The sequence below is a fragment of the Arvicola amphibius genome, chromosome 4, assembly GCF_903992535.2.
Source record: "Arvicola amphibius chromosome 4, mArvAmp1.2, whole genome shotgun sequence".
Lineage (NCBI taxonomy): Eukaryota > Metazoa > Chordata > Mammalia > Rodentia > Cricetidae > Arvicola > Arvicola amphibius.
Window position 1 is genome coordinate 67665998 of NC_052050.1, and position 71493 is coordinate 67737490.

Here is a 71493-nt window from a genome sequence, read left to right on the forward strand (position 1 = left end):
TGCCGGGAGCTTATTTATAAAGAAGTAATTGATTCCAATGCTTTTGGCTGGGTGTGCTGATCCATAGCTGTAGTCCCAGCATTCATTAGGCTTTGGTAGCAGGAGCATGGTGAGTTTGTGGTCACCCTGGGCTACATAGAAAGTATTATATAAAGAGAGCTGGTGAGATGGGCAACCTAATGACTTTTAGTTTGATCCACAGGACCTGCAAGGTAGAAGGAGACAACTGACTCCCAAAGATTTCTCTTCTAAGCTCCATGTGCTCAACACCCATTAGAGAAAAACAATTGGACAAGAAGGCTGGGTGTGGTAGTACTATAGGCTTGTAGCCCCGGTATTCCTGAAGTGGAGGTTGGAGGGGCATTCATTATAGCTCTAGGCTAGCCTGAAGTACACAGAAATTGCAAACCAGTCAGGGCTTCCAAGTAAGACCTTAGACTCCATTAGATTGGGTTATAGACAAACCTGTAGAATATTTTGTTATTTAGTGATTGATGTGGGTGGGGCCACCCTTTGGCTGGTGGTCCTGGGTTCTGTAAGAAAGCAGGTTGAGCTAGGCATGGTGTTGTACTCTTTTAATCCTAGCATTTACAGGCAGAGGCACACCTCTGTGAGACCTCTCTGAGTTCAAGGCCAGTCTGGTCTATACATCAAAATTCAGGATAGCCAGAACTACATAGAGAAACCTATGTAGTCAAAAAATAAATAAATAAAATAAAATTTAAAAAGGAAGGAAGGAAGGAAGGAAGGAAGGGAAAAAGAAAAGGAGAGCAGGTTGTACAAGCCATGGGAGCAAGCCAGTACATAGCACTCCTCCATGGCTCCTGCATCAACTCCTGGCTTCCTTTAGTGGACTGTGATTCAGGATATGGAAGCCAAATAAACCCTTTCTTCCCCAAGTTGCTTTTGGTCATGGTGTTTCATCATAGCAGTAGTAACCATGACTAAGACAACCTTATTTTAAAAAACAAATAGGGTCTGGATATGTGGTCTTTAATCTCAACACTCTGGAAGCAGAGACAGGTATATCTCTGAGCTCAAGTCCAGCCTGGTCTACATATGGAGTTCCAGGCCAGCCAGGGCTACATACCCAGTCTCAAACAAACAAATAAACAACAACAACAACAAAAAAACAAAAGAGAAGAAAGGGGGAGGGGCCTAGAGAGATGGCTCAGCATTTAAGAGAGAGTACTTTTCTCCTGGAGGACCCTGATTAAAGCCCAGTATTCACATCAGGAAGCTCAATCTCATTCTAGCTCCAGATCTGAGGCCTCTGGCCTCCACAGGCACCTGCACTCACCCACACATACCCACAAATGAACATAGCATACATACATAATTTATAATAAAATTATTTTTAGAAAGAAACAAAAGCATGAAGGAAAAGAAGAGTCAAGAAAGAGACTTTGGGCTAGAAGTACTAGGATCCTCAAACCAAGTGGTCTTTTTGCCTGAATGTATCTATATTGTCTTTTGTTGGCCCTGATCTTCTAGTCAAAACTGGTGATGCATTCTAGGGAGCACACAGCATATGGAGTCTTGAGGCCAGAGCAGGGAAATGGTGGGACATATCTAGGGTCTCTCAACCTACGCCCTTAAGAGTATTGGATGACTCTAATGACTAACTCTCAAAATAATAATAATAATAAACATGTTTTTTGCAAGCTGAGTGTGGTGACTCATGCCTTTAATACTAGCATTTGGGAGGCAGAGTCAAATGAATCTCTGTAAGTTCGAGGCCAGCCTGACCTACAAAATAAGTTGTAGGACAGCCAGGGCTGTTATACACAGGAACCCTGTCTCTAAAGATATAGCATGCACACAGAGGTTAGTGGACAGCTTGTTGGAGTTAGTTTTCTCTTTACATCGTGTAGCTCTCAGGGACTCAATTCAAACTATCAGGCTAGGTGGCGAGCACCTTTCCACTGAGCCATCTTGCCTTCCTATGGAGAGGCCTATGAAGTCATCAGTGAATGCATATTGTTGACATGAATAGGGCCACGTTAAGATTCCTAGTGCCTCAGACCCATTGTTAATTAGCAAAATTCTCTCTGGGTCATGCTCAAGGAATTGGCAAAGCCTTCCTCAGGATGTGTTCAAATGTTGACAGCTTGTACAGGAAGTAGCTTCCTCTTCTTTGATGTTTACAGCAGAAACTGCTTCCCTACAGAGACCTCCCACCTTATCCCAAGATAACTCCTTCACCTCTGCTGTACGACCAAGGTTCCAGGTTGTTGCACAGAAGCAAATTCAAAGCTAGCCTGAGCTATACTGAACTGCCACAAGACAAACAAGCCAACAAATGAACAACTTTTGGTAGTGTGGTGGCATACCTGTGAACCCAGCGTTTGAAGATTGGAGTTCAATGTTATCCTCCGTACATGAGTTCAAAGCCAGTCTGGGCTACTTATTCTAGTGTGCTTGCCTGTTGCTGTGATAAACACCATGGCCAACAGCCACTTGGGGAGAAAAGCGTTTATTCGGTATACAAGTTACAGGGAAGAAAAGGAAGGAACTCAAGGCAGGATGTTGAGACAGATACCACAGTAGAACACCACCTACCTGCTGCTGGCTTTCTCTGGTTTGCTCTGCTACCCTTCTTTTTTCTGTGCATTGGTGTTTTGCCTGCATGTATATCTGTGTGAGGGTGTCAGATCTTAGAATTACAGACAGACATGGGTGCTGGGAATTGAATATGAGTCTTCTGGAAGAGCAGCAAGTGCTCTTAACCACTGAGCCATCTCTCCAGGCCTCCCCTACTCCGAAATAAAGAAACTTTTGACATTGGTGGAAATGGTATAAATATCCATCTTGAGTGGGCTACAGAGTATTTGTTCCTAAAAGATAATTGTGTGTGTGTGTGTGTGTGTGTGTGTGTGTGTGTGGCTAATCTTACAGGCTGACTTTGAACTTGCTATGTAGCTGGAGTTGATCTTGAATTTCTGATCTTCCAGCCTCCACAGTTCCAAATTCTGGGATCACAACTCTGTGCCTCTACACCCAGCTTCAGTTATCCATTTTTGAAGGACAAGAACTCTATTACATTTCTTCTCTTGCCAAATGGCTTCTTTATTTATTTTTCAAAACATTCCAAGAACACAGATGTTCTTGCACTTATTACTTTACCATATGAAGTAGAAGCTGCTTTGGGGTGCTGTCAGGCCATCTTTTCCTTTGGAGGCTTTGCCTTTGACTTGTAGAAAGACTCCCTACACTCTCAGGGAGTTCAGGTCATCATCTCCTTGCTGTGTGTTTCTGCTCCTGTCTTTAGCTATAGCTGGTTTCCTGTGTCATTCCCTAGAGACCAAGTTAGGGCGTGTGCTGCTGCTGTCCAAGTGTCAAGCTGTAATCATCTGGGATATATTTAGATTTTGAACTCACACTGCATTTGAACATTAACTAGATGACAACAAAAAAATAAATGGTCCTCCTTCGGTCGTGAAGCAATATCTGGGCAGAGAGCCACATGAACTTGCAGCTAGTCCACATAAAACCGATCTTGTATCAGATTACAAATTCTCTGAGTTGCTTTTTCTTCTCCCAATGCTAGGGATTAGTCATGGGTCATCCTATATGTTGGGTAGATGTTCTACCACTGAGTTACACTGGTAGGCCCCTTGCTCATATTGTCTAAGGAATTCTGGAAGTGAGTCTGTTATAAGGGTCAAAAGGCCCTAAAAATTATTGTTATTAAGTAAGAACCAAAGAGTGTCCTGAGACAAGTGAACTGTGTTCTGGCCAGATGGAAATCAGCCCAGGATCTGCTGAGTCCTGACGAGTCTGAGCATCAAAATTCAAAATGGTCCAGAAACTTCAAATTGTAGGAATTAGATAGTGGTTGCTGCTGGGGTCGGGGACAGCTGGGATGAGCAGTTTCTGCTGTCAGCTGACAGGTCAACAGACAGAACTGGAGTAGAGTAGGGATGTCAGCTGCTGGAGATGGAAGAAGTCCCAGCCTGAGGCTGGCTAAGACGAGGATGGATAAAGAGACTGTGACTCATGCCAGGAAAATTATTGGTGATCAAGGGGCTTAGAGTTAAATTTGATCCTATCAGCTTATGAGGCCCATAGAAGTCTGTGCAAAGGTCACCCAGTGTTTTAGGATCACAAGGAGGCAAAGGACAGGGACTGCTAATGACACTGCCGAGCAGATGTGTAGGAGGAGCAGCCTGAACAAGGGCAAGAGTGTGTGGCTTTGGGGAAGGACTCAGTGATGTATTGTGCTGCTAAGGAAGAAGACAGTTTGACAGAGTTGAATAATCTAAGGATGTCACCAATAAGGGATGGAATTGGACCATATTTATTGTTGTTATTGGTGGTGTGTGTATTTCATGTAGCACAGGCTGGCCTCACACTTACTACGTAGTAGATGATGACTATGTGGTAGGGTCAGAGAATGCAACACTGAGGTGAGTTTATGTAGTTGATTAGGGAAAGAACACAGGGTTTGGTGCATGCCAAGCAAGAAATCTAGCAACTGAAGGACCTAAGCCCAGTTTTTATACCAGACAAGCCTAACATGAAAATGCTGCAGTAAAAACAACAGGAGACTAAACTATACTTGACTGCTTTCTTTTTTCTTTGTTTTTTGATACAGGGTTTCTCTGTGTGTACCTCTGGCTGTCCTGGAACTCACTCTGTAGACCAGGCTGGTCTCAAACTCACAGAGATCTGCCTGCCTCTGCCTCCTGAGTACTGGGATTACTTTTCTTAACCAGTCGGCTTTTATATTTTTAGACAGAATCTCCTTGTATATCCTGGCTAGACTAGAACTTACCATTAGCCTAGGCTGCCCTCAAACTCACCATCTTCCTTTCACACCTCTCAAAATGCTGGGGTATAGGTATGGGCTACTATGTCTAGCCGGAGTTCTGGAATTTAAGAACATAGAGTTTCTTTGTTTAACTCAGTGTGAGATGGGGAAGGCCAGTACTCAAGCATGGAGCTTCATGAGGACACAGCGATAGACCAAAGACCAGGATTCCAGTGATCACCTGGTAGAGAGGGATTATGAGTTCTCAGTTGTCTGAGAACCTTTAGGCTCTTGGTGGGTAGCTTATGAATGTTGTGTATTTAAAACTAAACAAGTATCATTGGTGATTGTTTAGATATAAGTTTAATCAGAACTAACCTGTACCAGAGAAAACACCAAATAACTTCCCATTTCTAAAATGCCCAAGATGCTTATTGAATGAAAAACCCTTGTGCTTCAAGCACAGCGCCTCTAGTGCCACAGGTCCAGGACGCCGCTGCTGTGCAGTTGAGACTCTGGGAACTCTGCCATTCAGATTCTTCACAATTCTCAAATAACTTTTATTGACTTTGTGTATTTAAATATCCAAGAATAGCCTCTTGAGCTATAAGTTTGATGATCCAGGAAACTATTTTTAGCAGGATGAGTATTCTGTGACCAATGCTTTATTTTATTTTGAGAAAAACAAATAGTTTAAAAAGATTGATAAGGCTGTGATTTTCTTTCTTTTATTTTCTTCCTTTTTTTGTTTTTAGAGACAAAGTGTCTATATAATAGCCCTGGCTGGTCACTTTGTAGACCAGGATGGTCTCAGACTCAACAGAGATTCTTCAGCCTCTTCCTTCCAAGTGCTGGGATTAAAGGCATTCACCACCACGGCCAGCATGGGCTGTGGCATTTTAAATGGAAAATAGTGCTAGGGCCAACAAGGCAGGTGAGGTACAAAGCATTTTTTTTCTTTTAGTGATTTAGCCAAAGGCTGGAGAAGCCTTTTGATAGAAGGAAGCAGAGAGAATCACAACCTCTCTTCCTTTCCTTTAATTGAAATAGACTTACTTCATAGCTTCGGTTAGTTGACCTGGAACTCACTAGGTAGACCAGGTTGTCCTTGAACTCACAAAGATCCTCTTGCCCTGCCTCCCAGGAGCTGGAATTAAAGGTCAGCAAATCTTTCAGATTGATAGGACACTTTGGGCAAGGCAGCCTGAACTCTGCCCAGCACTTAATTACACAAAAAGATGAGAAAGCACTCTATCATAAGTAAAACCAACACAGTCATAGGGGCTATGTCTCTCCTCTTATATGAAGGAGAAAAATTGGAGGTAGCAAGGTTAAGGTCAACCTTAAAAAAAGGTTAGCTGATTTTGTTTTTTGAGATGTGTTTTGCCGTGTTAACCGGGATAGCATTGAACTCTTGGAGCCAAGGGATCCTTTCTGTTTGTTTTTATTATAAGGTCTCACCAGTAATCGTGCTGTCTGCCTATAAACTGAGCACTTGTGGGGCAGAGGCAGACAGATCTGAGTTCAAGGCCAGCCCTGTCTACATAGTGAGTTCCAAGCTAGCCAGGGTTGCATAGTACCACCCTGTTCTCCCCTGAACATCTATCCCTCCAGCCCTCAAGGAAACTTTTGACTTAGCTTTCCAAGCAGCTGGACCAATAGGTGTATAACACCATGCCAGCATGACTTCTTCAACCTTCTAAAAATTGTCATAAAGTTATGTAACGTGGTTGGAAAGAAGACTCAGTGGTTAAGGACACTGGCTGTTCTTCCAGAGGATCATGGTTTGAATCCCTGCACCCACAGGCAGCTCACAACTATCTGTAACTCCAGTTTTGGGATTCTGACACCCTCTTTTGGCCTCTGTGGGTTCTGCATGCATATGGTGTTCATATTTATATACTTACCCACGTGTATATGTAAATGGTGAATATATATGTATACGTATATTTGCCTGCATATATATATATGTATATATGCAGGCAAAATAGCCATACACATAAATAAATTGAAAAAAATGTAGGGCTATAGATTACTCTGCTTATAGAGCTCTTGTAGGGTTGGGAGTGGTGGTGCATGCCTTTCATCCCAGTGCTTGGGAGGCAGGCAGGCAGGCAGGCAGGCAGATCTCAGGTGGATCTGAGTTCAAGGCCAGCATGGTTTATATTGTGAGTTCAAGGATAGCCCAGACGAAAAGAGACAGGGTCTCACTGTGTAGACCTAGCTGGCCTTGAAGTCTCAGAGAGCGAGTGTTGCAATAAAAGGTGTATGCTACCATAACCAACTTAGTTTCATTTTTTAAATCAAGGCTGAATATTTCATGTACGTATAGGTGTATGGAATACTCAGAAAAATCCATTTACTATGCAAAGTCCTAGGTTCAACCCTCAGTACTAAAAAACAGCAACAACAATAAATCCCACTGAGCCATTAAGATTATTTCTGCTTTTTTTTTTCTCTCCAAGACAGAGTTTCTTGGTGTAGCCCTAGCTGTTCTGGAACAAATTCTTGTAGACCAGGCTGGCCTCAAATTCACAGAAATCTGCCTGCCTCTGCCTTCCAAGTGCTGGGGTTAAAGGTGTTTTTATTTTTTTAAAGACAGGATTTTTCTGTAGCTTTGGAGCTTTTCCTAGAACTGGCCACTACTACCCAGCTTCTTCCTTTTATTTATTTATTTATTTATTTATTTATCATTCTGCCTCTATGTATGACCACATGCCAGAGGAGGGCGCCAGCTCTCAGTACAGATGGTTGTGAGCCACCATGTGGTTGCTGGGAATTGAACTCAGGACCTCCGGAAGTGCAGCCAGTGCTCTTAACCTCTGAGCCATCTCTCCAGCCCTATTTATTTTTTTATAAAGGGTTTTTCTTTAGTTTTGGAATCTGTCCTGGTACGCACTCTGTAGACCAGGCTGGCCTTGAACTCAAAGATCTGCCTGCTTCTGCCTCCTGAGTGCTGGGATTAAAGGCGTGCGCCACCATCGTCTGGCTTGGCTATCATTTTCTTATGAGACTGTCTCATGTAGTCCAAATTGGTCTTGAATTTATTGTTATTCTAGATCTGGTCTTATCCTCTTGCCTCTATCTCTTGAGTGTGGGGTTACAGGCACGTACAACTGTGCCCTGCTCCTTTTGGCTATTTTAAATAACTTACTTTTTCTTTAAGGACTCATGTAGCCCTGTCTGGCCTTTAACTATGTAGCCAAGGTTAATCTTGATCTCCTGATTCTTTTACCTCAGCCTTTAACTGCTGGGATTACAGGTGCATATCACTATACCCAGCTTGTTCTCATTTTTCTAAAGGCTTTTCTTTTCTCCTTTTAACCTTATCACCCTTTCCAGGTAGCATCTAATAATCGTTTTTAGTTTAAGTGTGGAGAACCTTCTGGTAACTGGCAAATTTAAAGATGGCAGTGTTTGGTTACTAGGGAATGAAATGCCTCCAGAGGCAGCAATAAGTTCAGAGGGCCTTTTCCTTCAAAGAGTGGTGGTAATGTACTTTATTTCCTTGGACATTTGCTTTTTGAGTGATTGCTCTTTCTTGGATTTGTCCTCTAGCAATACAAACCTTGCTGTAGACCTTACAGTGTACAGGATGGGGAGGAAACTCAGCAGGTAAAGGCACTCGCCAAGCCTGATGACCTGAGTTCAATGCCTGGAACCCACAGTGGAAAGAGAGAGCCAAGAACTTCAAGTTGTCCTCTAATCTCTACATTCATACCATGGCAAATACATACACAGACAGGTAAATGTAATAAAAAAAAAAGCCGTACTGTAGTCTTCCAACCATGCTAAATATCTATTGCTAGTTTTTACCACTATACCATGGCCTTTTTCTTTTGTGAAAAGCCTTCCTTGTCTCCACTATTTTGCGCATATAGCTTCTCATTGTTATTAGATCAGGACTGATCTAGGTGAAATGAAAGAAAGGGGAGATCAACCCCTTACAGGATCAGAATCGAACTTTAATCAAAACAACGGAGTGGAGACTGTTTCAGGGCTCTGGGGAGTCCTTACTGTGTTGGTATCCCTGCCGGCAGTTCTAACATGTTGATCCCTGGTCTGGAGCCTCCCTGCTCCTAACTACTGGCCAGTATCTCTTCTTCCTGCATGGAGACTTCAGAGGCTGAGGACTTCATGTTATTAACTCTTTACTCATCACCTTTTACTAGCATCCCGTGGCTTATAGCGCCTCTCCTGAGAGGGCTACTCCAGGGTCTCTGAGTGCGCATGCCCGTGTAAAAGTGGGGGCTTGTCTGTCAAGGTGGTGGGATTCAAAGTCTTTATGGTTTTATAGAGAGATCCACCTCCCTCTGCCTCCCGAGTGCTGGGATTAAAGGCTTACGCCACCACCGCCCAGCTCACTTCAAGTATTCTTAACTGCTAAACCATCTCTCCAGCCTCTGACCCACATTTTATTGAGGCTTACACGCTGTAACACAATCTCTTAAAAAAAAAAGTCACAAATAGGTGCAACTTCAAAATTCTTACCATTTTGTGGTGTTTCGGATCCAAGCCAAGGCTTTAAGCAAGCAAGTATTCTATCACTGTTATATTCCCAGCCTCAAAATAACCGGAAACCGGGAGGCTCAAGATTGCACTCTCTCTGGGCCGATTATCAGAATTGCTTTGAAGCTAGGCTCTCTTCTAACTCTCGGTAACTCACTAGTTAAACTGGCGGTCACTAGTCTAAGATTCTTCAGTTTAACCTAGGTATAGTGGGACGTGCCAGTAATCTCAAACCTAGGGAAGTAGAGTCAAGTGCTTTAGAATTGCAAGGTCATCCTTGAAGGCTGGCTTGCTTGAGATTTGTCACCCGCCCTCCCAGTGCTATCTATGTATTAGAGTCATGCAAATTTGCCACTGGTCTTAGCAGACCTTCAGGTCCACGGAGCGTGTTTTCTGGCCCCTTATTTCCAGCTCGGGGATATGACTGAACGAACAGGCCCTCATTTGACCTAAGGACGTTGAGTGGTTAAAAGCAGGCTGAAAGAGTGGGTTCTTCTTGATTACCGCTTGTCTAACACTCACTGGGCTTCACGTGAAGCCAATCTGAAACGGAGGACCCTCAGAAACTAGAGGATTAGTTTGCATTCCTCATTAAAATGCCGGGCCTCATTAAAATGCGCGGAGGGCCTGCGAAGCCACGGCCGGAAGTTCCTCCGGGAGGCCGAGACATAGCGGAAGTGGGCCTAACGCGGTCCTCAGATGCATTGTCTCCCGCACGCCTACTTCAGGAAGGTAGGCGCGCTACAGCTCGCCGTGCTTCTCTGCGCAGGCTCCATTGAAACCTACGCGTTCCAAAGCCTTCGTCCTCTCACTTCCTCCCAAGTTTCCTGTGCCAGGACGTGACGCCATCCCTCCGACTCCGGGGGAGGAGCCTCGGGAGGAAAATCGTCGGAGCTGGGGTCTCGCGAGAACATTCCGTTCCTGCGCAATTCTCGCGCTGCAGCTCTGCTCCTGTCGCAACGAGAGCCTTCGAGATCTTCTCCGCCCCCGCGACCGGCGCCTCCTCTGCAGCCGCGGAGCCGGAGCCGGAGCCGGCCTGAGCGGCGGAGGCTTGTCTTCTTCAAGCACCCAAGCATCCCCGTGGACGGCCGTCCGGCTTCGCCCGCCTCTCCTCCGTGCCCCGTCAGCCCACGAGGCTCGCCCTTTCCACGCGCCAACCCCGCCGGGGTCCGTGTGTAGTGTCGGCGGCCGGCCCTGGGCCCGAGCCCGAGCTGTAGCCGGCGCCATGTCGGTGGTGGGCATAGACCTGGGCTTTCAGAGCTGCTATGTCGCTGTGGCCCGCGCCGGCGGCATCGAGACAATCGCTAATGAGTATAGCGACCGCTGCACGCCGTAAGTGTGGGCCTGGCTGCCGGGGTCGCCTCGCTTTCCTCTTGAGGGTCCGCAGGAGACCCCCGCCGATTGCCGGCTTGCCCGTGGCTGCCACCTGCTTCAGAGTCTGGGCCTGCCCCAGGCGCGAGGCCTTTCCCGCGGGTCAAACGAAGGCTTTGAGCCGGTACTCGGGTCGGCGGAGGGCACGAGTAGGGACTGAAAGGGAGGGAAGGAAGGAAGGCCTGAGACCGTAGGATGGATTGCCCTCCCCTCACTTAGACCTGAAACTAGGGTCCAGGGCTTGCAGAGCTTTGTTAAAAATCAACGGAGGTGCTAATTCTGCACACAGAAAACGTTTAATAAAAGTTAACTTGAATAGCTTGTGGCTACCGGACTGGGAAGCGGCCTGAGTCCCACGTGAGTGGGGGCGGGGTGGCGCCCGGAAGATGTGGCTCCTAGAGCTCAGGCCCCTGTTCTCGGCAGTTCGCCATTGGGGTGGCCAATATACATAAGAAGAGATTTAATAAAGTCGATTTCCTTGATAATGTTCCAGCCCCTCGTCCCAATTGTTTCTGGATATCGAGTTAGTTGTTGGGTCTTTGCCCTATCTGCTCACCTCGTCCTTATCAGCGTTGCACTTTCTCATGAATTTCAGCCGAATGCCGGCCGCAATTGTTAACGCGTGACTCAAGGGCTCACTTTGACTAGAACTTAAACGAAGTTATGGGACCAGTGTAGACAAATCTCCAAAAAAGATGACTCATCTAGGCTATTTTTTGTTGGAGTAAAAGGGAGCCTGTCTTTTTCAATATATGTAATGCTTTTTCTTAAAGGACAAATTTCTCTGTATGTAGTTTAGGATGACTTCGCATTTGTTAATCCTGCCTTTGTCTTCTAATATCTGGGATTACAGGTGTGTTAAAAAGATAACTTGATCTATTTAATTCCATTTAGACAAACTTGAAGAAGCTGTTACTACTGGGTTCACAGTCCCGCCTCATTGTTCCATCTCAAGGTGTATTTATTTGAGACAGGGTTTCTCTTTGTTACCCTGGCTGTCCAGGAACTCATTTTGTAGACCTTGCTGGCCTCGAACTCACCGAGATCCACCTTTCACTGCCTCCCGAGTACTGGGATTAAAGGCATGCACCACCATCACCCAGTGTTTTGTGATAGGTTTCTTATGGCTTTCCTGAGATCATTTTGTGTCTTTGTGTCTGAGAATGACTGAACTCTTGATCCTCCTTATACCTTCCATGTGGACAGGTGTATACTATTGTATCCAGGGCTTCATGCATACTAAGCAAGCACTCTACCAACTAAACTGTTGCCACCCTGTCTTCAAGTTTTAGTGCCACAAAGTTCTGGGACCACCCCCCATTGCCTGTTAACTTTTGTCTCCCATTTGTCATGAGAGGACTTCTTGTGTAGCCCTGCTTGTCCTGGAACTCACTATATAGACAGGTGATCTGCCTGCCTGTGCCTCTGCTGGGATTAAAGGTGTGCACCACCATTACCCGACCTAATTTTTTGGGGGTTTTTTTTTTTAGATTTATTTTTTTAAAAGAGATTACTTCTAATGATTTTATAGATGACTTTTTTTTTTAAAAAAAATAAAGGTTTATTTAAAGTTTGCAGTGTTCTGTCTGCATTGCATGTATGTCTGCAGGCCAGAAGAAGGCACCAGATCTCATTACAGATGGTTGTGAGCCATAATGTGGCTGCTGGGAATTGAACTCAGGACTTTTGAACGTAGTGCTCTTAACTGCTGAGCCATCCCTCCAGCCCTTAGATTTATTTATTATGTATATAGTGTTTTGCCTGCAGGCCAGAAGGCAGCACCAGATCTCACTATAGATGGTTGTGAGCCAACACGTGGTTGGGGGGGGGGGATTGAACTCAGGACACTGGAAGAGCAGCCAGTGCTCTTAAACTTTGAGCCATCTCTCCAGCCCCCATTTGCCATTTTTAAATTAGGTATTCTGATTTGTATATTCTACAGAGGTATATTATGTACTGCATTTTGAAAAGTATTAAAAATTTTGCTTCACTGGGCAATGGTAGCTTATGCCTTTAATCCCAGAAATTGGGAGGCAGAGACAGGTGGATCTCTGTGAGTTCGAGGCCAGGCTGATCTACAGAGCAAGTTCCCAGATAGCGAGGACTGTTACACAGAGAAACCCTGTGTTTAAATACCAAAAAAAATTATTTTGCTTCTATGCATTGCATTTTAGTATTAACTAAGGTGGACAGTATTTCCTCTGGGTTCTCGCTTATCTCTGAAACTCATCCTTCTAATGCCTTTTTTTTTTTTTTTTTGAGATGGTTTCTCTGTAACTTTGGAGCCTGTCCTAGAATTTGCTCTGCAGACCATGCTGACCTCAAACTCACAGAGATCCTCCTGCCTCAGCCCCCCAAGTGCTGCGATTAAAGTCTCGCATCACCACTGCCTGGTCCAGAGAAAATTTTAACAGGCTGAAGAATCTGGCTTCCAGGTTCTCATCTGCCTAGAATTAAATATACTTTAACCGGGGAAGGAGAGACATGGGTCTTTCTTAGAGTGCTTTAACGTGTTGTCTCTTAGCAGCTGTGGCAGAAGTTTAACTATCTGAAACTGCTGGGCGGTGGTAGCATGTGCCTTTAATCCCAGCACTCAGGAGGCAGAGGCAGGCAGATCGCTGAGTTCGAGGCCAACCTGGTCCTGGTCTACAAGAGCTAGTTCAGGACAGGCTCCAAAGCTACAGAGAAACCCTCTCTCGAAAAATGAAGCAAAAAAAAAAAATCTGAAACTAGTTGTTTTCCTTATGGCAGTTTAAGCTTGCATAAAGACTGAATAACTGACTAGATAGACCTTGTGATTGTGGTTAGGTAGCACAGAATTCTTCCTTTGCCTTGTTTCTCATCAGGTATTTTCCTTCATAGGCACACAAGTAATTTTCCTTCCTCCTCTCCCTTTTATTCTTTTTTTTTTTTTTTTTGGTTTTTCGAGACAGGGTTTCTCTGCAGCTTTAGAGCTTGTCCTGGAGCTAGCTCTTGTAGACCAGGCTGGTCTCAAATTCACAGAGATCCGCCTGCCTCTGCCTCCCGAGTGCTGGGATTAAAGGCATTCGCCACCACCACCCGGCTCCCTTTTATTCTTTAGACAGGGTCTATCTACATAGCTCTGGCTGTCCTGGAACTCACTGTGTGAACCAGACTGGCCTCAACCTATAGAAATCCACTTCCCACTGCCTCCTGAGTGCTTGAATTGAAGGTGTGCACCATCACACCCAGCTTAGTTTTCTTTTGAGGCCTCTTTCTCAGGCTGGCTTTGAAGTTCTGCAGAACTTGAGACTTCTGAGTGCTGGAATCCTAGGTGCGCACTACCATGCCTGGCTTCATTTAAGTACTCTGTTAAGCATTTGACCAACAGATTTTTTTTGTGCTAGAGACTTGACAGCCTAACAGTGGGAGCAGGAAAGCACAGTGCCTTTTCTTGAGGTTGTGGATGAATGGATTTAGATCTCCTAAGTATGCAGAGACTGTTGCTTTGTTTTAATGTGAAAGCGTAAAGGTACAGGTCCCAGACGTTTGGCTGTCTGATGTACCTTCTTTTCAGTCTAACACTCTCCTTTTGAAATAATTCTGCAAAAGCAGATGAAACTTACGTACGTATTTCATTTCCAGTTGGGATTTACTTGAGTCATCTTTGTATTTTCACCTCCTTTTTAGGCAGATATGTGCATGTGACTGGTAGTTATGTGTTAACACTGGAGATACTGTGATGAGCAACAAAATACCATCACAGGCATGGTAATGGAAAATGCCACATGCTAAACAAGAGCATCCTGTTACTATCTGGTGAAGAACACGGTGGAAAAGTAGAGAGTACAGTGAGAGTGTAACAGAGACATTACTGGTTGTGGGCTGGAGGGTGCTCTCAGAATGTCATCTGTGACCTGGAAGGTGGGTAGGAGTTTACATCTACGCCATGGTTGGTTTGAGGAGGAAAGTTATTCCAGCAAATGGGAAGATGTGAGACAAGCAGAGCTTGAAAGATTGAGAGGATGGAATGGCTCATCTTAAGGCAAAACTTGGGATTGTTAAGCTTTTTCATGTAGGTATAATGGAAAGTGATCTAGCTTTTAAAAATGTGATTGGCAATCTGTCGTGGTGGCTTAGGCAGAGGCAGGAGGATCTTTTGAGTTTGAGGCTCGCTTGGTCTAAAGAGCAAGTTTCAGGATGGCCACGGCTACACAGACACCCTGTCTCAAAAAAACCAAAAAGAACCAAAATGACAAAACAAGCCTGATGGTGGTAGAGCACAGCTTTAATCCGAGCACTCGAGAGGCAGAAGCAGGCTATTATACAGAGAAACCCTGTCTGGCCAAAAAAAAAAAAAGTGGCTTTGTGAGAATGGATATTGGAAAAATAGATAGCCAGGAAGTTCCTGTAGTATTTGGTTTCCTCTTGTGTGATAGCAATGGGAGAAATGAAGGGCACTTCAGTAAGTCTGATGTTTTAAATTTAAGTTACTTTTTGCTCTAGTATTGTGCTTGTAGTGTGAGTACACATGCTTTGGCATACATGTGTAGGTCAGAGGACAACTTGGAGGAGTTAGTTCTCTCTGCCACAATGTCTCCCAGGTATTGAATGGTTTATATAGCCAATAATTGAGTTTTTGATTTTACATCTTCCTCTTTCTGAGCACACGGGTATACATAAGTATGTCTGACTTGTCTTTTTCTTGATTTAGTACATAGAATAATAGTATAATAACAGAACGTTTGCCAATGGTCTGGGTTTTTTTTTGTTGTTGTTGTTTTTTGTTTGTATTGTATTTCTCTCTCTTTGGAGACAGGGTTTTTGCTGTGTTGACCAGGAAAGGCCAGGTTCAAATTCATGATTGTCCTGCCTCAAGTCCCTGAGCCCTGATACAGGCATGAGCTGCTGTACCTGGACCTTTTGTAGTTTTGATTAATGTTCTATTAACTGTACTATAATGACACTAAAATTAAATCTAAAAATTTGTGCACTATTCTTAAAAAAAATATTTTTAATGTGTATGGGTGTTTTGCCTGTATGTATGTCTGTGCAGCATATTCATGCAGTGCCCTTGGAGGCCAGAAGTGGATTTCTGATTCCCTGTAACTGGAGTTAGAAACAATTCTGAACTGCTATGTGGGTGCTGGGAACCAAACCTGGGTCCTCTTCAAGGGCAGCATAGTGCTTTCAATTGCAGAGCCATCTCTCCAGCCCCTCTTACATTTTTATTTAAGTAGTTTTATTTGTGTGTGTCTGTGTATATGTGCACTTTGGAGGTTGGAGGACAGCTTGTGGGAGTTGACTGTCAATCACGTGAGGCGAGATTAGTGAAGTTTAGTCCTCAGGTTTGACATTCATGCTGAGCTATCGTGCTGGCCCTACTCCTTTTATTTAAATGTGCACGGCTTACTAAGAATTAATTTAGGAACTGCAGATTCTTTTTTCTTTCTTTTTTTTTTGGGGGGGGACAAGGTCTCTATACATAACCCTGCTGTCCTAGAACTCAACTTTGTAGACCAGGCTGTTGTCCCAGAGTGCTGCTGGGAGTAAAGGGGTATGGCACCACACTCAGTTTAGAAATTTCAGATCTTGGGCTGGAGAGATGGCTCAGAGGTTAAGAGCACTGACTGCTTTTCCAGAGGTCCTGAGTTCAATTTCCAGCAACCACATGGTGGCTCACAGCCATCTGTAATAAGATCTGGTGTCCTCTTCTGAAGGAATGTTGTATATAAAATAAATAAATCCAAAAAAAAGAAAGAAAAAAAAATTTCAGATCTTAAAATCTGAGTTGCGTGGTCTGTTTGATGTTAAGCTTAATTTTTTTAGAGATTTACTTTTTATGTACATTAATGTTTTGTCTGTATGTATATCTGGGTGAGGGTGTTGGATCCTTTGGAACTGGAGTTACAGTTGTGTGCTACCATGTAGATGCTGGGAATTGAACTCCAGTTCTCAAGAAGAACAGCCAATGCTCATCTCCAGCCTTCATTCATATTAACCTGTTGAAATGCATGAGTATTTGGCCAGTAGTATGTCTTACCTAGAAAAGCTAGAGTTTTTGTTTGTAGGATTTACAGTTTATAACAGAGGGTCTTGACCTTAAATGTGAATTAGTTTTCTGTAATGGCAGTTTGGAATGGGAGAAAAACTGTCCAGCTGTGGTTGTGAGTGCTCCTAGGGAATTGTGCAGGGTTGACTTGATGTAGTGGAGTTGCACAGACAGACTGTATAAGTAGAACACTCTTCCATATAAAATAAGGGTGCATGCTTGCTGTCTGGTGTCTTAACAGCCCTGCTACTGAATTCTGGGTTGCAGTTTACTAGCTATTTATCAGAACTTGTCTTGAATGACGTTTTTGTTTACAGAATTACTGTGATCAAGTGTCAGTTTTAAAGAAAGATGGGTGTCTATTTTAGCGGACAGCTTGGGAAATCAACTTGAGAGTAAACACTTCAACATATGAAACCTAGTCTATGACTTTTTGAATCTGTAATAGCTAGTATTACTTATGGTGTGCCAGTCTGTGACTTGAGTCCTTTAGAAGTGGATAATCAGATTTAATCTTTAGCAATGCAGTGAGATAGATGTTTTAATTGTCCCCATTGCAGAGAAGTAAATTGCAATTCAGATAAGTGGCAGGAGTTACCCAGCTAGAAAGAAGCTCATAGTAACTGGTTGTAGAGCCCCTGCATGTTCAAATTACCCATATTGATAGCAGAGTGGAAATGCTGCATGTCTCAGTCCTTGGTGTTGATAAAGAACTTCTAGAACACGAGAGTTCATGTGAAAAAGCAAGGGATAGTGTGAGATGCTCACAGATAGGTGTTCATACTTGAGGATGTTCCATTAGTGACATGCTTTAAGAAGGTGAGGACAGTTCTTATTGTGTGTCTCCATACATCAAAAAAAAAAAAAAAAGATTGAATAGCTCAAGATGGGAAAGGCATTTTTAAAAATTGCAGAATTGCCAGTAGGTAGTGGTGCCCACTTTTAATCCCAGCACTAGGGAGGCAGAGACAGGTGGATCTCTGTGAGTTTGAGCCCAACCTAGACTACAGAGCAAGTTGCAAAACAGGCTCCAAAGCTACAAAGAAACCTTGTGGCAAAAAACCGAAAACCAACCAAACAAAACAAAATTACAAAACTGCTGCAGTAGTAGTGGCTTTTAATCCCAGCACTCAGGAGGCAGAGGCAGGCAGATCTGAGTTCAAGGCCAACCTGGTCTACAGAGTGAGTTCTAGGACAGCCAGAACAACACAGAGAATTCCTGTCTCAACAGCAACCACCAAAACAAAACAAAAGGAAGGGAAAAGAAAACATGTTAAAGAAAATTGAATTGGTGGGGTTTGGTGGCATACACCTTTACTTTAGCACTTTGGGGACAGGCAGGTGGATCTGAGTTTGAGGCTAGTTTGGTTGATATGGTTACAAGCTAGCCAGTGCTACATAGTGAGATCTGTCTCAACAACAAAGACCTCCAGCCTCTCAAAACAAGTAAAACTTGGCATTTATTTGTACACTATGTACATAGCAAGCATATGGAGGTCAGACTTGTGGCATTAATTTTATTCTACCGTTTGGTTCCCAGGGTTAGAACTCGGTTTGGTAGTAAGCCCATTTACCAGTTGGCCTTTTTGTTTTTCGAGACAGGGTTTTCTGTGTAACAGCCCTAGCTGTGCTGGAACTAGCTTTTATAGGCCAGGCTGGCCTTGAATTCACAGAGATCCACCTGTTTCTGCCTCCCGAGTGTTGGTATCAAAGGTTTACCTATCACCGCCTTTCATCCTCTGTGAAAGACATTTTTTTTTGTTCTTGGACGGTATATATTATGAACCTTAGTACTTATGAATACTTAGTATGAACGAGGATGTAGATTTTAAAAGAAACATGAACCTACTTCAAAGAAATTAATGTGTAGATCAATATTCCAGTGATCCAATGCTGCCTTCTGAGAGTACCAGACACACTGGTGATGCACAGATGTACGCCCAGACAAAACACGTAAATAAAATAATAAAGTTAACTAAAAAACCATTCCATGTTAACCAAAGTGTTCTGTATTAAATTGTCTAGAATAGTAGCCATATGCCACTTAGGTGCTGAATTCTTGAAATGTGGGCAGTGGGGTCTGAAGAACTGAGTTTTACATATTATTTACAGTAAAATTCAAATAGTTACCTGTGGCTAGAGGCTGCTTTGTTGTGTGCCTATCACCTAGTGTTGTGACTTAGACCTCACTGGCCTTGAACTCACAAGACATCTACCTCCCCTGCTCCTGAGCACTAAGATTAAAAGTGGGTGCTTTTATGCTTGGCTTGTTAAGGGTTTTGCAGTGAGACCTGTAGGCATATCACAATTGAGACTAAACTTCCTGTGTATTTATGCTTGTACACATGTGTGTTCCTACTTCTGTGTGCATGGCAGTACATGCTAGTGTTCAAGTTGCAGTTAATGACCTAACGGTTGATTTTTTTTTTTTTATTTTAGAGTCACTCATAAATTGTGATTTATAGGTTGTAAAACAGTCTTGAGCAGGAAGCAACTAGATTAAAAATTAAAATTGTGTTTGCCATTATTAAGTAGAAATCAAACCAAGCCCACTAAATTAAGAGGTAAAAATGATGAATTTATTTGGCTCTATAGGGATTGTATTGGTTGCTATGAGTGGCTGTAGGGGTTGGCTTGTAATAGTAGAGGCCTTAGGTTCTATTGGCAGGGCTGTGGGATATGTTTGTGGGCAGTTTTTGTCTGGAGGGTAACTGAGGCCGTACTGAGTAGAATGAAAAATTATGCTGGGTGGCATTGGCTCACACCTTTAATCCCACCATTCTGGAGGCAGAGGCAGGTAGATCTCTCCAGTCCAGCCTGGTCTACAGAGCAGTTCAGGGATAGCTAGGACTACACAGAAACCCTGTCTTGAAACTTCTCTTCATCCCCAAATTAGCTGTTCAAAGGGAACATTGTCCTTTTTTAGACATTGTAATACTTAAAAATCAACTTATTCTTTAAGAAACTATTCATTGGGAATTTTATGTGTATACACAATGTATTTTGAAGGTAATTACCCCTTCCTCTTTCCTCTGCCTGGGCACCTGTTCTCCATATTCTCCAACTTTACCCCTCACCCTCATAACCCACTGAGACTAATGTTGCCTGTATATGCTTAAAGCATGCCAGTGCACCTTCAACAATTAAATGGTTACTGGTTCATCCCTCCCCACTTGAACCCAAAACCTCATGTGACTCAGGGCGAGTCTCTACCGCTGAGCTTCATCCTCAGCTAATTTATTTTTTGACAGTTTCATGCAGGTATATAATATATTCTGGTCACACTTGCCTTCCTGCACCCCTATGACTTAACACTTTTAAGGTTAGAATTCGCTCAAAGGGCTGTGGGAAACATGGAAGATGAATAATCTTATGTTGGCACCGTGGTCTTGGCATTCAGAAATCCGATCTGGTGATTTGTAGAAAGATGGTAGTTTGCCAAAGGGTAGGCGAAGCAACCCTTTTGGCATGAGATTAGTGGTGTAAGATTGTGTGGGCTCTTTTTTAAAGGGCCTTGTGGCCTATGATAACACCATTTAAGTGGTATTTTTTTGAGATTTTTTTTTATAGCTATCTTTGAGCTTGGCACCTGCTTTTTTAAAAAGGGCCTACTTTTATCTAGGCCTAAACAAAGAACTCAGAATTCAGAGAGAAGTTCATGCGATCTCAGGTTGTGTCTTAGTCGCCATGGGATGGAATAGTGTGCATAGAGCCCTACACCTCTTGAAGAAGGGCTTACAGGGTTCTTAGCCTCTGAAGCCTAGAGAGGCCTAGTATTCTGTTCCTCCTCCCTCCCCTTTTAATGTAACTTGAAGTTTTTAGTATGGCTGGGTTTTGGTTGTACACCTTTAATCCCAGCAGAGGGAGGCAGAAGCAGGTTGATCTCTATAAACCCTGTTTTAAGCCTACCCTCCTCCCCTGATTTTTAAAATACTTTTATTTGTGTGTGCAGATGCCATGGTGTGGATGTGGGGGACATCTTGTGGCAATCAGTTCTCTTCCTTGTGGGTCCTGGAGATTAAACTGAGGTTATACTTGGTGTCCCCTCCTGGACTCTTTTGTGGTTTGTTTGTTTTTGAGACAGGGTTTCTCTTTAGCTCTGCCTCCCGGGTGCTGGGATTAAAGGCTTGTGCCACCACTGTCCACCTCCAGGACTCTTAATTCTTACTCTGCTTAATTGGAAGATGAAAGTCAGTGTTCAGGAGGATGAGAGGGTTAAAGCTGGAGTATAAATTACGAAGGCATGATCTAATGTTCTGAGTCTATCACTTTCAGACCCTAGATTAATCCACTTACTGATAACCATTTCATACTCTGTTTCTTCTCTGATAAATGGGGTAAGATAGAATGCTTCTGAGGGTAATTGGTATAATACCCAAAGCAAGCAACCAGTAAAGTCAGTTACTGGAAAGGAAAGTGACATGAGCATAAAGAGAATATGACCTGGTTCTAGGGGTGTTAGGTTACAAAACAGAAGTCTAGATAGCAAAAGTCAAGTACTAGCTCCTTAGCAACCCACTTTTTAAGCATAAGTATGAGTGGCTTTTTTTTTTTTTTAAATTCTACAAGCAGGTTTCTGTTTTGGGTTTCAAAAAGAAGCAGCTGGCTGGAGAGATGGATGGCTCAGCAGCTAAGAGCACTGGCTGCTCTTCCAGAGGACCCAGGTTCAATTCCCAGTCCCCCCACATGGCAGCTCACAACTGTCTATAACTCCAGTTCAGAGAGATCTGGCACAGATTTACATGCCGCTAAAACACCAGTACAAATAAAAATAAATCCTTAAAAAAAAAGGAAGCAGCAAAGGGTTGGAGTGATGGCTCAGTGATTAAGAGCACATACTTTTTAAAATTTGCAGCACCCACATCTGAGAGCTCACAAATGCCTGTAACTCTAGCCTAGGGCATCTGACATCTCTGTTCTCACTAATACGCAAACTTACACATATATACATAAATGAATAATAACTATTTGTAAAAAACCAAGTAGCACATGGGTGGTGGTGGCAATGGCGCACACCTTTAATCCCAGCACTTGGGAGGCAGAGGCAGGCGGATCTGTGAGTTCAAGGCCAGCCTGGTCTACAAGAGCTAGTTCCAGGATAGACTACAGAGAAACCCTGTCTCCAAAAAAAAAAAAAAAAAAAAAACAAAAAAAAAACAAAGAAAAACAAAAAACCAAGCAGCTCAATTCAGTATATGTACAGATATGTATAGTGGTTTGGAACTGTGTTCAGAAGTGGAAGTGAAGTTTGGCAGTATACTATTGGGTCTAGAAGTGATTTCTAGTATGTATACAGTGTTCTACCTGCACAACAGCAGAGGGCATCAGATCTCATTATAGATGGTTGTGAAACCACCATGGGGTTGCTAGGAAAGAGCAGCCAGCACTCTTCACCCTGAGCCATCTCTCCAGCCCCTGGGAGCTGTTTCTAAATTACTTTCTGTTCACATGAGTAGGACAGGTTCTTTATTTTATATGTATGAGTGTTTTGTCCACATGTATGTCTGTATCACTTGAATACCTGGTAACTTCTGGGGTCAGAAAAGGGCAACAGATATCTTGGAAGTTGGAGTTACAAATGGTTGCGAACCAGTGTGTATGCTGGGACTGGCACTCCTGTTCTCTGGAAGAATAGAAAATACTCTCTTCAGCCCTGAGTTGTTTTTAAGTTTTTGTAGATTGTATTCATTTTGAAATTAAGCTGTATTAGAAACAGATTATTTGATTGATAGTGGTATGGGAATACATTGCTTAATATTGGGATTTGAGCCGGGCGGCGGTGGCTCACGCCTTTAATCCCAGCACTCGGGAGGCAGAGGCAGGCGGATCTCTGTGAGTTCGAGACCAGCCTGGTCTACAAGAGCTAGTTCCAGGACAGGCTCCAAAGCTACAGAGAAACCCTGTCTCGAAAAACCAAAAAAAAAAATATATTGGGATTTGAACATGAGATATGGAAGGTTAGGGTAGTAGGTCTTGTCCCATCCACCTCTCTTAAGTATTTTAGACAAGGAGTTATGAAATCAGGCCTGTGCTCCAGCCTGTAAGCAGATTCAGTCCATTTTGTAGATAGTTTTTATGCAATAGAAATTAATGTCAAAATCATAGACATCGTGTGCTGTTATGGTTTACACTTGAAATCATATATCAGCAACACTATCTGGAATCAATAGGTTGTAAAGTGTGTGTATGTAACAGTAATAATTAAAAATTTAAGGGGAGTGGGGGGACATGGGAAGGGTTGGAAGGAGGGAGGAAGTGTGATGTAATTGTATTTTAATTTTAAAAGTTGAAACATTACTTGTTTTTAGGTGACACTCAGAAATCTTGCCTGCTGGAGTCAGGTGTATTATAATAAACGTCTGATGCCTAAATGTTGTTTTTTATCTTCTAGGGCTTGTGTTTCTTTTGGTCCTAAGAATCGTTCAGTTGGAGCAGCAGCTAAGAGTCAGGTACAGTGCCTGTTTTTCCTCCTATAATGACTTCTCTGAATCTTCACTCAGCACTAGGAGCCCCCCCTTCTTTTTTGATATAGGGTTTCTCTGTGTAACAGCTGGCTGTTACGGAACAAGCTCTGTAGATCAGACTGGCTTCGAATTCACAGAGATCCACCTGCCTCTGCCTTTTGAGTTGCCATTGCTGCCCGACTTAGAACCTAGAACCCTCTTTTTATGTACTTAGTGGGATATACATTTGATGCAAATTACTACTATATGTTGTTGCCTGGGTTTTTTTTTTCCCTTCTTTTTGAGGTATGTCTTATGTTGCAGGTTCCCTTAAAACTCAGTTTGTAGCTCAGGCTGTCCTTGAACTCAAGATCTTCCTGCCACAGCTTCCTGTGTGCTGTGTGCCAGTACACTAAGTCTGTGCAGTTTTTTTTTATTTTTTTGTTTTTTTTCAGCGCAGATTTTTTTAAAGCAAAGGGATGTTGACCTTTGGTGTTTGAAGTCTCTTCTGCTAGGCCTTTCATCTTCATCGTGTTTAAGGTTATTGTTAATCAGGTTCCACAAGAAAAGAACACTAGACCTGAAGAGGCATATTAAGAGACTTGGCATCTTCTTTTTCAACCAAGATCTTGAATATTTGCTTGTTTCTGAGTAGCCAGAGCAACAAAGCCCCAAGAATCTGTTACCCTGAATGTCTGAGATATCTGTAGAGTAAAGGAGTTCCATATTTGACCTTGTTACAGTTCAGTCTGGAACAACAAATGTATGAGTAGCTTTTTAGATCATGCAGGACCTAAAATGAGCCTAAGATGATGGTGCTTGTTGCTGGGGAGATGGCTTAATGGGTAAAGTGCTTCTTTCAGAAAGTAAGATGAAAAACAATAGAGGAAGAAACCTGACATTTACTTTATGTACACACAGAAAGAGAACAGTTTATTGGCTGGGAATAGATAGTTGGTAGTGTGCTTGAGGCCTGGGTTCAGTCCTTACCTAGCACTACATAAAACAGATGTGGCTTGTTTTATAATCCCAGCACTTGGATGGTGAGTGTCTTCATAAACACCGTGACCAAAAAGCAAATTATGGAGGAAATGGTTTATTCAGCTTATGCTTCTGTATCACTGTTCATTGCCAAAGGAAGTCAGGACAGGAACTCAAGCAGGGCAAGAACCTGGAGGCAGGAGCTAATGCAAACACCACAGAGGAGTGCTGCTTACTGGCTTCTTGTATATAGCTTGCTCAGACTGTTTATTAGAGATCTCAGGACCAGCAGCCCAGGGATGGCACCACCTAAAAATGGGCTGGGCCTTCCCCCATTGATCAATAATTAAAATGCCCTACAGCTGGGTCTTTTTTTTTTTTTTTTTTTTTTTTTTTTTTTTTTTTTTGGTTTTTCGAGACAGGGTTTCCCTGTAGTTTCTAGAGCCTGTCCTGGAACTAGCTCTTGTAGACCAGGCTGGCCTCGAACTCAGAGATCCGCCTGCCTCTGCCTCCCGAGTGCTGGGATTAAAGGCGTGCGCCACCACCGCCCGGCACAGCTGGGTCTTAATGGAGGCATTTTCTCAATTGAGGCTCCTTCCTCTCCGAAGACACTGGTTTGTGTTAAATTGATATAAAACCAGACACTGTGGAAACAGGAGGGCTAGCACTTCAGTGTTATTATTGCCTATATAGCAAGTTTGAGGCCAGCCTGGGATAAATGAGAAGAGACCCTATCTCAAAGAAAAGCGGTGCTTTGTTAGTTGGTTTTTACTTGAGTGTTTTATAGTTTTATTTGTAGGGTGCTCTAAATAATTTTGGAGGTGTTCAATAAATTTACTTTCAAATGGTTGTTTTATAAATGTCAGTGGATTTGTTTCCCTATTGAGTACAGTTGCTGTATTACACTGGCTGCCTGGTTCTGTGCTGTTTGTTGATTGTGATATACTGAGTTTTTGTTTCAGGCCAGACCTCACTTGGAGGCCTCACTGAGCTTTTCCTGTCTGTGCAGGCTTATTACATGTCTTGTGCTGTGAGTAGGAGCACACATTGATCCTGAAACTTAAAATATCCACCAATGTTCTGTTCTGTTGGTTACTGTGTATTCTAGAAGAATTAAAAAATAGATCTAGAAAAGTATAGGAAATGTGGATGTCACTTATTCCACCATTATGTATAGAAATACCTATTATTATCTTTCTTTCGATTAAACCTAGCACCCTGTACATGTCGTGTGCATACTCTTCACTGATGTGTGTTCCAGCTTCACTGTTACTGTTTCAATGAATGAGTAATCCTTTTGTTGTTGTTTTTTTTTTTTTTTTTTTTTTTTTTTTTTGGTTTTTCGAGACAGGGTTTCCCTGTAGTTTCTAGAGCCTGTCCTGGAACTAGCTCTTGTAGACCAGGCTGGCCTCGAACTCAGAGATCCGCCTGCCTCTGCCTCCCGAGTGCTGGGATTAAAGGCGTGCGCCACCACCGCCCGGCCCTTTTGTTGTTTGTAAGCATCCAAGTGCTTGTACCACACAGATACTTGTCCTTTCACTTCAAAGTGCTACCCTTATATAGCATTTCAGTATCCGGACATAATTTATTTCACTTTCCTCTTTTTTTAAGATTTATTTATTTATTATGTATACAACATTCTGCCTCGATGTATGCCCGCACACCAGAGGAGGGTGCCAGATCTCAGTACAGAAGGTTGTGAGCCACCATGTGGTTGCTGGGAATTGAACTCAGGACCTCTGGAAGAGCAGCTAGTGCTCTTAACTCCCACTTTCCTCTTATAAGAATAGTTACAAACGCTCTCTCAAATAGTTCTATATACTCTGGTAAATTTGGAACTGTGTGTGCGAGTGTGCACGTGAATCCAGAGTTGTGTACATGCTATGAATGTGTTTGACCTCCTACATCTCCATCTCTGTGGAAAGTTTGTTTAATGAGTATTTATGAATTAATAAGTATTGCTGATTTTTTTTCCTGGAAAGAATGAAGCATAAACTATGAGCAGTTTTAGAAGCTGATAGTCGTTTTCTGTAAATATTAAACATTTAAGAACAGGAAATATTTTGGTAAGTGCAGTGGCCTGACTTGATGGAAAGGAACAAACATGCTAGATGGATTTTAGTCCTGCCACTGAGACTCAAGTAAGTTCCTTGTTCTCATTTTACGTGATTTAGAAAGATTGAATATCTAAAGAAAATTGAAACTTGAAAGGCTATGTTTTCCCCACATCTCATTTCTGTCTCTGATACCTTTCTTCTTACATCTCATTTATCTGCCTGCCTGCCTGCCTGCCTGCTTATCTTATTTTAGCCATCCATCCATCCATCCATCCATCCATTCATCCGAAACAGGATTTCTCTAAGTATCCCTGGCTGTCCTTAACTAGACTAGATTGACCTAGAACTCAGAGATCTGCCTATCTACCTCCCAAATTTTGGAATTAAAAGCGTGAGCCACCATCACCTGGTCTTTTCCCCCACATCTACCTACCTTTCTTTCTTTCTTTCTTTCTTTCTTTCTTTCTTTCTTTCTTTCTTTCTTTCTTTCTTTCTTCCTTCCTTTCTAAATCTTCCCTCCCACATCTTACTAACCTTTTTTTTGCATTTGAGCATTTATAAGATTGTTATAGAAAGACATATTAGATGGGTTAGTGAAGTAGCCATGCTCTTGTGTCCCTGGGTAGAATTTTTATCAGGGGTACATGGTTAGAAATGGAAATAGGACAGCTTATTAAGAAAGGGAAAGTACTCATGAGAATGAGAGTAGGCTAGATAACTGAGGGCAAAGCATACCTTAAAAGCGTTGTTAAGGCATATGTGCATGTGCATCCATGCCTGTTCTTCTGAAGACCGTATCTCATTATGTAGCCTGGTTGGCCCAGAGCTTTGGGTGATCTTTTTGCTCTCGCCTCCTGGATGTTGGGACTGCAGTCATGTCCCACTATGCTTGACTCTGTAAGGAAATTTTGTGAATTAAAAGGATCCTAACTGGGACTGGAGAAGTGATTCAGAGGTTAAGAGCACTGGCTGCTCTTCCAGAGGTCCTGAGTTCAATTTCCAGGATCCCTATGATGTTTCACAACCAATCTATAATGAGATCTGGCACCCTCTTCTGGCCTGAAGGCAGACATATAGCAGAACACTGTATACATAATAAATCTTAAAAGGATTCTAACTAATCTGAGACTTGAAATTTGAAAACTAAATGGTCTTTTTATGCTATTTTTCTAGGTAATTTCCAATGCCAAGAACACAGTTCAAGGCTTTAAAAGATTTCATGGGCGTGCATTCTCTGATCCATTTGTGGAGGCAGAAAAATCTAATCTGGCGTATGACGTTGTGCAGTTGCCGACTGGATTAACGGGCATAAAGGTAAGGTTCTGCAGATATCTGTTAAGAGACAGCATTTAATCAGTTTAGTGTGTGTCTGTTATTTTGATGAAGCTGTGATGTAATAAATGTAATCCATTATAATCTTATATGTATGAGTCTTTTGCCTGCACTTTGTACCTTGTGCTCTCAATCGAGAAGAGGGTGGTAGATCCCCTGGAGCTGAAATTACAGATAGTTTGAACCCTCGTGTGTGGGTACTGGGAATTGAACTCCTGTCCTCTGGAAGAGCAGCCACCAATGCTCTTTAACCACTGACTCATTTCTCCAGACCTTGTAATAAAAATGTTTAAGAACATTTGCTGATAAAAATTGGTAATCTTTGGTTTTGGGAGATGTTGGTGGTCGGTCCTGTTCTCTGTATTCAAGGCCTAGGGAGTGATGTTAATTTGGTTACTTCTGTTTGTGGTGTTCACGAGAGCTATCTTTCCAAGGTGATGTTTGAGAAGACTTGTGGATGAGCAGGGCAAAGAATAACTTCAGAGTCTTTAGCCAGGAACATGGCTGTAGTCTTGGCAGTAGGACTGAAGCTGCAAAGAAAAGTTTTATGGAAGAGTGAGTTTGATCTTTATCTGTGAGACATGTACAGAAGAATCTTTGTGGCGCAGTAGTGACCCTATCACACAAGACTAAGAGGTTGGGATTTGGGGTGGGTAGTGTACTTAACAGTTACAGTCAGGGAGTAAAAGGAATCTAGGTGAGTGAGCTTTAGAGCTGGTATTTAATAGGGCTTTTTTTGTGATAAGGTTTTATTCTGTAGTCTAGGCTGGCCTTGAATTCACCTGCCTTGGCCTCCTGAGTAGGGATTACAGGTGTTAGCCATCGTCCTCAGTTATTTGAGACCATAATGGTTGTAGAAATAAGAATTATGAGATTCTTTCTGACTCACATGGGGCTGGGGGTATAACTCAGTAGTATACCAATTTATGAGATCTAGATCTAATCCTAGTACCATAAAAACAAATAACACCTAATAGTGAGAAGTCTGTGAACAGTATGGTTTGACAGTGTAGCTGAGAATTCAAATTAGGGAGAAAGGGTTCTCTGAAAGAATAATCAATCACCAGGTGGTTTAGTGCTGTCACCAAGACTGACAGTGTTATGAACTAAATCCGAAAGTTGTCCTCTGGGTGACCTCTTTATACACACGGTGGCATGTACCCAGCCCTTCTAAATAAATGTAATCAAAAATGATGACTAGGCTTATGTAAGGTACCTGTGGCAGTAATCTCAGAGTTTGAATGGTTCACTAAGAGATGAGACTGGAATGCAGCAGAGGAAAAGGGGAAAAGGGTTTGTAAAGAAATGGGAACTTGTTAAAGGCACGAAACAGGACAGATGTGGCATAAAAAGGAGGAAGAAGACTTAGGAACTGGTTCATGTAGACACAAAGCATAGGAACTGACCCAGAACCAAGCAGAAAGTCAGTAGGTGGGGCAGGTTACAAATGGGCTCAGGAAGAGTATCTGCCCGTCTCTGTCATGACATAAAGTGAGCAAGTGGCAGCTTCTGCACTGAATTAGAATTGAGGGAAGTGAGGAGATGGTTATTCAGACAAGCTCTTCTCCAAGTTGAGAGAGGACCTGTTTTGGATGTTATCTGCTGAGTGGGGCTAAGCGTCTGAGGGGGATGGGTTATCCTGCAATGCTTGAAAGGGTTCTTTGAAAGGGTTGTAGACTTTATCCAGGGCAGGACTTTGTCATGAAATGCCTCCTGAAACTTGGTCAACATTTATTCTTTAACCCAACAAGCCTTATTGTGGTTGTGTAGGTTCTGGGGCATAATGATCTCAAAACAACTTGTGTCCTGGTTAGGGAGATGATAATGTAGATTCATCTATACAGTCCACAGACCAGATAGTATGCTAGGTGGTAAGGCGGTCCTTTTATGGCAGGACAGGATGATTTGCTTCTGGCTCAGATAATTGCATCCAGGTTTGCTTTAGGTTGTGGTCGTCTTTCATGAAGTGTCATGTTTGGAAAGTAAGTCAAGCAAAAAAGTGACTTTGAAGGTAACTCTTTGTAAAGATAGCATTCTCTAGTCTCTTCTTCAGGCACTATTCTGTTGATTAGAGCATACAGTGGACTAAAATTGGATCCTTTTGTCTTCTTGCAGGTTACATATATGGAGGAAGAGCGGAATTTTACCACTGAGCAAGTAACTGCCATGCTTTTGTCTAAATTGAAGGAGACAGCAGAAAGTGTTCTTAAGAAGCCTGTGGTAGATTGTGTTGTTTCGGTAAGTATGTCTCTGTGATTTTAGGGAGCTGCCTTAAGCAGGGAGAAGAAAGCTGTTAATTACAAGTAAAAATTGTTCCTGTGTCAGGTTGTAGTGGTAATTTTGAGAAGTTACTATTTTTGAGGCAGGATCCCGTTTTTTGTCTCCAATGTGTTGGGATTACGGTGATACCATGCTCAGAAACCTAGGCTTCATTTCCTTTGTTTTCTATTTTTAGAGACAGGATCTCACTGTGTATTCTGGGCTGGCCTGGGAGTTTGCTGTGTAGACCAGGCTGATCTTGTACTTGGTTGCTGTTCACCGTGATGTGCCTCTTGACCTGTGCCTCTTGCCTGTGCTGCAATTCCAGTCATGACCCAGCTTGCCTGGCTCAAAGGAAAGATATCATCATCACCCTACCCAGTCATACCATCTGAGCCAACTCAGAGCCTGTTGTACCTATTTAGCTCTTGTCTGTCCTTCAAGCCTCACTTGAAACCCCAGTTTTCTCTTTATTTTTTCAGTACCTAGTGTAGTGCTTAGGGACAGAGTAGCTACTTTATTGAATGAGTTGAATGTTATTAGATGTAAATATCTGCCTCCATTTTTCCCCCCTCCTCTGTATCTAGTACTAAAACCACTTATCTTCTGTGTGTCCTTGTTTAAATGGGAGCCTGGCTACTTGTGGTAGTCTTGTGTGTTGTGTGGTGGATCTAGAGGCTGTTGAAGTGTGGGTCTCTATATGCCTTTGCCATGTAGTGCCCTCATTCTGCCATTGTTGTCTCATTGTCCTAGTTATGACTACTGTTGCTGTGGAGAGACACACGATCAAAAGCAACTTGTAGGAAAGGGTTTATTTGGTTTATGCTTCCACATCAATTTTGATATTTTGAAGAAAGTCAGGGCAGGAACCTGGAGATAGTGGATTGCAGAGGCCACAGAAGAGCTGCCTACTGGCTTGCTCCTTATGACTTGTACTGCCTTGCTTTGTTGTAGAGCACCGGACCACCAGTCCAGTGGTGGCCCAACCTACAACAGCCTAGACTCTTCCCCATAAATCATTAATAAAGAAAATGCCTTATAGGTTTGCCTACGGCTCCGCCTGATAGAAGCATTTTCTTAGTTGAGGCTCCCTACTCTCAGATCATTTACGTATATCAAGTTGACATAAAACTGTCCACCCCACTAATGTTTTAGCTCTTTGTCCATTTTGTCTTAATGGATTTTTTGATGGCAAAGCAGGGCTGTTAGGTGCACTTTTCACTTAGTTATGGATAGTAGTTGTGTTTGACATTCTGAGGATTGGAAGAAGAATAGAAAGGCTGTCAGGAGCCCAGGTGAAGTTGATTGCTTAGTGTAGCAGTTTTTCAGCATGTGGGTCATCACTCCTTTGAGGGGGTCTAAGGCTCTTCCACAGGGGTGCTAGATCAGATATCATTCATATATTACTATTCATAACAGTAGTAAAATTAGTTATGAAGTAGCAGTGAAAATAATATGGTTGGGGGTTGCCACAATATGTATTGTATTAAGGGGTCACATCACTAGGAAGGTTGAGAACCACTGGCTAAGTATGGATTACTGTGCATTCCATTGGTCTCCCAAACTTACCCCTTTTCTTTGTCTAACCCTTTACTTTGAATAATACTGAGATAATATATGAAATAGTGTGATGTCCAAATGGCTTTTTTTTTTTCATTTTGAGGGGTTAGATTGTTTTAAAAGATGATTTTCTAAGTCTTGCTTAAAAGTTCCTAAAACCGCCAGGTGGTGGTGGTGTACGCCTTTAATCCCAGCACTCGGGAGGCAGAGACAGGTGGATCCCTGTGAGTTCGAGGCCAGCCTGGTCTACAGAGCTAGTTCCAGGACAGGCTCCAAAGCCACAGAGAAACAAAATAAAACAAAAAAGTTAAGACCTCACCGAGTTTGAGTGAGGGAGAATTCGGCAGTGAATGGACACTGCAGTCAACAGGGAGAAGGTAATGGAGCAGCTTGTGGTGGGAATGAGGCACAGGTGCATGAGGTGTAAGAGATTCTCCATCCAAAAAATGTGGCCTGGATCTAGAATTATTTTAAGTTTGGTTCCACAAGCATCCTACCCAGCATGTAAGCATTCTGGACTTCAGGACAGCAGGTAGTCAGCACAAATTACATTGCTTGTATAAGTAATTTAGTACAGTCAGCTATTTTTAGTTGGTTAAGAGGAAAATTCCATCAATTTATTTATTTTTTATTTTTTATTTATTTATTTTTTTTCTTTTTTCTGTTTTTTTGTTTTTTCGAGACAGGGTTTCTCTGCAGCTTTTTTAGAGCCTGTCCTGGAACTAGCTCTTGTAGACCAGGCTGGCCTCGAACTCACAGAGATCCGCCTGCCTCTGCCTCCCGAGTGCTCCATCAATTTATTTTTAAATTATCATTTTGAGGCAGGGTCTGTTTAGCTCAGGTTAGCTTTGAACATGTTGGCGTCAGCCTCCTAAGTGCTAGGATTACACGTATGCCCCTCCACAATTAGCACTAGGGAACCTGTTTATTAATCTAGTTCCTGAATGCCAGGCAAGGACCACCTTTATACAGGCCTTTGTATAGAGTATGGTTTCTATTGTAGGTTCCTTGTTTCTATACTGATGCAGAACGCCGGTCAGTGATGGATGCCACACAGATTGCTGGTCTAAATTGCCTGCGGTTAATGAATGAAACAACTGCAGGTAAGAGGGATTAATGAATGAAACAGCTGCAGATTACTTTTGTTACTCTGCTCTTGGACTTGTTATATATTGAAGCTGGGTAACATTGAATGTTGTGATACTCTACATGAATAAATTATTCAGTGCTTATAAAGAATTTGATTCTGTCTCCCAACACAATAAACAGTGTAGCTGGTTTCTGATATTTGAAAAAAACCTGTTGTTTTATTTTAATTAATTAAATGTATTTTAGCATTTAGAAGATTACTGTATTTAACTTACTTTTCCTCTCTTGTGTAGTTGCCCTTGCATATGGAATCTATAAACAAGATCTTCCTGCCTTAGAGGAGAAACCAAGAAATGTAGTTTTTGTAGACATGGGACATTCTGCCTATCAAGTTTCTGTATGTGCATTTAATAGAGGAAAACTGAAAGTAAGTATTTTTCCAGAGGGAAAATATGATTACATATTTTTTAAGTGACAAGTTAGTTAGGTTTTTTTTTTTTGGTTTTGTTTTGTTTTTTGTTTTTTTAAACAACCAATGAAAGCTTGTTGTGAAGCAACCTGAGCTGGAACTCAGAAATTATGGTGGGAGTGGAGGCTGTGGGTTGAAATAAATTGTACCCAGAGTTGTTATGGAGTAAATTACAGGACATGGACCTTGAGTGAGGTTCCCAAGTTCTAGTCCTGATTTTCCCACTTGTACTCTGCAAAACAACACATCCTGGTGGGCTTCTTCAGAGAGCTTTCCTCAGCTCAGGGGTTGAAAGGATGTGTAAAGTACTCTTGAGATGTGGAGAGTTTTAGAAAGGAGCGACCAGAGTATATGCTAGAGGGCACTGGACTAGAAAGACAGTGGGTTTCTGGAGCATTTAAATGAAAGTACTCTTAGCTGAGTTGTAGAGCTGTGACTACAACAAGGACTGCCACAGCACACACGTCTGCTTCCTTTTGGAGCTACACAGTAAGTAGAAGACTAACTGTCCCTCTGGCTAGGTTACTTTTTCTAATGAGAAGTGTTTGAAGGTTCTTGGTGCCAAGGTTTAAATTTGCCCCCCAATCTTGTGGGCGTAGTAGGAGGTACTAATGTGAAATATTCAGTTTTGGACCATATTTTTGGGTTCTAATTCATTGTACTGTATTTTGAATAATAAACTTGCTTCTGCTTTTCTTATCTATATTCTAGTTGTTTTAGATTACCAAACATTAATTGGGAAATGAATATTTACAAGGTTTTATAGCCAAGTTATGGGTCAGGTATGTAACGGTGGTCGGAGGAATTTGGAAATTGGAAATAACCGAAAATAGTCCTTTTAGAATAAATCAGTTTTAATAAAAGGAGAATAAGGGAACTTACAGAGCCAAGGGTCCAGTGAAGCAGAGTGACGCGGGGGGGGGGGGGGGGGGGGGGAGGGACGGGACACACACGACATGACAGGGCCTCCCTCCTGGACCCGGTTCTTTTTAAAGGTACCCTTCTCCCCTGGGGCAGCCACGCCCCTGAATGCAGGGATTGGGCCAGCTGCCCCAACATCTCCCCCTTTTGTCTAAATAAGGCAGATTCAGAAACCAAATACAACTATATACAATGGGAATAGATCATATAAAATTACAAGAAGTAAACAATATTAGGCGAGGAACATATAACAAAAATTTTACTAATCATTCTACTTTAGGAAGTCTAAATAATGTAGAAGGTAGCTACAATTATCTAATCTTCAACCCCATCAAAGATCTGAGAAGTAATATTACTAAAGCAACCAGGAAGCACAAACGAGAAACTTCCAAAATGTGCAACAGAAGACAGAGACAATTGACTACCTGGGCAACCACACGATATCTTGTTAGCAATGTTGAGGCAACCAACTTTGGCTGAGGCCTGATATAACCTGACATACCATTATACAACGGCAAAGAACCTTTAGTAGAACTATCCTATCCTGTCTTGGCAAGATAAGACAATTCTGTTTTATCCACTTATGGATATTTTGTAGCTTAGTCAGTAGTGGAGGTATGGGCTTTTTTTTTTTTTTTTTTGCCCAAAGGCCAGTTCTGCCAAGAAGAAGACAAACTCCCAGTGGAGTGTCTTTGGTGCTCAACGTTCTCTCAGGAGTAGAGCATTGTTGCCAGGAGTGATTGTGTCTCATAATTACAAAACTCTAGGTTAGATTAAAGGCCATGTTCTACAGCTCTTCAAAGAGGTCGAAGATTATGCTATCTATACTAAATACAACCTCTGTGTCTAAAAAACCTGATTATCCTAAATATAAATATGACAAACATATAATTCTCAACACTTATCTAACTGTATGACTAATAGAATAGACAACTGTGCAATAAATGAAGACAATGATTTCCAAATGTAAACAGGGTCATTACATAAATAATATCTGAGGTAGAAATGTACATTGCAATATAGTAAACAATGTCATTACATAAATAATATCAGAGGTAGAGATGTACATTGCAATATGGTATACAATGTCAGTATAACAGTTGTTTCAAACAGGTAGGATCATACTCTCATACAATGTTCAATATATCAATATACAAGAATCAACACTCATATAGTTTTCAAAAAACAATAACTCACAAAAATAAATTATTCCTTCAGATCACCAGTTAATCCCTCCCCCCGTTTTTTTTTTTTTTGAGATAAATATATACACACACACACACAGTTTATACCCCTGAGTCCATGTAAAGCCTTCCACAACCCCTCAACCCTATACCAGCCACCAATTAGTGTCCCTAAACCTGAGGGTAAACTTTGTTGGGGGGGGGGGGCGTCGTCATCTAAGATTGCTTCCAGCTGACATAGGGGCGACTTTTCTTCTCAGGGGGTCCTGTGAAAGCAAATGATGGTAAAATACCCAGGGTAACATTTCAACTAGGAAAAATGTGTCTAGCCTCTGAATATTTTGAGGAAATCCGGCCAGAATGTTGTCAAAAATGTGCACTATTCAAAAGTGTTCTGTGTAAATTGGTACCAAAAAACAGGCCAAACATTAGCGCTACAAAAACATGACGTCATAATAACCAGTTGGAATTGCTATAGTCAAACCTAAGTTCAATTTTTCAGTTGACTTAAGAAAATTTCTTACTGATATGTAGTGTTTATTAAAGAGATTATATTTTAGCTGGGTGGTGGTGGTGAATGCTTTTAATGCCAGTACTTGGCAAGCAGAGGCAGGCGGATCTCTGCGTTTCAGGCCAGCCTGGTTGGTCTACAAAGCAAGTTCAGGACAGTCAGAAATGCACAGAGACTATCTTGAAAAACAAAAAACACTATATTTAATAGGTTTTGTTCCTTCACAAAAATGTCACTTAGCTTGTCATCTTACTGGATTTGCTTTGGGTTTAATACTTAAGAATTCTGCTATACATTTGGAAAGCTGTCAGTGCAACTGTGCCATACTTATTGTGGCACATAGAAACGTGGTTGTGCTTAAGATTTCTGTAGCTTTCTGATAGTGAACTGATTAGAGCTCCACTGTTTTGTCAGTAGCTTTTGAACCAGAAGTTGGTACATATGTTTGACCTTGATTGTGAAACTCCTGTTGAGTCAGGTTGGGGGGAAGTGGTGGAGATGTGAAGTTGTTTGTACCAAGATAGAAGTTATTGACCTGAAGATAATCTCCTTCTGCTTCCCCATAATGTGTAGAGAGTATTTTTTTTAAAAATATTTTATTTTTATATGCATTGATGTTTTTGTCATGGTTGATGGAGTCCCCTGAAAGAAACTGGAGTCCCAGACAGGTGTGAGCTGCCATGTGCGTGCTTGGAATTGAACCCAGGTCAACTCTTAACCCCTGAGCCATAGCTCCAGCCTCAGTAGTTATTTTTGCTCCTGCTCTATTTGAGGCTGAGCTCCTACATAGACTTATGGCGGTCATCTTCAGCCTCTGGAGAGCTCATTAGTGAAGTGAGCCATACTCATTTCAAAATGTTTTCGTGCTCTCTCTGTGTGTGTACATGTGTCTGTTTATTTATTTATTTCCTCACCTCAAAGAAAAAAGTTTATTTAGCACATTGTCAGGGCTGCTGGGTGGGCAGTGATAAAAGGGCTGCCCGTTTCATAATATATTAACAAGGATTATGCACTAGATCCTTAATTTCAGCCTTGATAAACACACTTCTGGCCTTTTAAAAAATAGTGTATGCATCGTGATAAACTTTAAAATTGGTTAACTGTTGGATTATCTTTTTTCCTCTGAAGGTTTTGGCGACAGCTTTTGACACAACACTGGGAGGCAGAAAATTTGATGAGGTGTTAGTAAATCACTTCTGTGAAGAATTTGGAAAGAAGTACAAGCTAGACATAAAATCTAAAGTTCGTGCTTTATTACGACTGTCTCAAGAGTGTGAGAAACTCAAGAAATTGATGAGTGCGAATGCTTCAGACCTTCCTTTGAGTATTGAATGTTTTATGAATGATATTGATGTATCCGGAACTATGAATAGGTAACCATATTACTTCTTCTCCCTTCCCTCCCTCACCCCCGCTGACAGGGCTTCTCTCTGTAGCTTTTGGCCTGGAACTCACTCTGTAGACCAGGATGGTTTCAAATTCACAAGATCTGCCTGCCTCTGCCTCCCAAGTGTTGGGATTAAAAGGCTTAAGCCACCACCACCCTGTCTCCATATTAATTCTTAATGTTAAATGAATTTTGAGGTTCCATTTTTTTTAGCTTATGATTGAAATCATGGTCGTTAGTGTGTTAAAAATCGTAGGTCATCTGGGACCCAGTTTTTATGGAAAGGTTGGATCTGGTGGTTCTAGTAATGGTTTTGGTAACTCAAATCTTCCTGAAAATTACTAGTTAACAACTTAAGTACGTATTACGTACAAATTACTAGTTTTCATTAAACTACTGAACCATACTTTAATGCTTAAATAGGATAAATTCAGTTTAGGCACCAATTAAAATAGTTGGTTTGAGTGGTTCAGGATCACTTGAGGGCAGTAGCCCTTTTTATATAATACTGCAAGAGTTCTGGGGAATTGACATTTAATGTTATTTCAGAAACATTTTGTTATTGCTTGATTGTGTTGCTTGGATGAGGGAGTGAGATGTTCTTTTGGCTGTGAAATACGTTGGTAGAATTCAGGCAGGACTGATGGCTTGTTTGGGGAAGTGAGCCTTAGTGACCCTTAAAAAATTTGAGATGGTATTTATTGTTGACCAGTGTCCAAGTTTGTCCTTCCTTACCCTTTTCTCTTGCTTGGAAATTTCTGCATGTGGAGGCCTCTCCTCTACCCTCCTTACCCCCACCCCTGCAGTGGTGAGTGAATGTTGGGGGGAGGAGACTTAAGATTTGATGGTAGGCCGGTGTGCGCCAGACTATTTGTTATAGTCAAGTGCTGTTTATAAGAGTTAAGTAGATAGGTGTGTGTATTTAGAAACTGATTTGACTTTATGCTATTTTTAAAATGTTAGTTTTTATGTGCATGGGTGCTTTGCTTGTATATGTGTATGTGGACCACGTACATAATTGGTTCCTGTAGAGCCCAGGCTAGTATATCGAATTCCTGGCAGTAGAATTTAAGACAGTATGAACCACATTATGGGTGCTAGGAATTTAACTTGGGTCTTCTGAAAGAGTGGCCAGTGTTTTTAGCTGCTGGACCATCTATCTCTAGCCCTGAATGCTGCTTTGTTGTTAAAAAACAGATTGTTCTCCAAAACCACCCCCCAAAAAAAGTTTTAAAAAAAGGAAATGCAGGTTTTATTATCTACATGTGAGAACACAGACTATTTTGAACTCTTTGTTTTTTTGTTTTTGTTTTAAAAGACGGTTTCTCTGTGAAACAGTCCTGGCTGTCCTGGAACTCATTCTGTTTATTGTGGGCATGGAACCCAGGCTAAAATAACACTGTACAACGAATTGTTTATAGTGGCTTTTCTTTTTTACTTTACTGCTGTTTTTTTTTGCCCAATTTGGATTTGGTTAGTTAGTTATCCATTTTATTCATTCATTTACTTATTTATGTTGTTTAAAAGATTTTTTTTTTTGTCTATTTGCCTGCTTGTATGTAGGCACAGCATAGACATTCCTGGTACAGTCAGAGGTCAGAAAAGGGAGGATGTTGGATGGTTATGAGCTACCATATGGAGCCTAGAAAAAAGGAACAACTTTAACCTCTGAACCACATCTCCAGCCCCACTTTAAGCGAGCCTTTAAGTTTTTTGTCCTATCAGAGGCCATTTATACTCTTGCTGTAGAGTATGCAAACCCCTCCTAAGTTAAGCTGTTGTTTTCAAATGGCCTCTTTAGTTCCAGTTCTTCAAAGTTTTCCTAGCACCCCTCTCACCTATCTTTTTTTATAATGCTGATAGTGATTATAGTTTGTAGTGGTTTGGGTTTATTTAGAATCATTGTACATGAGTGCTTTTATAGTAGCATAATTCATGATAGGCCCAGAGTAGCAGCAGCCCACATACACATCACCTGATGAATAAACAAAATGTGGCTTGGTTCATCACGTGGATTATTTTTGGGTAGTTTAAAACATGTAGATATGATATGGAGCTAGAGAGATGGTTCATTGATTACGAAAAAGCATGTGTTACTCTTGCACAAGCCCTGGGTTCAGTTTCCAACACCAGTGTGGTGTTTGAATGGATCCAACACCCTCTTCTGATCTGCAGTACATATACATACATGCAGGCAAAATGCCTATACACAGAAAATAAGTAAACCTAAAAAAAATCATAAGATGGAGATATAATAAATCATAGATGGCCCTGAGACATGCTAGACATTTTGAACAAACTGAGCATTACGTGCTTCTGTTTTTATAAAATGTCTAGAATAGGCAAATCTATAAGGGTAGAAAGCATATTCACTATTTTCTTGGGCATATGTAAGATTGGAATGATAATAGGGCAATGAGAAAAGTTTGTATTTTCTCTCTTGGTATTTCAAGACAGGGTTTGTGTGTGTAATGGTCCTGGAACTTGCCTCAAACTCAGAGATCCACCTGCCTCTGCCTCCCAAGTGCTGGGATTAAAGGCGTGCACCATTACTGCCCAGCCAATTTATGTTTTCTTGAGATGGTTCTCATTGTAGCACAAGCTGACCCCAGATTTGCTATGTATACTAAAATGATTGATTGCAGTTTCATTTAGAGATGTAATTACAGGTATGTTCCACTTCACCTGGTTTATGGGGTACGAAGGAGCATAATGTATGCATATGTATGCATGTCACAGTACAGTAGTGGAGGTCAGAAGGAAACTTGTAGAATCAGTTCTTTCCATCCACCTTGACGTAGGTTCTGGGCATCAAACTCAGGTTCCTGGACTTTTGTGTGAGTACATACCTGTTTTTTTTGTTTTGTTTTGTTTTGTTTTGTTTTTTAACTTATTTTGGTATTTTGTTTGTTTGCCATACACACACACACACACACACATTTTTGAGAGAGAGATCCTTACTCTATAGCCTACACTGACCTAAATGGCAATCGTCTTGATGTAGTTTCTTTCCCAAGTGCTGGGATTAGAGGTGAGCCACCACGTCCAATTTAGTATAGAGTTTTTAAGTTAATAAGCAGCTGTCACCACAGTTCCGTTTTACAGCGAAGTTGTGAGAAATAGGGAGGAACCCAGCATGGTGCTGAGTGAAAGAGCCAGCCAGAGAATGCCCTTGTTCTCTCTGAAGCCAAGTGTGTGACAGAATGGCAAAGGCGGGTTCATGGAGTCTGGATGGTTGGAGATACTTGTGATCACAACCCTCGGGCCTAGTCAGAAAGATTGCTGTGACCTTGGGCCCAGTCTGGCTTGCAAAATTGAAAATGTTTAAAAAACAAAGCAAACAAGCAAACCCAAAACTCAAAATTAAGTTTTTAAAAAAGTCCAAGATAACCAAAAACAAACCAAGCAAATAAAGAGTTGATGTTGTTGCCAAGGATTCTGAAGGACAAGAAGGGATGGGTCAGAGCAGCTTGCCCTGTTGTCAGATCTTGTAGACAGCTGACAGAAACTCCTCTATGTCATTCCTCATTAATTTGAACACATGAAACTCGTGCTGATAGAGGAACTGCTGGGCGGGATGTGTATATATGGAAGTTCTCTTTCTCTAATTTTAACTGATCTCATAAAGAATAATTTTAAGTATGTTAGTCATCTCTTTTCTTAGCCAAGCTGACACTGAAGTGTTTTTTTCCCCCTCTATTTGGCTTACCTGTGTCAAGTATTTCATATAGATGAAGTAATGTATGTCCTTGGTGTGGCTTCTGTCTAGCACAGTATTTTCAGGTCTAGCTTGTTGTATCATGCATCAGTTCCTTTTTGTTCCTGAGTACCATTGAAAGGCATTTAATTGTTTTTGATTCTGGCTTTTATAAATCGTGTTGCCACTTTATGAACTTATATTTTAGTTCTGCCTGTGTGTGTACCTAACGTGGAATTGCAGTCATGTGGCAGTGCTGTTTAGCATTTCAAGCAAAAAGCCAAACTTGTGTTTGTTCTCTTTACATTGCCCAGGGCTGCAGTTTCCACATCCTTGCCAGTGCTTTTGATTACCTGATTTTTGATGATAGCTTTCTGTTCTACCCAAAATTGAAATGTGATTTAACCTATTGTTTCTTTAATAGAGGCAAATTTCTGGAGATGTGTGATGATCTCTTAGCAAGAGTGGAGCCTCCACTTCGTAGTGTCTTGGAACAATCCAGTAAGTATTTTTGCCATTGAATTGTTTGTGTATCTCAGACTCTGGGAATGTATTATGTGTTAACATTTTCTCCTCTCTGTCAAGTATTTGCTGCATGAATGTTGTCAGTTCTGTGCTTCAGTAAGCTTTATCTGTTCCTTTTGAATGTTTCTTCTCCCTAAAGCCTTTGAAGAATACAATATTTTCTCTAAAAATCCCATTTTTGTCTCAAACACAAAGGGTTACATGAATCTTTCTTAAAAGGTTTTTGCAGTGCTTGTGTGGTGGTCTTACAAACTTCCTGTCAGTGAGTCCTTGGTTAGCTCAATATTGGGTCTGAGAGATGACTCAGATGGTAAAGGGCTTGCTGCTCAACCATGAGGGCCTTTGTTCGGCTCCCCAGACCCACATTCAACCCAGGAACAGCTGCACACACTTCTAATCTCCGGCTGGGAAGGTAAAATACTCATGAATTGAGCCTGAGGTTCAATAGAAGATACTCAAAAAATGGGGCTAGAGAGATGGCTCAGAGGTTATAGTACTGTCTGCTCTCCCCGAGGACCCACATTTGAGTCTTAACATCCACATGATTCCTTCTTCTGACCTCTGTTGGCATGTGCATGGTTCACGGACTGCCATCATTCTCGGACACATACAGAAAAATCACCCGTATACATAATGGAATAGTTCAGGAAAACAAAGCTTGGAAAAAGTAAAGGATGGAGGTGGGGAGGTAGTACATGTCAGGGCCAGAAGGTTCAGGACTTTAAGGTCATCATTGTTTAAGGCCAGTCAGGGCTAGAGACCCTGTCTCAATCTCCATACTCAGGAGGCAGAGGCAGGTGGTTCTCTGTGAGTTCCAGGAGAGTCAGTACTCTGAAGAGATACTGCCTTGGGCGGGGGCGGGACAGATTAATAATTATATAAAGTGGAGAGTGAGGAATACACACGTTGACACACTTGAGCAAAAGAAGATGACCTGCAAATCGTGTATGTTCTGCTTTTGTTGGTTTTGTGTGTTTTTCTGTAGCCCTGTCTGTCCTGGAGCTCATTCTGTAGACCAGGCTGGTCACAAACACACGTATGTTTTATAAGATACTTTAAGTAGGTTTCAGACCTAAAAACAGTTCACTTAGAATTTATTAATTAAAACTGTTGGGTACACTGTTTATATCTTTTTACTAGTCACTAATTCTGTTGATGTTAGCTCAGCGCTTGTTTGGGTGTTTTCTTTTTGAGACAGGGTTTCTCTGTGTAACATTTCCTGGCTGTCCTAGAACTTGCTTTGTAGACCAGGCTGGCCTCAAGCTTGCAGAGATCTGCCTGCCTCCCTCTTCCAAGTGCTGTGATTAAATTAGTGCGCCACCACTGCCTGACTTTTGCCTTGGGTCTTAAATCAGTGGTGATGACAGGTAGATGTGTTTTTATTTTGAACTTTGGGAGTGTCACACCCCCTCTACTCCCCAGTTTTCTTTCTGAGGTGGAGGCGGAGGAGCACTGCATAGGCTGGAGACTCAAGCCAGTCTCTTCCTCAACCTCCAGCTAGAAGTACAGGGACATACGTAATGTCCTTGCTGCAATCTGTTTCTTTTAAAAATGGATGGAGATCAGAGCACGACTATGTAGAGTCGAAGTTCTCTTTGCACATTTGCATGGACTCGGGAGACTGAACTCTCAGTTCAGGCCTTCTCAGCATTTGCCTCAACCCACTGAAGCATCTCACCAGCTCTCAAGCCAGTTTCTTTAAATGCTCTTCTCAAGAAATAGTGGTTGTTAAATAAAATGACTGAAATCAAGCAGCATGAGGTATTTTTGAGCAGTAGAGGAGCCTTGTCATGCCCTCTTTCAACCTCTGATCCTTGGGAGACTGGAACTGGGTTCTATTTGGGCCTATGCCTTGTCTGGACTGAGCACTGGAAGTCATTAGATGTGTCTGAAAACCTCTCTCCTTCATGACAGGTCATGGATGATTAGTATTTTGAGGCCCCCATATGACTAACACTCTGAAATGTTGGGTCTTTTGTGTGTGACACTCTGTTAGGGCATGTAGGACCTATACAGGACAAACTGTAGTGTGCTTGCAGTGCCTTCTAGACTCTACTGTTATACTGCTCTGTTACTCTGAGAATCAAGATGACCTGTCAGTGTATGCATGTGTAATTTGGGTTGGGTGTGTGAGGGAGCAGAGTTTAATATGTCAGTTGATTGGTTCTAAAAAACTTACTACTTTTTCTTCATTTTAAAGTACTGATTTAAAGATTATTTTATAAATGTTTCATTGTTGTGGTTTAGAGTTAAGGAAAGAAGATATTTATGCAGTAGAGATAGTTGGTGGTGCCACACGAATCCCTGCTGTGAAAGAGAAGATCAGCAAATTTTTTGGTAAAGAACTTAGTACAACATTAAATGCAGATGAGGCTGTCACTCGAGGCTGTGCACTGCAGGTGAGTTGCTTTTGTTCATCTGTCTACCTGTTGACCTGAGGGCAATCTCAAGGTGTAAGAGTCTGAAAGCTTTGTTTAAAATGGGTAGCTGATAGACATAACAGTGTAGCCGATCTACATAGTGAGTCTAGGCTAGCCTTGAACTTGAGATCTATTGCCTATGCTTCCCAAATACTTGGATTAAAAGCATACAACGCCACAGCCCAGCTTATGTATCTTCTCAATTCATCCTACTATGGGCTACATGACCAATAATTGTGTAGAAACACTGCCTAAGAAAAATAACAAAAAAAAAAAAAGAAAAAAAAAAGGTTGGGGGACAACAATGATAATGATAGCGAGAGCTGCTGGAATTTGTTGAATTGTCTGGTGATTTGTGATTTGCTTCAAGTTCATGGGAACTGGTAAAGCAAAACTAGGTTGCACAGTAAATTTGACAGCAGTTTGTAGAACTGTTCAATACCATTACATACTACTGAAAACAGTAAATAAACCAGTGATTGCTTCCTGAAGTTATTGTTTATAGTTCTAGTAATACCAGTTTGTCTGTATTTATCAATAGAATTTTTAAAATTATCATTCTAGTGTGCAATCTTATCACCTGCTTTCAAAGTGAGAGAATTTTCTATCACTGATGTGGTGGCGTATCCAATATCTTTAAGATGGAATTCTCCAGCTGAAGAAGGATCAAGGTAATACATTATCAGTCCCATTCATGCATACTCATCTGGGTGTTGAATCTGGGTAATGCATTGTCTTTCCTTACACACGTGTATGTGTCAGGTGCATAAAACAGTGACAGTTGTCAGTGTAAATTCATGCATGGCCAAGTGTGATAGTGAATCCCTATGATCCAGCATCCAAGAAGTAGAGGGAGGCTGGAAATCAAGGGAGAAAGGCTATCTTTAGCTCCATTGTGGTCAGGTTGGACTACATGAGCCCCCCCCCCCCCCCCTTTGGTTTGTCTAGACGGGGTTTCGCTGTAGCTATTGAGCCTGTCCTGGAACCAGCTTTTGTAGTTCAGGCCAAACTCTAAAGAGATACACTTGTCTCTCTCCCAAGTGCTGGGATTAACCCGGGGAGATCTTTTTAAAGCTGTGAAAAATTAGTGTCTTGTCATTTAATTTTTCTATTCTTGTTCCCATTGAGACTTGGTGCCCTTTTGTGTTGATTGGGTATATTCCTTTTTTAATATATATTATTTTTGTTTGTCTTTTTTTTTTTTTTTAAATTTTATGTGCATTGGTGGCTTGTCTGCATGCGTATCTGTGTGAGGGTTCTGATCCCCCTGGAAATGGAGTTACAGTTTTGAGCTGCCGTGTGGGTGCTGGGAATTGAACCCAGATCCTGTATAAGAGCAGCCAATGCTCTTAACTGTTGAGCTATCTCTCCAGCCCATGTCTCTCTGTCTCTGTCTCTCTTTGTTTTAAAGATTTTTTTTATGTATACAGTGTTCTGCCTGCATGTATTCCTGTAGGCCAGAAGAGGGCACCAGATCTCATTGTGGATGGTTGTGCATGTGGTTGCTGGGAATTGAACTCAGGACCTCTGGAAAGAGCCTCCAGTGCTCTTAACTGCAGAACCATCTCTCCAGCCCCAGGCTCAGCCGTTAAAGACTAGGCTCATAACCAAAAATGCAAAAGTATGTTATTTTTTTTTAATGCTCTGAAGATTTAAATTTTTTAAAATTTGTGTGAGTATTTTACCTGTATGTATGCCTGTATGCCATGTCTGTGGTTAGTGTCAGAGGAGTCCAGAAGAGGACTTCGGATCCCCTAAAAATGAAGTTAAAGACTGTTGTGAGCCAACATGTGGGTGCTGGGAATCAAACCTATGTCCTTAGGAAAAGCATCCAGTGCTCTTAACTGCTGAGCCATCTTTCTATTTTCCCTTGAATAACTTGGAAATAATAGCTGACAAGGAGAAACTAGAACTGTTCAGTAATTACAGTCCCTAGGATACAATGTCAAAAGTGTTAAGAATAATCATGAATTGTGTTAAGGAGATAGATGGACCTTGCAAGCCCGAAAACCTGGGTTCAAATTTCCAGAAACCATGTAATGCTTCGGCGAGATGGGAGGTAGAGTTTGGAGAATCCCCAGACACTTGCATGCAGGTAGCCTGGAGTAGGCAGCATCAAATAGCAGTGACCCCCGTGTCAAAGAAGGTGGAAGGCTAGGACTAACACTCAGGGCTGTCCTTTGACCTCAACACACACACCTACAAAACACCCCCTCCATAAAATAAGAGACTGAAATATTTTAATAAGGAAGATTTTGAATTTGTGGGGTTTGTCTTTTTTTCTTTTATCTAGTGACTGTGAAGTCTTCCCCAAAAATCATGCTGCTCCTTTCTCCAAAGTCCTCACATTTTATAGAAAGGAACCTTTCACTCTTGAGGCCTACTATAGCTCTCCTCAGGATTTGCCCTATCCAGATCCTGCTATAGGTGAGTGGAATTGGAAACTAAAATAGTAATACAAACTTGTTTCTACTTGGGAATACTAAAAGAAAGATTATTTAGAAATTTAGGTGCTTTATGCCCCCAAACAAACATCTTCTATCCATATTACTGGGTATAGAGGCAGTCCGATGGATGGGTTTGTTTCTTTGGTTTGGTTTTTCGAGACAGATTTTTCTCTTTGTTGTCCTGGCACTCAACTCTGTCCTGGTCACTCTGTAGACCAGGTTGGCCTCGACTTCAGATGCTTATTATTTAATAAGTCTTATGTTGTGTGGCAGTATTCCTGGATTCAGTACACATTGTGGGTGACTGTAAGGTGGTCCTGATGAGAAAACATGATAGAGTTGGTTGATTCTAATAGACAGTTACAAAATCTGCACAGAAATCGCACAATTGTTCTATACCATCAGTCCATCCTAGAATTTAGAACCAAGTTTGACAGAGTCTTTACAAACTGAGAATAGTTATGATTTGGAAACATTGAGAGAGACCAAGAGTTCTGTAAGATCTGTGCTGTGGATGAAGAGCAGGAGCAGCCTCAGTGACCTGTAGAAATTGTGGGAAGAAAGTTGACTGCCCTGCTTTCCATTTGTCGGATGGCAAGGACCATGGCAGTCATGCCCAGAAGGACTAACTTCTATACCCTTTTCTGTCTTTTTCTTTCCAGTACTGGTCTTGCCTTGGGTATGCTCACTAACACATTGGGCTTCAATACTCTTCCTGTGAAACCCACCGTGTGGCTGACTTCTCCCATAGGCCTTTTCTCTCAGGCAACTGCCAAGATGAATATCTTGTCTGTCCCAGTCTTTGTTTTTAAACTCTAATAAAATTGTCTTTGACCTTTAAGAAAAAAACTTCCTGAACAAACCCTTGGTATAGTAGTGAGATTTATAAATAATTATTTCCTAGAAAATGACACAAACTGGAAAAATATAAAAGTAAGTTGTGGAAACTAGACACTTTATTTTCTGGCACAGCATATGCAGGAGGAAAAGGGAAAACCAGGAGACATGAGTCCTTAGTGTGGTGGTGGCAAGAGTGAGCTGTGTGTGAGAGGAGGGAGAAAGCTACCGTGCTGAGAATGATCGTAGCCTGGTAGCCTGGTTATTCTATGATTGTGTATATGGAAGTTTAAGTTGAGTCTTACTGTGCATTCTCTTGCATCTTTTCTTAAATCCCCAGCTCAGTTTTCAGTTCAGAAAGTCACTCCACAGTCTGATGGCTCCAGTTCAAAAGTGAAAGTCAAGGTTCGGGTAAATGTCCATGGCATTTTCAGTGTGTCCAGTGCATCCTTAGTAGAAGTGCACAAGTCTGAGGAAAATGAGGAGCCGATGGAGACTGACCAGAATGCAAAGGAAGAAGAGGTAACCAGGACGTTTCATACTACTGGCTGACAGGAGCACTGAGAATTACCGAGTGCTTCTATACACTCCATTTCAACAGTTTTGCATTTTACTGGAATTGAAAAGAACTCAAATTGGCTTTTCCCTTCTGACCATTTCTCAGTTTAAACTACTGTTGATTATAGAAAAATGTTCTTAATTCTGTTGTTTTTAATATAATAATAGATTATATACTCCTGATAAATGTAAGTCTTGTCCTCTTCTTACACCAGATTCCTAAAGCTTGGCTTTCTTCCCCAGATGTGGTGTGTAGGGGATTCAGGTACCAGCATTCTGCATAGCATTTTGAACTATTCCCATAGGCTACCCACATTGAGCTTTTGTTCAGATGCTCCACAAACTTCTTTATCATTTCTGCTGAAAGAATTCTCTGGGTTTCTTTCCCCTAGCATGTACAAAGGTTGTGTTTTTGAGATTGAAAATGGTGGTGTAGGAAGAACTCTTGAGAAAATCAGGACTCTGGGAGGAAGCATGTGGAAAGGGAGCTCAAGCATGCTCCTTCAGTTTGTATTTGCCACACTCTGCTGCATGCTTTATGATTCACAAAGCAATTCCGTAGTTACTCTGTTTCATACAAAGGTGGACATTGGGCATGTTGGGCCGGACAAGTACTGCATTGTTGTGTTGAACTCCAGAGAGGAAACTTCATGTTCTGTGTAACTTGTGCGTAGTTGGAATTTTGAGCCTCTGTATGCTGAATCAGGGAGCGTTCTATACCTTGTGACTTTGAGTGTTGTTGAAGGATGCCTAATTTTTGGTTAGAATCTTCTGGTTTCAGTGTTTTATTTGACTGTTTTCAGAAGATGCAAGTGGACCAAGAGGAACCACATGCTGAAGAGCAGCAGCCGCAGACACCAGCAGAAAATAAGACAGAGTCTGAGGAAATGGAGGTATGACCTTAGAATTGTCTCTTAGAATTCTTGTCCTACAAACCCCAGCAGACTGTACTTGCACTACACTGTTACTCTTTTGTACAAATTTTTAGCTACATTGCACAGTGTGTTTTGGAAAGCTAAAGAGCATATACATCATTGACAGTTTAATGATGAAGTAGTGAGACTTAATTTTTTTTTTCTCAAATTTTGCCAAGTGTTTTATTCTGGTATTTTTTTTTTTTTTAGGGCCCCCCCCCCCCCCCCCCCCCCCCCCCCCCCCCCCCCCCCCCCCCCCCCCCCCCCCCCCCCCCCCGTTTTTCTCAGTGTAACAGTTTTGGCTGTCCTGGAACTTGCTTTGTAGACCAGGCCAGCCTTGAAACTGACATCCACCTGCCCCTGCCGCCTGAGTGCTGCAATTAAAGGCGTGTACCACTACCACCCAATATTAAGAAGAATTTTGATGGTTTTAGACATTCATGAGTCTGTTGACATGTTTGTGATTGAGAATCATCTGGCTTGGTGCTAGCCAGTGTACATATTCTAGTACTTTCCACATGCTTTATTGAATATTTTTGTCCTTATAGTGATAAACACTAGTGTGAGACAACATAATATAGTATTCAGGTTGAGATTTCTTTCTTTGTGGCCACTATTTTCTTGCGTGAGGTTTGGAATAGCTCCTAATCAGGTGGCTAGGGAGCAAGATGGATCATTCCTTCTTTTATTATAAAGTGTTTCTGTGTCACTAGGGTGATGGGTCAGTTGGTAACAGTGCTAAATTCCATCCCCATTTCAGGACCAGCACTTACTGCAACAACTTGAGTTGGGTGCCTTGGAACCATATGGTGGAAAGATAGTTGATTCCCCCACAAATTGTCTTCTGACTTCCACCCACATGTACCATAATGTGTTTTCATATGCACATACAAAAAAATTTAAGAATTTAAGATCCAGAACTGGGGACACAGGAGTCCCTGGGGCTTAAGGCCAGCAAGTCAGGCTGAATTGGTGAGCTTTTGGTTTGGTGACATACCCTGTCTCAAAAATGTTGGACTAACAAGGTGTCTCAGCAGGTGCTTGTCACCAAGCCTGCCATCCCTGGGGCCTGCATAGTAAAGAAGGAAACTAATCTCTGCAAGTTGTCTCTGACCTTTGTACATGTTTTGTGGCTCATTTGCAATACGTGTATCTCTAAATATATATAGGTAATAGAATTTTTAATATAGAGAGCCAGGAAGATAGCTGATAATGATATTGGGGCTCCACAGGTAGCTGTGGACACACCTGCTTGCTCACCCCATGATTGCATAATCACGCATACATCTACACAAAGACAAATACTCCTGTGAAAACTACATCTCGATACATGTGTAAAATATGTCAGGGTGATCATGTAACATTTAAAGGTCTTGTACAGTCTGCCTAGGTTTTGCCTTCATGTTTATTTTTTATTTATGGCACTGAAATATTAGGGTATAATTTCACTGTCGTTGTATTCTCTGTTGTTGAGGCAGATAGCTGTGGTTTAAATTTTTTGACCCATTTTCATGTAATTGAATAGATTCCCATAACATTGTAAGTGGTGTTGGCATGTGGATGTGGTTGTTGTTTTTTGAGACAGGATCTCACATAGCTCAGGCTGGCCTTGAACTCCTGATGCCCCAGCCTGTGCCTTCCAAGTGCTCTTTACTAGTACACTGTGGCCAGTGATTGTATGTTGGTTGTCAGATACACAGAAGGTTGTTAGGTATGTTAACTGCTTCATTTTTAGTTGTAAAACAGATTTTAAAGCACTGTAGTGCTCCTTTTACTTTCTATCTTGTAGAATAAAATTCTCTACCTGTCCTTGCCCGAACCCTTAATGACCACCATTATATTTTCTTCCTGAATTTACTACTCCAGATTAGACAGGGTCACTTAATTTTCTAGATAATAATCATGAGTTGCTTTTGACTTGATCCATTTTAAAATTTAGGTTAGTCTTTGTGTTTTTGTTCTTCATATTTTCTTTTTCTTTAGACCTCTCAAGTTGGATCAAAAGATAAAAAGATGGACCAACCACCTCAAGCCAAGAAGGCAAAAGTTAAGACCAGCACTGTGGACCTACCCATTGAGAGCCAGCTGCTGTGGCAGCTGGACCGAGAGATGCTCGGGCTGTATACAGAGAACGAGGTACATAGACTGTAGCCTTTAAGACAGTAGTTCTTATCCTTCCTAATGCCTTTAATACATTTCCTCATGTTGTGGTGACCATTAAATTATTTTTTTCATTTACTTTGGTTTTTCTTTGTAATAGCCCTTGCTGTCCTGGAACTTGATTTTTTAGTTTGCATTAACTAAACTTTGATTAGCCAGCCTAGCCTTAAACTCAAAAAGATCCAGCTGCCTCTGCTTTCCGAGGGCCGCCATCACCATTACCACCACACTAGTCTGTCCAGAGGGTTTTGATTACATCTTTGGTTTCAGGAGGTATTGCTTGGTTTGGGTGATGGGTCAGTAGAGTCACACAGCTAAGGCAGGTCTTCTGTATACCTGCCAGATCTTTTATTTTAAGGTTTATTAGTTTATGTATGTATACAGTGTTCTGTCTGCATGTATCTCTTCAGGCCAGAAGAGGGCACTAGATCTCATTATAGATGGTTGCTGGGAATTGAACTCAGAGATGAAAAGGAAGGAAGGAAGGAAGGAAGGAAGGAAGGGAGGAAGGAAGGAAAGGAAAGGCACGAAATCCTCAAGATTACCTTCATAATTCCCTTCCCTTCCCTCCCACCCCCTTCTTTTCCCTTCCCCCCCCTTTTTAAAACTCAGGACCTTTTTAACCTCTGAGCTCTCTCTCCAACCCTACCTGCCATATCTTAGAGCAATTCTGTTTGACTGGACCTTCATCACCATATGACATAAATATGTTTTTAAACTTCTCTTAGTGTTGTAGAATTAAAAAGTAAAAGTTTACCTTATGACATTAAAATAGTTTTATTTTTGTTGGGGGTGGGAGGCTGTCCCGGGGCTTGTTTGTAGACCAGACTGACCTTCCCCTGCCTCTGCCTCTGCCTCCTATGTGTCAGCATTAAAGGTGTGTGCCATCATATCTGGCAAAAAAGGTTCCCATAAACAGTTTCGTTTACACACACACACTCTCTTGTCTCTGTTTCTCTGCCACTCCCCCCCCCCCCCCCCCAAAGATTGGGTTTCTCTGTATAGCTCTGGCCATCCTGGAACTCACAGATATCCACTTGCCTCTGCCTGTCAAGGGTTGGGTTCAAAGGCACGTGCTACCACTTGGCTCAAAATTTTCTTGTCTTAGATATACTTAATTTTGCTCTTGAGGGTACATCTTAGTATTTTCACTATTCCCTTCGCATAAGATAAACTCTACAAAACTGTGATCTTCAAATTTTCCCCCTGATTATATTCCTGCCTCTTTTGTTGGGGTGACTCAAAAGAATTTAAAGGATTTGAACAGATAACACTCTTTTCTTGTTTGTTGATGTCAAGAGGAAATGGTCATAGCTATTGGCCTTGTGTCTAATTCATTGCTATTGTTCCAGGGTAAGATGATCATGCAGGATAAACTGGAGAAGGAACGGAATGATGCCAAGAACGCGGTGGAAGAATATGTGTATGAGATGAGAGACAAACTTAGTGGTGAATATGAGAAGTTTGTGAGTGAAGATGTAAGTGTGCTGCTCCCTTTCTGTGGGTGTAGGGAAACCTTCACACCTTGAAACGGAAGCTCTGCTACTTTGTTTGTGTGATCAAGTTACTCTAGAGTTGGTTGGAGAGAGCTCAGTGGTTAGGAACACTTGCTGCCTTTTCCCAGGACCTGTGTTTGGTTCTCACAATGTCTATAACTATAGTTTTAGAGAATTGACACCTTTTTCTGGCCTCCATGGACACTGTGTGCATGTGGTACAAGTACATACTGGCAGGCAAAACATTCATAGACATAAAATAAACTCCAAAATACTGAGAAAGTGTATGTCTTTGGGAGCTACATAGATGCACAATTTTTAATATATGCACGTGTAGTTTACATGTATGATGGGTGTAACATGGATATGAGTCCATGTAGAGGCTCAAAATTGGTGTCTGCTATCTTTGATTGTTCTCCACTTATATTTTTGAGGCAGTCTTTCCCAGAACCTACAACTTGCTGGTTATACTAGTGTAACTAGCCAGCCTGTTCCAGGGATCCTCAGGTCTTGTCTCCTGAGTGTTACACACTTGGCTTGGCTTCTTCATGGGTTGTGTATCACATGCACATTAACTACTTATTGATTCATCTCCCCAGCCCTGTTTTGTATTTCTTTATTGTTACAATATTTTCTATTACAGTATGTGTGTGTATGAGAGACAATTATATTTTCTTTATTTATAGGATCGTAATAGTTTTACCTTAAAATTAGAGGATACTGAAAATTGGTTGTATGAAGATGGAGAAGACCAACCAAAGCAAGTTTATGTAGATAAATTGGCTGAATTAAAAGTAAGTGACTCTTAAGCAGAGGTCTTTGTGCCTCTGTAGTTTTCAGAGAGAGGTGCTTCTTAGTAAAGGGCACAGGCTGAAAATGCATTCCAGAACCGTTTGCTCTGATGCACTAACTTATTCTCAGTTACAGACTGAGCTTACCTTCCAGTGAATTAGGATTGGGAACCTTCTTCATATCAGGATATAGAAAAAGCAGCAAGTCCTAGCTCTGCCTCAGAGGTGCTTGCCACACAGTGGAGTCAATGCTTTCTCCCACAGTGTAGATGAGGCCCAGTATAGGTTTCTTCTAGGTGAAAGCAAAGCATCTCATATGTCTGTGTACTCCATGGTAAAACTGGATGGATAACAGAAGGTATTACCCCAGTTGAGGTCTTGGTTTGAAAGCAGCTGAAAATTCACCGAGAGGAAATTGGAATATCCCCTTTATTTCTGCTTTGCATTGTGGACTTGCTTTCCAGAAGTGGGCATTGCACCTGTCCGAGTGGGTGACTCAAGAATAGTGCATCCGGCAGGGATGCAGGTGCTCCTGCTAGCTATGCTCCCCCCACCCCTTTTTTTTCTTCCTTCCACCTGTCAGTCCTTCCCCCCCCTTCCACCGTCTCTCCGTCCCTCCCGAGACAGGGTCTCTTCTATATCTTCTTCCTCCCGAGATAGGGTCTCGTCTAGCTATTCTGGAACTCTGTATGTAGATCAGGCTGGTCTCATCTCCCAGGTGCTGGAATTAAAGGCATACACCACCACCTGGCTTCACCGTGCAAAATGATTTTCTTGTCATCTGGGAGGTGCTAGTGGGACTTCTGTACCATCTCCCAGGTTGAGTTAAACTTTGTGACTTGGGTTATGTTTAATACGAAATATTTTAGGATGCTTGTAAAACCTACAACCTCATACTGTACCATCATCGCACCAGAAATCTCCAGTGTCACTGTGTTGAGTTTTCAAGTTCTCATTTCCTCAACCGTGATCATTTAGTTGATTTGAATTGGGACCCAGATGGGGCTGGAGAGATCATTTTTTGAGACAGGGTTTCTCTGTCCTGGCTGTCTTGGCACTTGCTCTCCAGACCAGGCTGGACTTGTACTTAGAGAGATCAGCCTGCTCCAGTATGGTTTTTAATGAAAAACTGTTGGGCATGTACAGACAACAGTTAATTTGTGGTTGTCCTACTGTGAGAACTGGGCCTTGGTTGGTAAGGAGAAACAATTGCACTTGGGACTGTCTAAACTTGTGCTAATGAGCAGCCAAAGAAGGAGCCTGATATTTCCAATGGTTTGTTGAAACATTTACATGCATGCAATGTTTATATATTTATGTGTGTCCACACACATACCCAGCCAGAGAGTGGTGCTTTAGCCCTGTTATTCTTAGTTATAGTAGCAGCAGTGTAACATAAGTATTGTAAACTACCCTGTACAAACCTGTATATTCTCTTGTTAGAATTTAGGTCAGCCTATTAAGACACGGTTCCAGGAATCTGAAGAAAGACCAAAGTTATTTGAAGAACTAGGGAAGCAAATTCAACAATATATGAAAGTGATCAGCTCTTTTAAAAACAAGGTATTTTGTTTTCATTTTCCTACGATTTTGGTCAGGGCTCTGTGTGTTTGTGTTTGTTTTTGTTTTTATTTTTGAGATGGGTTCTTTTTGTAGTCCTGTCTGGCTTGGAACTTGTTCTGTAGACCAGGCTGGCGTGAAACTCAGAAATCCACCCGCCTCTTCTTCCTGAATGCTGGGATTGAAAGTGTTATTTTATTACTTTTTATTCTTGTGCACTAGATGGTGTTGGATTCTTTTTGGGGGCTGGAGTTATAGGTAATTTTAAACTGCCCAGTGTGGGTGAAGCGAACTAAACTCAGAGCAGCAAGTGCACTTAGCCACTGAACTGTCTCTCCAGTCCCAAGATGAGAATTGTTTGAAAGGCAGTATTTGGCAGGGATTGGCTCATTCTTGGCACTTAGCTCTCCACTCCCACTTGTAGGAGGACCAGTATGAGCACCTGGATGCTGCCGACATGACAAAGGTAGAGAAAAGTACCAATGAGGCAATGGAGTGGATGAATAGCAAGCTGAACCTGCAGAACAAGCAGAGCCTGACGGTGGACCCAGTTGTCAAGACAAAGGAGATTGAAGCTAAAATCAAGGTATTTTTTAACTTTGTGTACTTTTTTTGGCAGCTCTTTTGTTATTAACAGTTGGGATTTCGTTATATATCTTAGCTACTAGGGTTTAGCCTGCAGCAGTATAAGGTTTGTTTAATTTACAAGAAATCATAGTTTTCTTTCTTTGCCATTTTAGGAGCTGACGAGTATCTGCAATCCTATAATTTCAAAGCCCAAACCCAAAGTGGAACCCCCAAAGGAGGAGCCAAAACATGCTGAGCAGAATGGACCAGTGGACGGCCAAGGAGATAGCCCAGCCCCCCAGGCTGCCGAGCAGGGTGCAGACACGGCTGTGCCTTCTGATGCAGACAAGAAGCTTTCTGAGATGGACATTGATTGATTTCAACACTTGTTTATATTAAAACAGACTATTATAAAGCTTTAAGTTGTCAACTTTGTTCTAAATATCACCTAGAGCAAGCAAATACTGGAGATTTCTTAGTTTTTAGGGGATCTTGGGGGTGGGGTATAGGTAATATACGGAGCATTTTGACTTCTAAATAGTTAGATCCAGAGATGGAGTGCACTGTCTCTTCATTACGGTCCTGTTTAAGAGCCCTGCTCATCTTTCTGAGCTCTCCCTCCCTCCTTTGTGTTTTAATCATGCTTCTACAAAATGAAGTGTGTTTGGGAAAGCTGAGCTCTAGCAAAAGCTGTGACAGCTGCCAGGCAGGCTTTTCTTTATACATGACAGAAGCTCAAATTATGCTTATAAAGTCTGGGTGGAGATCAGCACCAGCATTCTTGGCCTGTGGGGGTGCTTCCCCCATTTCTGAGGGCCCAGAGCACGGGCAAGCATGGGTTAACTAACACAGGAGCGCAGAACACAGCAGGGCTTGCTCCGAAGCCTCATTGCTCTCCTTTGCTCTCCGTTCCCAGCTCTGTCTCCCTTCTCCCTCAGCAACAGTTTAATGCACATGTCCTCTTCACGTAGAGCAAGCTTTAGTGAATCAAGGGACTTGGATGCAGTAGCTTTCCATAGTTCCTGAAAGTAAGTTCACTAATACTGAAGCATCAAAGTCTAGTTTTCCCTTCAGGTAAGGTTGTAGATAACATGGTTGGGTATAGGCATGGCGAATCTGAGCTACCTTGCTTCTTATGGTGGAAAGATTTGTACCCTGACCTGCTCAAGTGGAAGATGATGTGTGTAAATTAGAGCACTGAAGAGGATGAGACAGAAGAGGATGAGAGTTCAAGATGCTTAGCTCTTTTGCTGTCGCCTGTGTTACTGTTAATCTGTGTTATGAGTCTGCCAATCTGTATGTTAAAACAGCTGACAGATGTAAGCTATTGCACCAGTTGCTCTGGATGAATCTTTAATTAGTGTTAAGGTGCTCAAGGTCGCAGGAACACCTCATTGTTGACTGCAGATAGTGTCAGGGCCCCACACATTTCCTGGGGCAAGTCCACAGGAAGGAGGTGTTCTGGAAACGGATTCCTGTAGTAGAGGGTAGAGTTGCTTACCTGACTTATAAGTGTGGGTTATATTCTGGGTCTTTTGTAATCACTGATCTCTGTAACAGAGCCCTCTGTTCATTTTTGCTTGTTGGAAATAAGCTTAAAAAAACATGCATAGTTGGGTCCACTATGCTTGTGTCTACACAGAAAATTCTGTGACTCGCAAGTGTTCTAGAGGCAGTTGACTGAAGAGGAGGGAAGAACCTTGTAATCTGAGTACAACCCCAGGCCCAGTGTTGCTTTGCTGCAGGAGTGCCTGCTGACCTTGCTGCGAGGCCAATAGCTATTTCAAGTGCAGGCTGCAGGATTAAAGCCAACTCTTATGCAACTGACTGTCCTTATGACCATTTCTCATAAACATCTGTGTGTGGGGGTGGGAGGGTGGGGGTTTGAGGTGGGGGTGAATTTGAAGTTGTAAGCTAGAAATCAGATGATCTGCTTTTGCTCTGTCTAGACAGACCGATTGGATTTATGTGGAGGCAGGCTAGAGTGGCAAGTGACTTGTGTGCAAACAAGCATTTATCCAGGTTGCGTTACCCAATTGGTTTGTTAAAAACTCAAGGTCACATTCTTACACTAAGAAAAACAGTAAACTTGAGACAAAGTTTAGGAAAAACTAATAAAAGAAACCTGTCTTAACTCGAATGGTTTTCTTAATTTCCTTATATGGGTTGGTGAGTGTGAGTGTGTGAGAGAGAGACTGGGGAGCTGGGGAAACTCGCACAACAGCCTCACCCGAATGCAGTGGTGTTATCCCACTAGGCCCTGTTCTTGGTGTTGGGTTACTCTGCAAGGCCTGACTTCGAGTTTGACAGCAGTAGAAGGTGGATGCATAGAGCATTGAGTGCCAGGACTGAGTAGGTCCAGGATCTGCTCGTGGATATGTGGTGTGTGTCCTGTGGTACAGGGAATGGGGATGAAGCCCTGAGACCAGTACCGACAAGGTGTGGATCCTAGGCCGGGAGAGGTCGGAGGCACTACTCTCTGAAGTCCCAGAGAGTAATTATTCTCTTCCCCCGCTTCCCCACAGGCTTATATAGCCCTGACTGTTGTGGAACCCCCTTGGTTCACAAACTCGGGGGTCTGCTGCCGCCTCAGTGTTGGGTTTAATTAAAGGCATGTACCACCACATGCAGCCTGAAATCCTGCCTCCTAACTGTTCTGGCCCATGTGTTGGGAGAAGAAAGGTCTATGGTGGGGTGCGTTTGGGCCTGATGACAACCATTACAGCATCAGGACTCCTGGAGAAGAGCAGTCCTGTTGCCCCCCTGTGGTCACCAGAGCCCCTGCACAATGCTGTGCTGGCTATGAGAGGGTGGTGGTACAGCTAGGACTGGTGTAAAATTGTCCACTTCTCAGTGTGTGCAGAATATTCTCTCAGCCCTGGAAGGGTGAGGTCCCGAGTGAGCTCGGTAAGAGAATGGTAAAAGGGTCTTGGCAGCTATTTAGAGCTGCTCACTGGGGTCGCCAAGCTTTTCTGGAAGAGACCTATGATGTGTCACTGGGATGTGTGTGGAGTGAGAAGCCGGTGGGATGAGACAACATTGCAGTAAAGGAGGTGTGACTGGTTGTACCTGAGGAGGGGGAGGATTTGGGTCTGCTTACTGTGAAAAAGTTGGCCGGGGTAGTTTTTACTGGGCTGTAAGTGACAAGGCGAGATGAGGTGGGCTTAGAGGCCTGACTCACTTCCTTTTCCTCTTATTGGTGGGGTGAAACCTGGGGCAGGCACGTGCTCTATCACCAAGGCACATCAGAGTTTTGGTGCCGTCCCCTTGGTTTTGATTTCTATTTGATTTTTAAAGGTATATGTATTTTCCCGCATTACTTTTTATTAACGTGTATGCGAATTTGGGAAGAGAGTATTGACTCCGCAGGAACTGGAGTTACAGGTGGCTGTCGGCTTTCAGGTACCAATCTGAAAAAGGGGGGCCACATTGAGGAAGAGTGGTAGGTAGTCCTCATGGGCCTGGAATTTTATGTAGACTCAGTCTTTCAATGTGATCTTCCTGCTAATGTCTTCCAATTGCTTGGAGTACAGGTGTGTGCCCCCACCTGGCCCTACTTTTGTTTTTGATTAGCCGGCTTTTAGCTGACTCATTTGCACCCTTGCAATTTACCATTATTTTGAAGTGGTTTTAATTTTTACATGGTAAATGCTGGTTATAAAACTGTATAACCAGCCGGGCGGTGGTGGCGCACGCCTTTAATCCCAGCACTCGGGAGGCAGAGGCAGGCGGATCTCTGAGTTCGAGGCCAGCCTGGTCTACAAGAGCTAGTTCCAGGACAGGCTCTAGAAACTACAGGGAAACCCTGTCTCGAAAAACCAAAAAAAAAAAAAACAAACAAACAAACAAACAAAAAAAAACAAAAAAAACCTGTATAACCAGGTGGGTGGGCAGTAGTGGCACAGGCCGTTAATCCCAGCCCTCTGGAGGCAGAGGCAGGAGGATCTGGATCGCAGTATTCCAGGCCAGCTGGTCTACAGAGTGAGTTCAAGGACAGCCAGGGTGTTACACAGAGAAATCCTGTCTCAAACCAAAAAAAACCTGCATAACTGCCCATGTTTGTAAAGAACCATAAACTATGTTGCCAATTACATTCAATTGGAAGGACATTTTCAAAAGAAGTAGCTTTCAGGGTAAGTTTAATGGGTAAGTTTTTTGTTGTTGTTGTTACTGTTTCATTGTTTTTTGTTTGTTTTATTAGACAGGTTTTTCTGTGTAGCTCTGGCTGTCCTGGAACTTGCTCTTATTAATAAGACCAGTTTAAGGCTGGTCTTATTAAACTCCAAGATCTGCCTGCCTCTGCCTCCTGGGTGCCAGGATTAAAGGAGTGCACCCCCACTGCTGGCATGGGTAGATTCTTAACTGTATTTTTCCTGTTGTGTATTCTCTCAGATTAATAGAAAATTTATAAGATTTTGTGGTATTAAAAGTGTCCTGGTGGGCTGGAGAGATGATTCGGTGGTTAAGAGCACTGGCTGCTCTTCCACAGACTTGGGTTTGATTCTCAACACCCACATGGTGCCTCATAACTGTTTAGAACTCCAGTCCTAGGGCATCTGTTGCCTTCTGGCTTCCATAGGCACCAGGCACACACTTGGTGCACATATAGACAAAACACTCATACACATAAAATTAAGAGAAAGTGAAAGTATCTGGGCACACTGGTAATGTCCATAGTCCTAACACTAGGGAAACTGAGGTAGGAGACCCAAGACCAGCCTGGATTACTGAGTGATTACTGTTGTTTCAACAACAAACAGTAGAAGTATGTTTTTTGTTTATTTGATTTCAGGCAGGGTCTCTATGTAGCCCCGGCTGTCCTGGAACATTATGTAGACCAGCTGGCTTCGAACTCAGAGATCCACCTGCTTCCGTCTCCAAGTGCTGAGATTAAAGGCGTGCACCAACATGCTGGCCTTAAAGGTGTGTTTTAAAGAGAATGACGAGGCAGAGGCAGGTGGATCTCTGTGAGTTCAATTCCAACCTGGTCAACATAGTGAGTCAGCCAAAGATACACAGTGACATCCTGTCTCAACCAAAACAAAACAACAACAAAAAAATAAAGAGAATGACACTCTGAGCTGGGGATACAGCTCAGCTGGTAGAGTGCTTGCCTGGCTGACATGAAGCCCCGAGCTTGTTCACCCAGTCTCTAGTATCACGTACACCCTAGACGAGGCATGGCTCTAATCCAAGCGCTCTTGGAGGGGTGGGCAGAAAGAGGAGAATCGCACATAGTTCAAGATCACACTTGGTGTGTAGCGAGTTTGAGCCTAATCTGGATTACACTGTGTGGCTCCAAAATCAGTAAGCATAAGCAAGCAAAAAGTAAAAGAATAACTTTAAGGTTTTAAATCTAAAAAGGAGATGTGATCGGATAAGTGGGACTTGACATCTGTAGGGGGTTCCAGCGGTAGTGGAATGTATAGGATGGAGGTGAGGACTGTAGATCCAGGAAGTTATGGAAGGAAGTCTCAGGGCAGGAGGTGTTCCCCTGGTTTGGGAATGGACTTGTATTTAGAAGTGTCGGGAAAGGAAGTAGAAGCTTCCAGAGTAGAAGCTGTGTCAGGAAGAGAGTGGCTGACAGAAACCGAATAGCCAGCAGGCCTGCATGCTCCAGAGTGTGTCAGAAGGTGGGAGCTGGCTGAGCATAAAGAGCTGGGCACAGTGAAACCAGAAGTTCCCAAGAGCCCAGCCTGCTGGAAATGGGGCCAGTTGGCAGGCTGGGCAGGTCCTGAGCCTGTGGTCTAGAATTCAATGAGGATGATTCTTGCCAGTCTTCGGACTTCTTATGGTTGCCAGTACATCCCTTGGATGGGTCTTGGGAACAGCCAGGACATGACCCTCAGAGCTGGAATACAGCTGCCGTTTGGAGCGGAGGCTGCTCTGAGAGCCGGAGAGGAAGGAAGGTTGTGATCGCAGCATCAGTCCATGAAGCAAGACAGAGCAGGAGGTGTGCTTTTCTGGGGGATCAGAGAAAGAGGGGCCCAGACAATGTTAACAGTACAGAAATGCTTTCTAGATTTGGTCACTATCCCCGGCAATCACCAGGCTGGCCCCAACCTTACCGTTCCAGTTCTGGCACATGCAGTCAGAATGGAGAGTATGGGGAGAATATTTGCTTCCAATTACTCAGTGGGCTTTTCGTGATTCAAGCCCAGCACTTAGAATTATACACTATAGGAAGCTGTGTTTATCTTGGGCCCTTTTCATGAACTGTGCCCAGACTTAAACCCTTCCAGGGCTGGGTGCCTGTTAAAAATGTGGAGTCCTGGATCAACGGTGGCTCGTAGTCTACTTTCCTTATCACCAGTTAGCAGGCTTTTCCCACCCATATCTCAGGAATCACATTGTTTGGATTTGTTTTCTACAAGAACTTAAGAACTTACTTTAAAATTCAGATTGGAGAGACAGCTCAGCAGTTAAGAGTGCTTTCTGATCGTGCAGAGATCTGAGTCCAGTTCCTAGCACCCACGATGAGCTGCTCACAACTGCTGGTAATTCCAGCTCCAGAGGATGGAAAACCTCTGGTCTCAACAGGCAACTGCATTTGCACTCACACACACACACACACACACACACACACACACACACACACCACTTAAAAATATTAAATCTTAAAAAAAGACCCACCATACTTTAAAGAAATACCAGCCTATTGCTTGACTAGTGTTTGCAATGGAGCCACTGGGAAGACTGTGACAAACCCTAGCCAGGTATTTGGAGGGTGAGCTAGATCAAAAGATGCATCCAGCCCAAGGGCATCTTGTTGCTATTCCAGCAGGAGCGGTATTAGTTATTTTTCTTTCTTTCTTTTTATTGCTGTTGTTTTGTTTTTGTTTTTTGAGACAGGGTTTCTTTGTGTAGCCCTGGAAGTCCTGGAACTAGCTCTGTGGATCAGGCTGGCCTCAAACTCACAGAGATCTGCCTGCCTCTGTCTTCCAAGTGCTGGGATGAAAAGTGTGGGCTAGCACCTCCTGGCTAGTTATTTTTCTTGTTGCTGGGACAAGTACCTAACAAAAGCAGTACAAGGAAGGAAGGAAGGGCTTCTGCAGCTCACTTTCTGCATCCTGGTGCAGAAGGTGTGGTCATGAGAACATGCAGGAAATAGAGGTGAATCCCGGGGCTCGGCTTGGCTTGTTCCCTTTCTATTCAGTTCAGGGCACTGGCCCATGGGATAGTACTGATCTATTCAGGGGGTCTCCCCCATCACTCAAAACCCTGGAAATACTTTCACAGACACATGTTGGTGTGCCCACCGCCCAGGTGATTCTAAATTCATTTGGTTGATAATCGAGATTACCCTCCACAGAAGGTTTTTAGGACTTCATTGAGCTGCATGCTAGTGCCTGAAACATTGAGAAGCCCATGCAGCGATCAGGGAAGGCCCTGCTTGAGTGAAGGGCCTTGCTTCTGTGCCTGATCTCCCTATGAAGCGTTGACTGGGGTCCAGCTGCCTCCTGGTGGCATGGGGGTAGAGAAAGCCCTCAAAATATTTGACTGGAGAGGTGAGTGTTTTTGTTGGAGACAAAACAGCCAGAGTTCAAAGATAGCCTTCAATCCCATTTCCTGGATGGGGAAAGGTCAAAGCTGGTGTCCATCACACCTGCTGGTTACAGAAGCATAGTCGACTTTCTGGAGAGCCAAGTGCCTGTCATAGAGGAGAGTGACTTCTAAAAAGCCACCCTCAATATGGCATTACCATATTCTATTCTAATCTGCAGGGAAACCCACCCAAGACCCAATGGTTCTTTTGAACCCATGGTGACGTCAAATCCCACGTATATTACATTTTCTCCATACACGCACACCTCTGATTAAGTTCAGTGCTTCAGGCAGGCAGGAAGAGGAAATCAGGAGTGAGTTCTTATGCCTCTAATTTCAGCACTGAGGAGTTGGGGATCAGAAGTTCAAGGTCATACTTGGTTCCATAGTGGGTTCTAGGCCAGCCTGGAATACATGGGGCTTTGTTTCGGGGTGGAGAGAAAGGGATGAACAATGCTGAGGGAATGCTGAGATATTCTGTATGGATGCTAGAGGCCAACAGAGTGTGCGGCATACAAGGCTGGGCAAAGGGGCAAGGGACACCCCAGGAAGGACTAAACAGGGCAGCATGGGGTTCCTGCATACTGCTGAAAATGGTGTGTAATTTAACAACATTCATGTTATTTCTTGAAATTTCCATTTAATCTTTTCAGACCATGGCTGACTGTAGGTAATGAAAACTGGAAGTCAAAATAGGGGATGAAGGGACGGACCTACTATAGCTGTTTTTGAAGTGGCTCTCATTTCTTCCTTCAAAAAGTTTTATTACATCTCTTTATTTTGTGTGTGTGTGTGCACACTTGTGGAGGTCAGAGTACATCTTTTAGGAGTCAGCTCTCTCCTTCCACCGTGTGGGTTCCAGGCTTGGGGCAGCACCTCAGTCATCTCAGCAATTCCAGCTCTCGTTTCTTAAGTCTCAAGTTCTTCAACTCATCTGGTCTTCTGTGAGCTGCAGTGCCGATGCTGTCACATGGGGGCGCCGTCGCCCTTTCTTTGTTATAGTGGGTCGTTCGGCAGGTCAGAATCAGCCCACCATTCAGACTTCACGATGGCTTCCAGACGTTTGGAGAAGAGACGGTGGCTTCTCCGTCTGGGGTGTAGGTAAAGTCAAGTGAAATAGGTCTGGCTCCACAGAAGCAACAGCTAGAACTTGAGAGCGTTAGCCACGAGCCCTGTTGTGTTGTGATGTTTGATCTTCACTGTCAATGTGACATGGCTTAGAATCACCTAGGAGACACACCTTACAGCGTGCTTGTGGGATTGTTTTCAGAGATGCTTACCTGAAGAAGGAAGAGCCTCCCTGAATGTGGATGGCACCATCCCGCGGGATGGGGTCCTGGACTGAACAGAAAGCAGTAAGTTGCAGGTTGAAGAAATGGCTCAGAAGTCAGGAACACAGACTGTTCTTTCAGAGGCCCTGGTTCCATTCCCAGCACCCACATGGTGGCTCACAGCTATCTGTAACTCCTGTCTCAGGGGATCTGATGCCTCCTTCTGGCCTCTATGGGCACTGTACACATGTCACACAGACATACTTGCAAGCAAAACACTCATACACATAAAAATAATGCATAAATGTAAAAAAAGGTAGAAGAATGCAGAAAATGGAGGCTGGGGTAGTGGTTCAGTAGGTTAAAGTGTTCACCTTACAAGCGTGAGGAACTGAGTTCAATCATCAGGGCTGTGTAAAAAGGCAGGTGTGGCAGTGAGCACCTGAACCAGGGCTGTGGAGGCAGAGACAGCAGGTCCCTGGGGTGTCTTGGCCCAGTTGTCAAGCCCTGGGCCCCAGAGGGAGAATTTGTGTTGAAAACCCAGGTGAATAAACCTCAAGAATGTATGATTCCCAAAGTTGACTTGTGGCTTCTACATGTGCATGCCTTACCACGTGCAAACCCCAACATGTGCGCGTGCAGACAGACACACACACACATAGACACACACACATGCATGCATGCATGCACACACATATATGCATGCATGAATGCACATGTGAGCGTGCACACCCACACCACACACCCACAGAGAGAGAGAGAGGGAGAGAGAGAGAGAGAGAGAGAGAGAGAGAGAGAGAGAGAGAGCTGAGCACCAGCATTCATCGTTGCTTTCTGACTACTGCTGTGATGTGATGAGCTGCTTCAAGCTGCTGCGGCCACAGACAGGGTTTCTCTTACCACCCAGCTTCCCCACCATGGCAGACTGCAGGCTCAAACTGAGAGCCCAAATCAACCCCCTCCTCCCTTAAGCTGCTTTGTCAGGTAATCTGTCACAGCAAGGAGACAAGTGACTAGCACACACCTATAGCCCTGACTGTCTGAAGTGTGGCATTACTGAACACAAAAGAGGACTACTGCACTGACTTTAGCTTGAGATAGATCCTGGAGGGCCCAGGGTAGACAGACAGACACTGGGGTAGACAGACAGACACTGGGGTAGACAGACAGACACTGGGGTAGGCAGACAGACATGGGTAGACAGACAGACACTGGGGTAGACAGACAGACATGGGTAGACAGACAGACATGGGTAGACAGACAGACACTGGGGTAGACAGACAGACACTGGGTAGACAGACACTGGGGTAGACAGACACTGGGTAGACAGACAGACACTGGGTAGATGGACAGACACTGGGTAGACGGACAGACACTGGGGTAGACGGACAGACACTGGGGTAGACAGACAGACACCGGGATAAACAGACACCAAGAAGTCGGGGTAGACAGACTCTGGCATAGAAATCATGCTTCTTGGAATCAGTCTGAAACCCTCCTCTGTTTCAGCTGGTCCAAGGTGGTCCTGAGCTTCCAAGGCTGAAGGAGAACCTTCCTTCCTGTCTCCTACAAGCCAGGGCAGGCTCCTAGAGGAGCAGTGTAGGCAGCAACTGGGAGGCGTGGCTGCTAGCCTCAGGGTGGGAGCTAGAGGTACTTTCTGGTCCCTCGGTGAGAAGCCTGACTCTCTCCCAGGACTTCAGGCAGGCCAGCTAGAGGCTTTACCAACCGAGCTACACTCTCGCCATTTAGTTATTTATATTGGCAGTGGGTTTCATGGAGCCCAGGCTTGTCTCGGACTTGAACTCAGATTCACTAGAAGATGACCTTGAACTGTAGCTCCACTGCCTCTACCTCCTGAGTGCTGGGATCACACTTGTGCACTGATTACGTTGTGCTGGGCATTGAAACCAGGTCAGCTCTCTACCAACCGAACTACATCTGCTGTCCCAGGTCCTTTCCAATCGAGCCTGCCATCTCGCGTCCTGTGTCAGGTGCACAGCCAGCCATCCCTCCCTCAAGCTAGGGAGGGGGAGCGTGTGACTTTATGACACGAGGGGTCCTTACTGTTCAGGCGGTCTGCTTGGATCAGCCAGCACGTGGCACGGTCTCCATTAGCTCCAACCCAGCCCTTCAGCCTGTTCCACCGGCTTTTGATGCTTTTACAGATGTTGTGGAAGGGAGCCCTAAATTGGAACTAACTCATTAAGCTGTTCTGGCTATTAATGAAATTGCTTCCTGTTAATTTGAGTTTACAAAATAAATGGCCCCTGACAATCTGGCAGGGCCGTGTGGTGGCACCCCACTCACCACGTGCTGTGGGTACAGGACAGGACATTGTCAGGGTGCAGAGGAGGCTGTGGCCCAAATGCCATGGCAACCATCAGGGGAACTCAGGGGTTATCATAAACAGGGAGGCTGAATCATTTGCTCGTTTGTCACTCGAACAAACCGTGCTCTTCATTGGCCCGGCAACATGGACACCACAGGGTCCACAGCTGCCTTCTGCAGCTCTTGGTCTAGCAGGGCCTCACATAAGTGGATAATTAACAGCCATTGGGCAGGGAGTGACGGTGTGGCCTACGCAGTTGAGCCGGAAGCTGAAAAATAAAGATACGTGATGGAGAGAGAGGCTTTGGGTCAGCTTGACCCCAGGCATGCTAGGAGCGACAAGCAGCACTGTGAGATGGAGAAAAGTTCAGGGCAGAGGTCATCCCAATGAAACACTGGCAAGAACATGTAATTTAGAGGCATAAAAGCCACAGCCGAAGCGAGCTGGGCGGTGGCTCAGCGTGTAAGGTGCGCGACATCGGTCGGCGCAAGCGAGGTCCCTAATTCGAAGCCCGGGTCCGTGGTGTGATTCTGTCATGGAGCGGTTCCGTGTCCCGCGTTTGTGTGTGCCCGTGTGTCTGTGTGCGGTGTCTCTCCCACGCCGTCTTGTGGGGGAAAAAACAGCCACAGCCGAGAGATGGCTCAGGCAGTAAAGAGCTTGTGGCTCAATCATGAGGACCTGGGTTGGATCCCCAACCAGCGTCTGTTTTAAAAAGTGCCTGTCTTGGTGGTGTATGCTGGTAATCCCAGTGCCGAGGAGGCAGAGACAAGCAGATCCCTGGGATCCCATGGACAGCCAACCTCGCTGAATGGGAGGGCTCCACGCCAATGGGAAGGGCTTCTGAGGGTGCCCTCTGGCCCCCACATGCACTCTCCCCTGTTTGAGACAGAGTCTCATTACCACTGCTTACTCTGGCTACCTAGCCCTCAAGCTCCCAGAATTCCCTTGTTGCCACCTCCCATCTTGTCACAGGCGTGGTGATGGGAAGACAGATGCTCTGGCCTCTGAGTCTAGCTTTTAGGTGGGTTCTGGGGATCTGAACTCATGTCTTCATACTTAAATAGCAAGCCCTTTGTACGTGGAGCCATCTCTCCTGCCTTTACATTTTATTACCCCTGTGTCTCACATAGCCAAGGATGTCCCTGAACTCTTCTGCCTCAGCCTCCCCAGTGTGGGGATACCTGGCCTTAATTTGGGTTCTGGAAGGCTGGAGTTTAGCGGGGCGGGGGTGGGGATGGGGGTGGTGGTGGTGGTGGTGGTGATGGTGGCGGTTTCTGTTGGTGTGTGTCATGTGAGGGTATAGAGTGTGACCCCTTTTCCCTCTGTCCCAGGACTGGGGTAGAGCCTGGGGGGCCTGTCCTCTGCAGCACCTTGAACCAGGGACTGAGAATGTGGTGTGTTTCTGCACGTCACTGGCACAGTGGGTAATTACCAAGACACCAGCGCTGAAATGCAGTCTTGGCTCAAGGAGCGGCACAAAATGGCGACAGCAGAGTTTCTGATGTGGATCTCCCCGCACTTAACATTTATGAGTGGCCATAAAAGGCAAGGTTGGAACTGTATCCGCAGTTCCCAAGCACAAGCCATAATTTTACACACCCTAACATCTGTTTTAAGATCCCAGCAGAGAGTGCTGGGTAATTCGCTCCCTTTTGTCCCGGGCCCATCAGTTAGGCCCCATCAACTTGATTATAAATTCTTTGAGATTTACTGGTAAACAGCACTTGGGGAGCCTGACACTGCCACTCTGCTGCTAAGGTTCTGAAAGAGACGGAGGGTGGGTTTATTGGTGCTTCGCTGGGTAACCAGCGAGCCACAGCTGAGGACGTCCGTGGGCTTGGCTGAGAAGCTCCGGGCACAGGGGGATGTGGTAAAAAGGCTTAGTGTGGCTGGCTGCCTGTGGGGAGGCGGTGAGGGACACTGGCCTGCTCATGCCAAGGGCTGCTCAGGGGGAAGGGATCTGCAGCAAGGTGTGCCACAACATAGGATGATTTGAGATTCGGGGCAAAGCGTCTATGTTCTGTGCCTCAGTTTCTCCCTGTGTAAAATGAAGCTGCTGCTGATTGTCCTAACTTCTTGGGGTTACTTGAAGGTTAACCAGGGTACAGATGAAGTTCAGCGTTGTCTGGCCACATGGAGAGAGCCCCACAGGGACAAAGATGAGCTATTCCGATGGTTGTCCATGGAGGGTCTGGGGCAGGGGTGGGAGTCCTTATGGGGAGACATAGATGTCCTACCTCAGGTTCCAAAGGCCTCCTTCCTGGAGGGGAAGCTGTAAGAGTGAACCACATTGTGAGTTTGGGTGGTCCCATCAGCTCTTCTGAGCCTCCTCATCCTCTGGTTGCGTGGTCTCCCCTATCCATTGGCCAGTCCCATTATTCCTTACTGGCCTCCACTCCTGCCAGGGCAGAGGTGCATAGCAAAGCCCAGTGAAGGCAGAGGGGCAAGTGAGGAAAGGCATTTCTCATTAAGGAACATGGTTGGGGTTCTGCCCATCTTCCTTGCATTCAGGAAGTGGGCAGCCCCAGGGCATAGGGATAGCAGGGACCCAACAGGTCTATAGACCCAGGCTCTGGAGAGAAGGAACAATGTTCTGGGGTTTCTCTTTGGGTCCAGTGACCTTAGCACAGCCAGTGGGGCTCCTTGCCAACCAGGGCCAGAGGCAGGCCCGTCTTTCCTCATGGGGTCTGGAAGTTCCCAGTTTGGCCCTTCTGGGTGGGCTTTTCCAGGGACAGGGAGAGAAAGGTTTCCCAGCCGAGAACACACAGACTGGATATGAAGTCAGACAGTCCCTGGGAGCCAGCCCTGGCATCTGGCATGGATGCTATAGACCTAAGCTTCTCAGCTTTGAGCTGTAGGTGACAGCAAGTCTACCTGCAAAGGCTAAGCTGGGAGGCATCAGAAGACAGGGCGAGCCCTGCACCTGGCACCCTGTACCATGCAGGGAAGCACAAAGGTGTTGGCTGCTCCTTTGTCAGGTTAAAGCGGGCATTGGCAGTCAGCCCTGCTCTAGCACTGGCAGAACTCTTGCCTAGCATGTGAGGCCATGGGTTCCAACCCTAGCGCAGACAAGAGAGAGAGAGAGAGAGAGAGAGAGAGAGAGAGAGAGAGAGAGAGAGAGAGAGAGAGAGAGAGAGAGAGAGAGAGAGTCCTTTTATTGCTTTTCGCGAGGCCAGCTCCTTTCACATGAGGAGAAGGCTTGGTTGGAAATGGATCCTGCCTGAGTCACTCATTCCTAAGGCCGCATTCTTTTTGGTTGCTTTTTTTTTTTTTCCCAGACAGTGTCTCAGTAAATAGCCCAGGATGGCCTTGAACTCACCCTATAGCCCAGACAGGCTTTGAATTTGCTACTCTTTTGTCTGAGCCTCTTGAGGAGCTGGGATTATAAGCATGAGCCACCAGCCTGTCAGGGACACGGTTCTGTGTCGCTCTCTTTACTTGCTGTGGGACACTAGCCACGTTCTTTAAACCCCTGTGCCTTCTGTGTAAATGGAATCAAAGGATTTGGTGAGTTAACGGCTGGAAAATCCTGAGAACAGCCCTGTCAGAAAGCGAGTGCTGGGTGCGCGCGGTGCACAGACGCACTGCAGGCCAAACGCCCGCACAGAGAAATAAATCTTCAAGAGAGAGAATGAGGGTGAGAGCGGATAATTTAAAAACAAGTTCCAGGGCTGGAGGAATGGCTCAGTAGTTAAGAGGTTGGTTCCCCGCACCCACATGGCAGCTCACAACTGTCCGTGACTCTAGTCCCAGGGAATCTGATGTGCAGTTCTGACTTCTGCAGGCATTCATGAGGTGCATGGACACCCATACATACGAATAAGTAAATCTAAAAAGAAAACAACAACAAAACCAAACTTAACCAGATATAGTGCTTGGAAAATAAGAGCCACTATTATTATTGCCATGGGCATTTATCTTGTTTATTGGTGTAGAATATGTTCTATTTTAAAAGTATGGTGCATGCCTACAATCCCAGCACTTGGGAGGTAGAGGCAGGAGGATTTCTGTGAGTTCAAGGCCATCCTGATCTACAAAGCAAGTTCCAGGACAAGTTACACAGAGAAACCCTGTCTTGGAAAAAAAAAAGATTTATTATGATGATATGATGATATGTGTATTCGTGTGTCTCTCTGTATGATGTCCGTGTGTATGAATGTGGACATGTATATGCCATAATATGTTTTTGACAATGCTGTCTGAGGGTCAGAAAAATGGCTTCAGCAGTGGGGAAGAGAATTCAGGTCTGAACCGAGGATGTGACTGTCCATAGGCCAGTAGAGTGGCCTCATCTGGGAAGGCAGCTCAGGCCTGAGCTTTGCTTGCTCCACACTGACATTTCTAGGCCTAAATGCTCCTGGTTACTTTAACCCAACCACGGTGGCTGTGTCTAGTGCCTTCCCACAGGACAGTTTATTCAGGAAAAGCACGTCCTTCCTGGTCTGCTCATGCTTGTTCCTAAGGTCTGTTTTATCCTTTACTGACTCTCTGGGCATCTAGAAGAAAGCCTGGGGTCCCCTCCTATCTAATCTGGTCTTCCACACAAGAATTATGAGTGGGGTGCTGCCTTTGGCAGATATAGAGGGTGCTTTGGGGAGTGCCCATTGTCCTGCCTTACTGTAAGGTAAGCAAGAGAGGGAGCCGCCATGCTGCCCCCAGAGGTGCCCAGCTCACATAGAAGTTCTGCCTCCCAGGCGAGAGCTGAGACAGAAGGTTGGGCCATCCTGACCATGCCTTCTTCGTTAGTTCATGGGACCTCTCAGAGTTTGCCTGCGTGTGTCAGGTGAATACAGGAATTCTGTCCTGGCCCCTTCCCTGTTGGCCTTGCCTGGCCCTGCTGGCCCCTCCCTGCTTGGTCCTCTTCCTGACCTTGCCTGGCCCTGCCTCCTTAGGATGTCAGGATGTGCAGCAATTGGGCCTCTGGTCACGCTAAACTTACCTGCTGTGAATGCTAGCTGCTGTCTGCTTTCTCCACCTTCCGGGTCAAAGCTTGAGGGCTTGAGGAGGTCTGAGAAGAGCCAGGGCTGGGGTCTCAGGCTTTGCCTTCCCTGTCCCCTACCCTCATCCTCCGAGCGGAGTGTTGCTGAGCCGTAGGTGCCTCTGGCCTGTTTCCAAGTGGCCTCATTACTAACCAGGCTGCAGCCCCATTTGTCTGATTTATGGTTAATATTCTCCTGGTTTATACCTTTTCTCAGCAGTTTAATAATGATCCATAAAGCTGTCTCCTTGGACTGAGATTTGGGAGGTCCGGGCCCTAGGGACCATTTTGTTCTTTTACAGACTTTTGAAATTCCCTGGAGGACTGGCCTCTATCTTGGCTGGTCAGCAGCCACACATGCTTTTCCAGGTCTCGGCCCTGTCAGGATCTGGGTCCTAGAGTAGCCTCCCCCCATCTGTAATCTGTTAATTCCTTTGTGAGCTCAACTCCAATAGCTTGGGTACCGTGGTAGTGGTTGCACAGTGTTCTCACTGCCTTAGAAAAACGAGTGTGTGTGTGTGTGTGTGTGTGTGTACATGTGGATTCAGCTGCCCAGAGA

General features: G+C 43.6%; 1 protein-coding gene across 1 annotated transcript; it reads left to right on the forward strand.

Moving 5' to 3' along the window:
- The first annotated feature begins 10188 nt into the window (after positions 1–10188).
- Hspa4 (heat shock protein family A (Hsp70) member 4) lies at positions 10189–55226 on the forward strand. The gene is made up of 19 exons (XM_038325773.2): positions 10189–10594; positions 23038–23095; positions 27301–27441; positions 29575–29697; positions 32282–32381; positions 32661–32794; positions 36581–36825; positions 40961–41037; positions 43309–43460; positions 44046–44152; positions 45775–45908; positions 47106–47287; positions 48127–48216; positions 50221–50373; positions 51750–51875; positions 52580–52687; positions 54128–54247; positions 54669–54830; positions 54985–55226. The coding sequence occupies exons 1-19, from the start codon at positions 10488–10490 to the stop codon at positions 55186–55188; spliced, it is 2523 nt and encodes an 840-aa protein (XP_038181701.1). The 5' UTR covers positions 10189–10487; the 3' UTR covers positions 55189–55226.
- The last annotated feature ends 16267 nt before the right edge of the window (positions 55227–71493 follow it).

Excerpts from the sequence above, each read along its gene's own strand:
- Hspa4 (XM_038325773.2), top strand. The coding sequence starts at position 10,488 with ATGTCGGTGGTGGGCATAGACCTGGGCTTTCAGAGCTGCTATGTCGCT. Across the intron at positions 10,595-23,037 it reads TATAGCGACCGCTGCACGCC|GGCTTGTGTTTCTTTTGGTC; the intron begins GTAAGTGTGGGC and ends TTTATCTTCTAG. Across the intron at positions 51,876-52,579 it reads AGAAGTTTGTGAGTGAAGAT|GATCGTAATAGTTTTACCTT; the intron begins GTAAGTGTGCTG and ends CTTTATTTATAG.